This window comes from Oncorhynchus tshawytscha, linkage group LG03 (genome assembly GCF_018296145.1).
Source record: "Oncorhynchus tshawytscha isolate Ot180627B linkage group LG03, Otsh_v2.0, whole genome shotgun sequence".
Taxonomy (NCBI): domain Eukaryota; kingdom Metazoa; phylum Chordata; class Actinopteri; order Salmoniformes; family Salmonidae; genus Oncorhynchus; species Oncorhynchus tshawytscha.
The window spans coordinates 76158079-76230167 of NC_056431.1; the positions used below are offsets into that span (position 1 = coordinate 76158079).

Here is a 72089-nt window from a genome sequence, read left to right on the forward strand (position 1 = left end):
GGTTTCAGCAGTCGTGCAGGGATAACTAGCCATGCCAAACATGAAATTATTTTAGCTAGCAGGTTTCAGCAGTCGTGCAGGGATAACTAGCTATGCCAAACATGAAATTATTTTAGCTAGCAGGTTTCAGCAGTCGTGCAAGGATAACTAGCTATGCCAAACATGAAATTATTTTAGCTAGCAGGTTTCAGCAGTCGTGCAGGGATAACTAGCTATGCCAAACATGAAATTATTTTAGCTAGCTATCATGCAATGAAAATACAACAAGATGTTTTGCGTCTGTAAAATGTTATTAGTAACCTGACGGTGAATCGTTTATTTTCTTTCACATGAATTTAGATTTCACCTGGAAAATCTTTCAACTAGTTTGATAATTACCGTAATGTTTGAAACGTGCTTGTATTAGCTCTCATATCTGGTCCCCTCGACATAAACCAAATAAAAAATGAACAGCATATAGCCGTAATTACGGTATATTCTTAATTGCTGATTGTCCGTCTATCAATGGTTTCACAAGGCTACAGCACCCCCATGTGGCCCAGTGATGACAACGCATACAATAACTGACCTTGGGCAAAATTTACACAGACTCCCCATGTCAATAGACCCCCCCCCAAAAAAAAATCTGACAGAAAAAGTGATGGATCATTTGACACCTATATAATTCTACTAATATCTTGAATCTTTACGACAATCTTTCATATGAATCCATCTCAACGAGCGTATTTGAAAATAGAGATAAACAGAAATAGAAACCAGTCAAATTAGTTTTGTTGGGTGTTTATTATCGAACAACACCATAGAACATTAATCAGAAAGATTCTACGCCCTCGATAACTTTCCATGCCAACCTTTTGGGACGGGACCATAACAAAATGATACCGGCTCATAGGGGGAAAACTGCAGCACAATAAGAGGGACAATAGACAATGGTAATGTGTGTTGGAGGTAAGAGAGAGTTGTTGTTGTTGCTGCTGCTGCTACTGCTGTTGTTGTTGTTGTTGTTGTTGTTGGTGTTGTGGTTGTTGTTGCTGCTGCTTCTGCTGCTACTGTTTTTGTTGTTGTTGTTTTGTACATAACTTGATTCTCTCTACTTTCTCAGCCTCTAGTGGTCACAGCCAAACAGCTCCAGGGCTGTCTTGTGCTCCTCGGGAATAGCCTTGGCCATCAGCATGACCTTGACGCTCTGAAAGTGGAAGTAGTGGTTTCCCTTAAACAATTTCACGCCCTCTGGGCCGCACATCGCAGCGTCCACCTTGTTGAAGAGTTTGAAGGAGCCTTCTTTAACTGGAACAGGTGGGGAGGCCTTCAGGTCAACATCGTAGACTGTCTGACCTGGGATGGGGGGGAGGGAGAAGCTCAATCAATGCATCCATCTCTCATTTATGCCCATCTCTGAGTGACACACGTCACGGGGAGTACCTGTCAGCGGGACTATGTCCCCATCTATTGGCCTTCATTGGTATTGCACCGTGAGTATGTCCATGTTGATTTGTTGCGTTTGAACATGGCTGAAGTGATTTGCCCATGTAGTTGATAATGTAGGTGACTATCGGTCACACGGTTACCTTTAATGACGTGAGCGATGTGGTGGTCCTGACACACGAAGGCAGCGTCGATAGGGCCCTCCACTCCCAGCACCTCCTTCAAGGCTTTGGGGTACCCGTCCAGGTGGGTGTGGGGCTCCCCAACTTTGTAAACGTACACCTTGTCATCCTGCACATAATGAGAGAAGTGTTGGTTTATAATTTGATTGATCTATTGATTTTATTTGACAGCTTAAAGGAAATGATGTATTGACCGAATTGTATTTTCTCTTGACTAGTTTTAAAATGTGTACATATATATATATTATATTATATTATATATATATATATATATTTTTAAAATGTATGGTGCAATACATTACATAGATACAGACATGAACACGGTTTTATAGTTAACCATCAAACCCACAACTAATGTACTGGGGCTTGATTGAACCGGAGTTACCTCTCATTCAGAAAATCTGTTATTTAACTGGGGCTTGATTGAACCGGAGTTACCTCTCATTCAGGAAATCTGTTATTTAACTGGGGCTTGATTGAACCGGAGTTACCTCTCATTCAGAAAATCTGTTATTTAACTGGGGCTTGATTGAACCGGAGTTACCTCTCATTCAGAAAATCTGTTATTTAACTGGGGCTTGATTGAACCGGAGTTACCTCTCATTCAGGAAATCTGTTATTTAACTGGGGCTTGATTGAACCGGAGTTACCTCTCATTCAGGAAATCTGTTATTTAACTGGGGCTTGATTGAACCGGAGTTACCTCTCATTCAGGAAATCTGTTATTTAAATGGGGCTTGATTGAACCGGAGTTACCTCTCATTCAGAAAATCTGTTATTTAACTGGGGATTGATTGAACCGGAGTTACCTCTCATTCAGGAAATCTGTTATTTAACTGGCGCTTGATTGAACCGGAGTTACCTCTCATTCAGGAAATCTGTTATATACCTGGGTCTTGATTGAACCGGAGTTACCTCTCATTCAGGAAATCTGTTATTTAACTGGGGCTTGATTGAACCGGAGTTACCTCTCATTCAGGAAATCTGTTATATACCTGGGTCTTGATTGAACCGGAGTTACCTCTCATTCAGGAAATCTGTTATTTAACTGGGTCTTGATTGAACCAGTTACCTCTCATTCATAAAACCTGGCGATGCTGAATGTCAAAATGTATGCCAATAAATCACTGGGGTTAGAGCGGGAGCTCATCCAGGGTCTTGTTACCCGTCCAGCTCCCTTCTCCTGACCTCTTTCTGACCTCTTCCTGATCTCTTCTTGATCTCTTTATGTCTGCCTTCTTCTGTCCAATGTGTGTGTGTGTGCGTGTGTGCGTGCGTGTCTGCAGCAAACGACAGTAGCTTACCTTGACCATGTAGAGGTGGTTTTCATAGGAGAAGGTGGCATCCACCTCGCTGTGCAGCTCCTTGAAGTCGCTCTCGATGGTGTCGGCTGCCCACGTGTCGTTGCCAGCATCTTGCTCCAGGAAGTGGTGGCCTAAAGGTCAAGGGTCGGGAGGAGAGGTTAGTAGGAGAGAAATAAGAGGAACATATTATTAATTAAAAAAATATTTAAAAACACAACAGCAAAACGCTCGATGTAATGAGATAATGTCAACCGGAATTAGACTTAGACAATCAATTCCTTCAGGATGTCGTATCGATCCCTTCAGGATGTCGTATCGATCCCTTCAGGATGTCGTATCGATCCCTTCAGGATGTCGCATCGATCCCTTCAGGATGCCGTATCGATCCCTTCAGGATGTCGTAGCGATCCCTTCAGGATGTCGTATCGATCCCTTCAGGATGTCTTATCGATCCCTTCAGGATGTCGTATCGATCCCTTCAGGATGTCGTAGCGATCCCTTCAGGATGTCGTATCGATCCCTTCAGGATGTCGCATCGATCCCTTCAGGATGCCGTTTCGATCCCTTCAGGATGTCGTATCGATCCCTTCAGGATGTCGTATCGATCCCTTCAGGATGTCGTAGCGATCCCTTCAGGATGTCGTAGCGATCCCTTCAGGATGTCGTATCGATCCCTTCAGGATGTCGCATCGATCCCTTCAGGATGCCGTATCGATCCCTTCAGGATGTCGTATCGATCCCTTCAGGATGTCGTATCGATCCCTTCAGGATGTCGTAGCGATCCCTTCAGGATGTCGTAGCGATCCCTTCAGGATGCCGTATCGATCCCTTCAGGATGTCGTATCGATCCCTTCAGGATGTCGTATCGATCCCTTCAGGATGTCATAGCGATCCCTTCAGGATGTCGTATCGATCCCTTCAGGATGTCGTATCGATCCCTTCAGGATGTCGTATCGATCCCTTCAGCATGTCGTAGCGATCCCTTCAGGATGTCGTATCGATCCCTTCAGGATGTCGTATCGATCCCTTCAGGATGTCGTATCGATCCCTTCAGGATGTCGTATCGATCCCTTCAGGATGTCGTATCGATCCCTTCAGGATGTCGTATCGATCCCTTCAGGATGTCGTAGCGATCCCTTCAGGATGTCGTATCGATCCCTTCAGGATGTCGTATCGATCCCTTCAGGATGTCGTATCGATCCCTTCAGGATGTCGTATCGATCCCTTCAGGATGTCGTAGCGATCCCTTCAGGATGTCGTATCGATCCCTTCAGGATGTCGTATCGATCCCTTCAGGATGTCGTATCGATCCCTTCAGGATGTCGTAGCGATCCCTTCAGGATGTCGTATCGATCCCTTCAGGATGACGTATCGATCCCTTCAGGATGTCGTATCGATCCCTTCAGGATGTCGTATCGATCCCTTCAGGATAACGTATCGATCCCTTCAGGATGTCGTATCGATCCCTTCAGGATGTCGTATCGATCCCTTCAGGATGTCGTAGCGATCCCTTCAGGATGTCGTATCGATCCCTTCAGGATGTCGTATCGATCCCTTCAGGATGTCGTATCGATCCCTTCAGGATGTCGTATCGATCCCTTCAGGATGTCGTAGCGATCCCTTCAGGATGTCGTATCGATCCCTTCAGGATGTCGTATCGATCCCTTCAGGATGTCGTAGCGATCCCTTCAGGATGTCGTATCGATCCCTTCAGGATGTCGTATCGATCCCTTCAGGATGTCGTATCGATCCCTTCAGGATGTCGTATCGATCCCTTCAGGATGTCGTATCGATCCTTCAGGATGTCGTAGCGATCCCTTCAGGATGTCGTATCGATCCCTTCAGGATGACGTATCGATCCCTTCAGGATGTCGTATCGATCCCTTCAGGATGTCGTATCGATCCCTTCAGGATAACGTATCGATCCCTTCAGGATGTCGTATCGATCCCTTCAGGATGTCGTATCGATCCCTTCAGGATGTCGTAGCGATCCCTTCAGGATGTCGTATCGATCCCTTCAGGATGTCGTATCGATCCCTTCAGGATGTCGTATCGATCCCTTCAGGATGTCGTATCGATCCCTTCAGGATGTCGTATCGATCCCTTCAGGATGTCGTATCGATCCCTTCAGGATGTCGTATCGATCCCTTCAGGATGTCGTATCGATCCCTTCAGGATGTCGTATCGATCCCTTCAGGATGTCGTATCGATCCCTTCAGGATGTCGTAGCGATCCCTTCAGGATGTCGTATCGATCCCTTCAGGATGTCGTAGCGATCCCTTCAGGATGTCGTATCGATCCCTTCAGGATGTCGTATCGATCCCTTCAGGATGTCGTATCGATCCCTTCAGGATGTCGTAGCGATCCTCAGGATGTCGTAGCGATCCCTTCAGGATGTCGTATCGATCCCTTCAGGATGTCGTAGCGATCCCTTCAGGATGTCGTATCGATCCCTTCAGGATGTCGTATCGATCCCTTCAGGATGTCGTATCGATCCCTTCAGGATGTCGTAGCGATCCCTTCAGGATGTCGTATCGATCCCTTCAGGATGACGTATCGATCCCTTCAGGATGTCGTTCGATCCCTTCAGGATGTCGTATCGATCCCTTCAGGATGTCGTATCGATCCCTTCAGGATGTCGTAGCGATCCCTTCAGGATGTCGTACGATCCCTTCAGGATGTCAGTCCCTTCAGGATGTCGTATCGATCCCTTCAGGATGTCGTAGTCGATCCCTTTAGGATGTCACGATCCCTTCAGGATGTCGTTGCGATCCCTTCAGGATGTCAGTATCGATCCCTTCAGGATGTCGTGTCGATCCCTTCAGGATGTCGTATCGATCCCTTCAGGATGTCGTATCGATCCCTTCAGGATGTCGTAGCGATCCCTTCAGGAAGTCGTAGCGATCCCTTCAGGATGTCGTGGTGATCCCTTCAGGATGTCGTCCCTTCAGGATGTCGTATCGATCCCTTCAGGATGTCGTCCCTTCAGGATGTCGACCCTTCAGGATGTCGTAGCGATCCCTTCAGGATGTCGTATCGATCCCTTCAGGATGTCGTAGCGATCCCTTCAGGATGTCATAGCGATCCCTTCAGGATGTCGTATCGATCCCTTCAGGATGTCGTATCGATCCCTTCAGGATGTCGTATCGATCCCTTCAGGATGTCGTAGCGATCCCTTCAGGATGTCGTATCGATCCCTTCAGGATGTCGTATCAATCCCTTAGTTGCTAGTTGCTTCAATCCCATTTTGTATAGAAATCTGTTTGATTGGACCATTTTATCAGTAAAAGTGTGATGATTGGTTTATAGTGCGGTGATGTCACTGTAATATGTTGTAATAATGCAGTAATTTGACTTTAATATGTTGTAATAATGCAGTAATTTGACTGTTTTATGTGGTAATATTGCAGTAATTTGACTGTTTTATGTGGTGAAGACATCCCGCTACAGTAAGTAACAGTGGTCTGACCTCTGAAGGCGTAGATGTTTCCGGCGTCGTCAGAGGTGATGGCGTCCAGGTGCACACGGCTGCAACGCTCTCTCTCAATGTGGTCTGTGGTGTCTCCTGCAGCAGAGACACAACACTGGAGCGTGAGCTGTTTGTGTTAGATATTATTCCCTCAGGTTTGGTGTGATGAGGAGACTACAATCTCTCTCTCTCTCTCTCGTTATCGCTCACACTCTCCCCCTCTCGCACTCGCTCTCCCCCTCTCTCTCTCTCTCTTCCCCCCTCTCTCTCCCTCTCTCTCCCTCTCTCTCTCCACCCCCCTCTCTCTCTCTCCCTCTCTCTCAACCTCTCTCTCCCGCCTCTCTCTCTCCCTCTCTCTTCCTCTCTGTCGCTCTCTCTCCCACCTTCTCTCTCTCTCGCTCTCTCTGCCCCCTCTCTTTCACCCCTTCTCTCTCTCTTAATCTCTCTCTCTCCCTCTCTCTCGCTCTCTCTCCCTCTCCACCTCTCTCTCCCTCTCTCTTCCCCCTTCTCTCTCTCCCTCTCGCCCTCTTTCTCTCTCTCTCTCGCTCCTTCCCCCTCTCTCTCTCTCTCTCTCTCTTAATCTCTCTCTCTCCCTCTCTCTCCCTCTCTCTCACTCTCTCTCCCTCTCCACCTCTCTCTCCCTCTCTCTTCCCCCTTCTCTCTCTCCCTCTCGCCCTCTTTCTCTCTCTCCCTCTCTCCCCTCTCTCTCCCCTCTCTCTCTCTCTCTCTCGCCCTTTCTCTCTCTCTCTCTCTCGTTCTTTCCCCCCTCTCTCTCTCTCTCTCTCTTAATCTCTCTCTCTCAAACACAAAATCTTGCTGTTGTCTTTTGTCTCTCACCGAACTTGGAGCACTTCATGAAGTAATCGCGGGCCTCCTTGGGGTACCTCCCGTGCACCTCCCCTGTCTTAGGGTCGAACTTGGAGAACTGGTGTCCATGGAAACAGTAGTAATGCTCCATGAAGCGGAATGCACTGGTGCAGTTGGGCATTCCCTCAAACTTTTTCTCCTCAACCTTCTTCGTCTTCACATTGTAGTGGTAGATTTCATCACCTGGGAATAAATGATATGGACAATTTTACCAAGAGCAGCTGCTGAGCCAGATAAACTGTAGCCAGTGTTACAGACTGCCGTGCGACCAACAGAGCAAGTCGAGACATCGCCAGCGCTCCAGCCTGCTTCACCTCTATCTACAGACTGCCAGCCAGACCTGCAGCCATCGTTGCCCAAGCCAGCACCTCAAACGACACTCCAGCTAGTGTCGCTCTTGGACCAGCCATCACCGGACTCAACTCCGATGCTGGTCTTGTACTTGCAGATCTGCTCAGGCGTGGACTTGACACCACCAGATTCAGTGCCAGATCCTGGATCCACAAGCCTGGACCAGATCTGGGCCTACTGGAAAAGACCAGTAGGAGACCAGTAGTGTCCAGAACACATGTTTATTGCCACACTCATGACAGGCACACGCAGCAAACAGGACGTGAACTAGGTAGAAGTGAACGTGATAGTGTATAGAGGTAGTGTATTGGAACAGAAGAAACAGATAATATACTGTATATTACCACAGAGTATCAGCAGTGTTGGCTATACACTAGTACTAGCAATGTGATATATACAAAGCAGCAATGGTATAGCAATGGGCTAGCAGGCAGTAGTGATAGATATAGTAGCATACAGTAACACATAGGGATCACCCTGTACTCTAAACCGACATCTCTATCGGCAACCACCACAGGGTGGCGATCTTTTTTCAGGGCCTTTATAATACCTTGTAATTTTCCATATTTTTTTTTTTTTAGAGTTTCACACAATATCGAGATATCGACTCACCCTTGAAGAAGATGACGGTGTCTTCCTCACAGTCGGGAGCTGGACACACCACAGCAGCGTCCAGGTGGTCAGGGATACCAGGGAACACCTCAGAGATGTCCTTGGGGAAGCCCGTCTCCAGTTGGTGTTTGTAGAAGCTGAAGACTTTGGTGTCCTGCACCAGAGCAACACAGGACAGAGGTCAGAGGTCAGCGGTCAGCCACCTCAGTTAGTGAGCTAATAAATAATAAGTGGGTTTAGGCCCTGGCTTCTTTAGTGAAAAATATGAATAATATGAAATATGTATCTAGTCAGAGCAACTCATCCTCTACTCATCCGCTACTCAAAGAAACATACCCTCTACTCAGAGCAACTCATCCTCTACTCATCCTCTACTCAGATAATCTAATCCTCTACTCAGAGCAACTCATCCTCTACTCATCTGCTACTCAGAGAAACATATCCTCTACTCAGACAAACTCATCCTCTACTCAGAGAAACTCATCCTCTACTCAGAGAAACTCATCCTCTACTCAGAACAACTCACCCTCTACTCATCCTCTACTCAGAACAACTCACCCTCTACTCATCCTCTACTCAGAGCAACTCATCCTGTACTCATCCTCTACTCATCCCTTACTCATCCTCTACTCAGAGAAACTCATCCTCTACTCAGAGAAACTCATCCTGTACTCATCCTCTACTCAGATAAACATATCCTCTACTCAGAGCAACTCATCCTCTAGCCATCCTCTACTCAGACTAACGCATCCTCTTCTCAGAGAAACATATCATCTACTCAGAGAAACTCATCCTCTACTCATCCTCTACTCAGAGAAAGTCGTCCTCTACTCAGAGCGACAATGTAACTTTTATGAGTCCTTGTTGGAGGGGAATTTGAAATGTTCATTATAACTTTCATGAACATGTATGAGTTCTTTAGAACAACATTAGAACATGTATGAGTTCTTTAGAACAACATTAGAACATGTATGTGTTCTTTAGAACAACATTAGAACATGTATGAGTTCTTTAGAACAACATTAGAACATGTATGAGTTCTTTAGAACAACATTAGAACATGTATGAGTTCTTCAGAACAACATTAGAACATGTATGAGTTCTTTAGAACAACATTAGAACATGTATGAGTTATTGTAGGAGGGATGCAGTATATATGGACTGTACCAGGTGTTGTTAAGGTATGCAGTATATATGGACTGTACCAGGTGTTGTTAAGGTATGCAGTATATATGGACTGTACCAGGTGTTGTTAAGGTATGCAGTATATATGGACTGTACCAAGTGTTGTTAAGGTATGCAGTATATATGGACTGTACCAAGTGTTGTTAAGGTATGCAGTATATATGGACTGTACCAAGTGTTGTTAAGGTATGCAGTATATATGGACTGTACCAAGTGTTGTTAAGGTATGCAGTATATATGGACTGTACCAAGTGTTTCTAAGGTATGCAGTATATATGGACTGTACCAAGTGTTTCTAAGGGATGCAGTATATATGGACTGGAACAAGTGTTTCTAAGGGATGCAGTATATATGGACTGTACCAAGTGTTTCTAAGGGATGCAGTATATATGGACTGTACCAGGTGTTTTTAAGGGATGGACTGTACCAGGTGTTGTTAAGGTATGGACTGTACCAGGTGTTGTTAAGGTATGGACTGTACCAGGTGTTGTTAAGGTATGGACTGTACCAGGTGTTGTTAAGGTATGGACTGTACCAGGTGTTGTTAAGGTATGGACTGTACCAAGTGTTTCTAAGGTATGCAGTATATATGGACTGTACCAAGTGTTTCTAAGGTATGCAGTATATATGGACTGTACCAAGTGTTTCTAAGGTATGGACTGTACCAGCATGAAGAAGATGTGGTCATGCTCAGTGGGTTTGTCTGGAAAGTGCATGAGGAAGGCAGCGTCCACGTGCCCCAGATGGTGGTGGTCATCCAGCTCAGCGAATGATTGGTTGGAGAGCTCGGCTTTACCATGGAAACCCTTGAACACATGGCCACCTGGCAGAGAACACATTTGGTCAGCCACCATGGCAACAGAGAAAAGGACATTCCACAGAGCCAACCCTAGTTTCCTCAACTTGCTTACAAAACTGATTCAGTATGCATTAATAGCTAGACAATGTGGATTGGACACCCCTTGGAGTCTGGTTCCTCTGTAGGTTTCTTCCTATGTTCCTGCCTTCTAGGGGAGTTTATCCTAGCCGCTATGATTCTGCATTACTTTCTCTCTGGGGTTTTTAGGCTGGTTATCTGTAAAGCACTTTGTGACAACTGAAAAAGGGCTTTATAAACTTCCGGCGCCGACAGAGATGGCCGCCTCGCTTCGCGTTCTTAGGAAACTATGCAGTTTTTTGTTTTTTTACGTGTTATTTCTTACATTAGTACCCCAGGTCATCTTAGGTTTCATTACATACAGTCGAGAAGAACTACTGAATATAAGATCAGCGTCAACTCACCATCAGTACGACCAAGAATATGTTTTTCGCGACGCGGATCCTGTGTTCTGCCTTACAAACAGGACAACGGAGTGGATTCCATGCAGCGACCCAAAAAAACGACTCCGAAAAAGAGAGGGAAACGAGGCGGTCTTCTGGTCAGACTCCGGAGACGGGCACACCGTGCACCACTCCCTAGCATTCTTCTTGCCAATGTCCAGTCTCTTGACAACAAGGTTGATGAAATCCGAGCAAGGGTAGCATTCCAGAGGGACATCAGAGACTGTAACGTTCTTTGCTTCACGGAAACATGGCTCACTGGAGAGACGCTATCCGATGCGGTGCAGCCAGCGGGTTTCTCCACGCATCGCGCCGACAGAAACAAACATCTTTCTGGTAAGAAGAGGGGCGGGGGCGTATGCCTTATGACTAACGTGACATGGTGTGATGAAAGAAACATACAGGAACTCAAATCCTTCTGTTCACCTGATTTAGAATTCCTCACAATCAAATGTAGACCGCATTATCTACCAAGAGAATTCTCTTCGATTATAATCACAGCCGTATATATCCCCCCAAGCAGACACATCGATGGCTCTGAAAGAACTTTATTTAACTCTCTGCAAACTGGAAACGATTTATCCGGAGGCTGCATTCATTGTAGCTGGGGATTTTAACAAGGCTAATCTGAAAACAAGACTCCCTAAATTTTATCAGCATATCGATTGCGCAACCAGGGGTGGAAAGACCTTGGATCATTGTTACTCTAACTTCCGCGACGCATATAAGGCCCTGCCCTGCCCCCTTTCGGAAAAGCTGACCACGACTCCATTTTGTTGATCCCTGCCTACAGACAGAAACTAAAACAAGAGGCTCCCACGCTGACGTCTGTCCAACGCTGGTCCGACCAAGCTGACTCCACACTCCAAGACTGCTTCCATCACGTGGACTGGGACATGTTTCGTATTGCGTCAGATAACAATATTGACGAATATGCTGATTCGGTGTGCGAGTTCATTAGAACGTGCGTTGAAGATGTCGTTCCCATAGCAACGATTAAAACATTCCCTAACCAGAAACCGTGGATTGATGGCAGCATTCGTGTGAAACTGAAAGCGCGAACCACTGCTTTTAATCAGGGCAAGGTGTCTGGTAACATGACCGAATACAAACAGTGCAGCTATTCCCTCCGCAAGGCTATCAAACAAGCTAAGCGTCAGTACAGAGACAAAGTAGAATCTCAATTCAACGGCTCAGACACAAGAGGCATGTGGCAGGGTCTACAGTCAATCACGGACTACAGGAAGAAATCCAGCCCAGTCACGGACCAGGATGTCTTGCTCCCAGGCAGACTAAATAACTTTTTGCCCGCTTTGAGGACAATACAGTGCCACTGACACGGCCTGCAATGAAAACATGCGGTCTCTCCTTCACTGCAGCCGAGGTGAGTAAGACATTTAAACGTGTTAACCCTCGCAAGGCTGCAGGCCCAGACAGCATCCCCAGCCGCGCCCTCAGAGCATGCGCAGACCAGCTGGCCGGTGTGTTTACGGACATATTCAATCAATCCCTATACCAGTCTGCTGTTCCCACATGCTTCAAGAGGGCCACCATTGTTCCTGTTCCCAAGAAAGCTAAGGTAACTGAGCTAAACGACTACCGCCCCGTAGCACTCACATCCGTCATCATGAAGTGCTTTGAGAGACTAGTCAAGGACCATATCACCTCCACCCTACCTGACACCCTAGACCCACTCCAATTTGCTTACCGCCCAAATAGGTCCACAGACGATGCAATCTCAACCACACTGCACACTGCCCTAACCCATCTGGACAAGAGGAATACCTATGTGAGAATGCTGTTCATCGACTACAGCTCGGCATTCAACACCATAGTACCCTCCAAGCTCGTCATCAAGCTCGAGACCCTGGGTCTCGACCCCGCCCTGTGCAACTGGGTACTGGACTTCCTGACGGGCCACCCCCCAGGTGGTGAGGGTAGGCAACAACATCTCCTCCCCGCTGATCCTCAACACTGGGGCCCCACAAGGGTGCGTTCTGAGCCCTCTCCTGTACTCCCTGTTCACCCACGACTGCGTGGCCACGCACGCCTCCAACTCAATCATCAAGTTTGCGGACAACACAACAGTGGTAGGCTTGATTACCAACAACGACGAGACGGCCTACAGGGAGGAGGTGAGGACCCTCGGAGTGTGGTGTCAGGAAAATAACCTCACACTCAACGTCAACAAAACTAAGGAGATGATTGTGGACTTCAGGAAACAGCAGAGGGAACACCCCCCTATCCACATCGATGGAACAGTAGTGGAGAGGGTAGCAAGTTTTAAGTTCCTCGGCATACACATCACAGACAAACTGAATTGGTCCACTCACACAGCATCGTGAAGAAGGCGCAGCAGCGCCTCTTCAACCTCAGGAGGCTGAAGAAATTCGGCTTGTCACCAAAAGCACTCATAAACTTCTACAGATGCACAATCGAGAGCATCCTGGCGGGCTGTATCACCGCCTGGTACGGCAACTGCTCCGCCCTCAACCATAAGGCTCTCCAGAGGGTAGTGAGGTCTGCACAACGCATCACCGGGAGCAAACTACCTGCCCTCCAGGACACCTACACCACCCGATGTTACAGGAAGGCCATAAAGATCATCAAGGACATCAACCACCCGAGCCACTGCCTGTTCACCCCGCTATCATCCAGAAGGCGAGGTCAGTACAGGTGCATCAAAGCTGGGACCGAGAGACTGAAAAACAGCTTCTATCTCAAGGCCATCAGACTGTTAAACAGCCACCACTAACATTGAGTGGCTGCTGCCAACACACTGACAATGACACTGACTCAACTCCAGCCACTTTAATAATGGGAATTGATGGGAAATGATGTAAATATATAAACAATGCTACCTTATATAATGTTACTTACCCTACATTATTCATCTCATATGCATACATATATACTGTACTCTATATCATCGACTGCATCCTTATGTAATACATGTATCACTAGCCACTTTAACTATGCCACTTTGTTTACATACTCATCTCATATGTATATACTGTACTCAATATCAGCTACTGTATCTTGCCTATGCTGCTCTGTGCCATCACTCATTCATATATCCTTATGTACATATTCTTTATCCCCTTACACTGTGTATAAGACAGTAGTTTTGGAATTGTTAGTTAGATTACTTGTTCGTTATTACTGCATTGTCGGAACTAGAAGCACAAGCATTTCGCTACACTCGCATTAACATCTGCTAACCATGTGTATGTGACAAATACAATTTGATTTGATTGGATTTGATAAAATAGATTTTCAGCAGAGCACCTGTCCGATGACAGAAAGCACATGACTTGTGACCTGAGTATGTGAGCAGAGTTGAGCGGTTGGAAATTCTGCTCATCAATCATGGAGAGGTTGCTTGAATCCAGGTCTCCATGTCCAACAACAACAACAACACACTGCTCCAAATTCATCCATTCATTAATAATCACTATTTAACCAACACACGTCTATTTTTGTGACTACCTGCTCTAAACCAATTTGTTTTTTTAAAGTATTGAAACAAACCATATGGATTTTAATGAAAAGTATTATGAATTAACAGGAAAAGGTGATTGTAAGAAGCCAAAATAATTTCAAATAGGTGACATGTCATATTGAACAGCATATAAACACTCTCAATAGGCCAGGAGCCAGACAGGGAGTCCAAGAAGGAATTAATTATTTTAGGCTATGTTATTTAAATTATTTCAAGGCTATAGCCTACAAAGAAATACATTGTGAAGCATTTGCGAGTGTCGACACAATAGACTGGTAGGTGTGACACAATAGACTGGTAGGTGTTCCACAATAGACTGGTAGGGACACAATAGACTGGTAGGGACACAATAGACTGGTAGGTGTGACACAATAGACTGGTAGCTGTTCCACAATAGACTGGTAGGTGTGCCACAATAGACTGGTAGGTGTTCCACAATAGACTGGTAGGGACACAATAGACTGGTAGGGACACAATAGACTGGTAGGTGTGACACAATAGACTGGTAGCTGTTCCACAATAGACTGGTAGGTGTTCCACAATAGACTGGTAGGGACACAATAGACTGGTAGGGACACAATAGACTGGTAGGGACACAATAGACTGGTAGGGACACAATAGACTGGTAGGTGTGACACAATAGACTGGTAGGTGTGACACAATAGACTGGTAGGTGTTCCACAATAGACTGGTAGGTGTGACACAATAGACTGGTAGGTGTTCCACAATAGACTGGTAGGGACACAACAGACTGGTAGGGACACAATAGACTGGTAGGGACACAATAGGCTGGTAGGGACACAATAGACTGGTAGGGACACAATAGACTGGTAGGTGTGACACAATAGACTGGTAGGTGTTCCACAATAGACTGGTAGGGACACAATAGACTGGTAGGTGTTCCACAATAGACTGGTAGGGACACAATAGACTGGTAGGTGTTCCACAATAGACTGGTAGGGACACAATAGACTGGTAGGGACACAATAGACTGGTAGGGACACAATAGACTGGTAGGGACACAATAGACTGGTAGGGACAAAAAGCTCTCAGCATTTAAACAACATTTTGTTGTATTAAATCATTATAGTCTATAAATTGTGCATATAGGCTCTGACTTACTTAGAATGAAATACAAATTAAATGAAAAATGACTTATTAGTGCCTTTTGAATTCATTTTTATAAACAGGAGTCTGGCCAGTCTGGGGTTTCAGGCTCATGTGATGTTACCTGGAGAGCAGGCGGCCAGTGGGGAATCTCCTCTCCACACTTACAGAGCCACTGGGGATGATAAACATCATGTTGGCCAGTCTTGCCAGGCTAGGCAGAGATACAAAGGTTGTTTTTTTTATGTTTCTATAGGTAGTCTTAAACGTTTTTAGCCAAAATAATCCAATCAAAACGGAAAGCTCCATGAACGTGGGAATTTTGTGTCAAAATCACGTACGGCCTTTTGTATAGATACTAGATCACAAAAGAACGAAACGATTAAAAGATCAGATTTTTTGTTTTATAAATACTTTGCTACAATGACACACTTACCTACTCACCTCATTCTTTTATTTTAGCATATGCACGTACGTATAGTATGTACATCACTATACTTTTGATATAAGTGTGATTTCAGCTTCGTCAATGATTCTTTAAGTGTGGACCTTTCATGTAGCCAGCGTGTAACAACTGTCATATCCCGCGCGTAAAACAATGACGTCAGGTCGGTAACCTAACAGTTTAGCACCGTACCAGCAGGTGGCAGTCAAACCTTACACATAACAGTTAACATCTAGATCACCACACTCCCTCGTCTTTGTAAGGCTTCGAACACACCGACCGTGTCATTGCGCAAAATAGGACGCAGCATCACCTGGATATGTGTGCAAAAAAATAGTTCAACGTTCACCTCCTGCTACCATTTCTGTCAAGCCGTCACACACATACGTTTCATAAATCCAATGTGTTTTATTTAATTTTACATTTATTTAACTAGGCAAGTCAGTTAAGAACAAGTTCTTATTTTCAATGATGTCCTAGGAACAGTAGATTAACTGCCTTGTTCAGGGACAGAATGACAGATTTGTACCTTGTCAGCTCGGGGGTTTGAACTTGCAACCTTCCGGGTTACTAGTCCAATGCTCTAACCACTAGGCTACCCTGCCGCCACGTATGCACCACACCCACCGAACACGCTGCAACTGCCTCTGCAATGCAATGCTGCAAGGTTTCATTGGAAATTAACGTAATTCTGGTGTACCAAAATGCTAAAAAATACACTGTCGGTGTGATCGAAGTGTAATTCACCTTGATTTAGCACCTGTGTGTTTGTATGAGTTTCTTTATGAAAATATTGAGAGAATTCGTATGACAGTAGCTAAAGCAAGGGAGCTATGAGCAGCATACAAGTAGACTACAGATGCATGCTGGGACGGGGATGCCCTGAGCTCCTGAAGTTAGTGGAGCGAAACCAGAGGGTCCGAGAAGGCAGAGGTTTGTGAATCTCGCTCAAAGCTCAGCTTCTCCAACTCCGCTCACATACTCTGTTGCTCAATGCTCAGCTTCTCCAGCTCCCCTCACATACTCTGTTGCTCAATGCTCAGCTTCTCCAGCTCCCCTCACATACTCTGTTGCTCAATGCTTAGCTTCTCCAGCTCCCCTCACATACTCTGTTGCTCAATGCTCAGCTTCTCCAACTCCGCTCACACACTCTGCTCGTGACCAACGGCTAAATGAGTGACAGTTGGTTCTAGCAGGACGAGGAGTCATCTCTGTCCATGACTCACCCTTGAAGAAGTAAGGGATTCCTTCCTCAGTCACAGCAACAGCATCCATCTCAATCCCCTGGCAGCGGTCGAGCAAAACACCCGTGTGATCTCCATGGTCGTGTCCCTCATGTCCCACGTCTTCTGAGAAAGCCATAGGATTAAATCAAATATTACTGTTTCATCCCACACACAGTCACCGGAGTAGATTTAGGGTGATTTTATTAAGACAAACCCAAATGGAAGTTTTTTCCAATAAGTAAATTAGCTAGGAAAAATACAATTTTGTTTGAGGTATGTGCTAGTTCTCAAAGTGCCTTTGGCAATTAATCTGCCTGGTCACTAGGCAGGGGGGAACAGGGGGGCGATGGAGGGTGAGGGGAGGGGCACTTGGCAAACACCCTTTGAGTAGACCGAAACGGTGAAACATTTGTTCCCTTTTTGCATCCCTTCCTCTACAATCTCTGCTGTTACTAAATGTAGTTACTAAAGTTCAATCAGAAAGGCTGGTCTGAATGGATTGTCATTTCATTCGTCTAGTAACTCTTTAAATCACATCACTTCCGGTCTCACTCATTGAGCATAGCAGGTGTTTATATGGTCGTGTTTATAACGATATCTCGTCACAATAACAGGTGTTTATATAGTAGTGTTTATAATGATACCGCATCAGCATAGTTAGCAAACCAGGCCAAAGGCCCCACAGAGAAACCAATACTCCCTAAGAATGGAATGGTCTACCGTGTCAAAAGCTTTGGACAAGTCAATAAATATATGAACACAACATAGCTTAGAAGGTGACATAATTTAGGGCCTTTAATTAAGGTTGCAGTGACACGTCCATAACCTGACGGGAAACCAGATTACATACCAGACAGAAGACTGGTAGCGTCAAGAAAGCCAGTCAGTTGATTATTGACAAGTTTTTCCAACACTTTTGATAAACAGGGCAAAATAGAAATAGGCCTATAACAGTTAGGATCAGCTTGATCTCCCCCTTTAAATACAAGGAGGAACCGTGGCTGCCTTCCAAGCAATGGGAACCTCCCCAGAGAGGAGAAACAGATAGGCAATGGCGATGATAGGGGCAGCAATCTTAAAGAAGAAAGGGTCTAAACCATCTGACCCAGATGTTGTTGTTTTTTTTTTTTCATCAACAGTAGTACAATCAAGGCACGGCCTAGGATAGAGAGAGCTCTGCCAGGTGCTAAGTTATGACATCTGAACGTGCATCAGATGGCAACAACATCATATTGTTCAGCAATTTCATCATGAGTAGTGTCAAACTAAAAGTCAACTGGTTTAAGTTGTCTTCTGGGGACTATGGGCACTGGTTAGGTACCTGTCTAAGGACACTTAGTAATCTAAGGACACTGGTTAGATCTCTGTCCAAGGACACTTAGTAATCTAAGGACACTGGTTAGATCTCTGTCTAAGGACACTTAGTAATCTAAGGACACTGGTTAGATCTCTGTCTAAGGACACTTAGTAATCTAAGGACACTGGTTAGGTCTCTGTCTAAGGACACTTAGTAATCTAAGGACACTGGTTAGATCTCTGTCTAAGGACACTTAGTAATCTAAGGACACTGGTTAGATCTCTGTCTAAGGACACTTAGTAATCTAAGGACACTGGTTAGATCTCTGTCTAAGGACACTTAGTAATCTAAGGACACTGGTTAGATCTCTGTCTAAGGACACTTAGTAATCTAAGGACACTGGTTAGATCTCTGTCTAAGGACACTTAGTAATCTAAGGACACTGGTTAGGTCTCTGTCTAAGGACACTTAGTAATCTAAGGACACTGGTTAGGTCTCTGTCTAAGGACACTTAGTAATCTAAGGACACTGGTTAGGTCTCTGTCTAAGGACACTTAGTAATCTAAGGACACTGGTTAGATCTCTGTCTAAGGACACTTAGTAATCTAAGGACACTGGTTAGATCTCTGTCTAAGGACACTTAGTAATCTAAGGACACTGGTTAGGTCTCTGTCTAAGGACACTTAGTAATCTAAGGACACTGGTTAGATCTCTGTCCAAGGACACTTAGTAATCTAAGGACACTGGTTAGATCTCTGTCTAAGGACACTTAGTAATCTAAGAACACTGGTTAGGTCTCTGTCTAAGGACACTTAGTAATCTAAGGACACTGGTTAGGTCCCTGTCTAAGGACACTTAGTAATCTAAGGACACTGGTTTTACAACATCATGTGACATGCCTGGTACTTTCTTTAAAGCTTTTTTTTCAGTTTTCTTTTCATGTCACATGGTCCAGCACCATCCTCAGACAATCACTTTCATTTTTGGTGTAATTCTAATTTCTGGATAAGGTTTAAAATACAGAATGAAATCTTATGTCACATGATAGTGAAAAACACAGGGCCCTTCATACCCTCTCCTGACACTCACCTCCCCCTTGATGTCCAGCATGGTGGTGGGCATGGCTGAGAGCCAGCACCAGGCACAGACACAGTGTCTGGGAGAGCAGATTCATGGTGTCCTTCAGGTCCAAGAGTAAGTTCTGGGTAAAGGTGCCTGGTCTGCGGCTGGACGGGTCTTTTATCTCTGAGCCAGGGCTGTGGGCTGTCTGTCTGTCTGTCACCTTGGACACAAAAACTGGATGAGTCAGGTGGGTAGTGCAAAGGAGGTGGGGTGTGTGTGTGGTGTGTGTGTGTGTGTGTGTGTGTGTGTGTGTGTGTGTGTGTGTGTGTGTGTGTGTGTGTGTGTGTGTGTGTGTGTGTGAGTGTGTGTACGTGTGTGTGCGTATACGTGTGTGTGTGTGTGTACGTGTGTGTGTGTGTGTGTGTGTGTGTGTGTGTGTGTGTGTGTGTGTGTGTGTGTGTGTGTGTGTGTGTGTGTGTGTGTGTGTGTGTGTGTGTGTGTGTGTGTGTGTGTGTGTGTGTGTGTGTGTGTACGTGTGTTTGTGTGTGTGTGTGCGTGTGTGTGTGTACGTGCAGTCCAGAGCACAGCCGGGGACAGACCTGGCGTCACATGCCGTCCCACAAAGACGCCCACACGTTCGCAAACAGAGAGAGATTCTGTGTGTGTGTGTGTCTGCCATTGGTCAAGGTGAATCCATACCTTCAATCAGATACTAGAATCAATAGAGGTAGATGTCCAGCCTTATGTCCAGTGTTATGTAAGTCATTGTAAGTCAGATGCTGTATCCCATATACAAACATTGTGTTTTTGATCAGGGATGACTCCAGAGCATGCTTGGGGTCAGGATTACAATCAGGACTTTTCTACCGTCCGCAAGGTAAATATGTAGAGACTAAAATAAATACAATCGCTGACCATTGTACCTCAGAACCCTTTATATAAATGTTATTGATAGGGTTAATGTTCTACAGGCCTACTGGGATAACGTGTATTTGAGGCTTGTATTTGTCAAGGGAGATCATTTCTTTTCTGTCCGTAGACATTTTAAACATTATGAACTAGAATTAGCATTAAAGACATATGGTTTTGTAGTTAATTTACAGTTGTAGTTAATTTAATTTACAGTTGCTTACCACATCTAATCAAATTATGTAGATATGTATAAATAACCAAAGAAAATAGCCAGATAGGATCAAACATGTGTGATTGGGGAAAAACATCAATATCAATGACTCACAAGACAAAATGAATAAACTCTAAAGACAGAAGTTTTATGTTGCCGTTTTGGATCTGGTATCTATGTTTGCAGCACTCCTACACATTGTCAAATAGAATACCCGGGTTCTGGATAGAGTCACTGGGTTCTGGACAGAGTCACCGGGTTCTGGACAGAGTCACTGGGTTCTGGATAGAGTACCTGAGTTCTGGACAGAGTCACTGAGCTCTGGATAGAGTACCTGAGTTCTGGACAGAGTCATTGAGTTCTGGACAGAAAAACTGGGTTCTGGACAGAGTCACCAGGTTCTGGACAGAGTCACTGAGTTCTGGACAGAAACACTGGGTTCTGGACAGAGTCACTGAGTTCCAGACAGGGTCACTGGGTTCTGGACAGAGTCACTGGGTTCTGGACAGAGTCACAGGGTTCTGGACAGAGTCACTGGGTTCTGGATAGAGTCACCTGAGTTCTGGACAGAGTCACTGAGCTCTGGACAGAGTCACTGGGTTCTGGACAGAGTCCTGAGTTCTGGACAGAGTCGCTGAGCTCTGGATAGAGTACTGAGTTCTGGACAGAGTCACTGAGCTCTGGACAGAGTACCTGAGTTCTGGACAGAGTCACTGGTTCTGGCCAGAGTCACTGGGTTCTGGATAGAGTCACTGGGTTCTGGATAGAGTCACCGGGTTCTGGACAGAGTCACTGGGTTCTGGACAGAGTCACTGGGTTCTGGATAGAGTCACTGGGTTCTGGACAGAGTCACTGGGTTCTGGACAGAGTCACTGAGTTCTGGACAGAGTCACTGGGTTCTGGACAGAGTCACTGGGTTCTGGACAGAAACACTGGGTTCTGGATAGAGTCACTGGGTTCTGGACAGAGTCAGTGGGTTCTGGACAGAGTCACTGGGTTCTGGATAGAGTCACTGGGTTCTGGACAGAGTCACTGGGTTCTGGACAGAGTCACTGGGTTCTGGACAGAGTCACTGGTTTCTGGACAGAGTCACTGGGTTCTGGACAGAGTCACTGGGTTCTGGACAGAGTCACTGGGTTCTGGACAGAGTCACTGAGTTCTGGACAGAGTCACTGGGTTCTGGACAGAGTCACTGGGTTCTGGACAGAGTCACTGGGTTCTGGACAGAGTCACTGGGTCCTGGACAGAGTCACTGGGTTCTGGATAGAGTCACCGGGTTCTGGACAGAATCACTGGGTTCTGGATAGAGTCACTGTGTTCTGGACAGAGTCACTGGGTTCTGGACAGTGTCACTGGGTTCTGGACAGATTCACTGGGTTCTGGATAGAGTCACTGGGTTCTGGACAGAGTCACTGGGTTCTGGACAGAGTCACTGGGTTCTGGACAGAGTCACCGGGTTCTGGACAGAGTCACTGGGTTCTGGATAGAGTACCTGAGTTCTGGACAGAGTCACTGAGCTCTGGATAGAGTACCTGAGTTCTGGACAGAGTCATTGAGTTCTGGACAGAAAAACTGGGTTCTGGACAGAGTCACCAGGTTCTGGATAGAGTCACTGAGTTCTGGACAGAAACACTGGGTTCTGGACAGAGTCACCTTCTGGACAGAGTCACCGGGTTCTGGACAGAGTCACTGGGTTCTGGACAGAGTCACTGGGTTCTGGATAGAGTCACTGGGTTCTGGACAGAGTCACTGGGTTCTGGACAGAGTCACCGAGTTCTGGACAGAGTCACTGGGTTCTGGACAGAGTCACTGGGTTCTGGACAGAGTCACTGGGTTCTGGATAGAGTCACTGGGTTCTGGACAGAGTCACTGGGTTCTGGACAGAGTCACTGGGTTCTGGATAGAGTCACCCTGGACAGAGTCACTGGGTTCTGGCTAGAGTCACTGGGTTCTGGACAGAGTCACTGGGTTCTGTACAAAGTCACTGGGTTCTGGACAGAGTCACCGGGTTCTGGATAGAGTCACTGGGTTCTGGACAGAGTCACTGGGTTCTGGACAGAGTCACTGGGTTCTGGATAGAGTACCTGAGTTCTGGACAGAGTCACTGAGCTCTGGATAGAGTACCTGAGTTCTGGACAGAGTCATTGAGTTCTGGACAGAAAAACTGGGTTCTGGACAGAGTCACCAGGTTCTGGACAGAGTCACTGAGTTCTGGACAGAAACACTGGGTTCTGGACAGAGTCACTGAGTTCCAGACAGGGCTACTGGGTTCTGGACAGAGTCACTGAGTTCTGGACAGAGTCACAGATTTCTAGACAGAGTCACTGGGTTCTGGACAGAGTCACCGAGTTCTGGACAGAGTCACTGGGTTCTGGACAGAGTCACTGAGTTCCGGACAGGGCTACTGGGTTCTGGACAGAGTCACTGAGTTCTGGACAGAGTCACTAAGTTCTGGACAGAGTCACTGGGTTCTGGACAGAGTCACTGAGTTCTGGACAGAGTCACCTTCTGGACAGAGTCACTGAGTTCTGGACAGAAACACTGGGTTCTGGACAGAGTCACTGAGTTCCAGACAGGGCTACTGGGTTCTGGACAGAGTCACTGAGTTCTGGACAGAGTCACAGAGTTCTGGACAGAGTCACTGGGTTCTGGACAGAGTCACTGAGTTCTGGACAGAGTCACTGGGTTCTGGACAGAGTCACTGAGTTCTGGACAGAGTCACTGAGTTCTGGACAGAAACACTGGGTTCTGGACAGAGTCACTGAGTTCCGGACAGGGCTACTGGGTTCTGGACAGAGTCACTGAGTTCTGGACAGAGTCACCGAGTTCTGGACAGAGTCACTGGGTTCTGGACAGAGTCACCGAGTTCTGGACAGAGTCACTGGGTTCTGGACAGAGTCACTGAGTTCTGGACAGAGTCACTGAGTTCTGGACAGAGTCACTGGGTTCTGGACAGAGTCACTGAGTTCTGGACAGAGTCACTGAGTTCTGGATAGAGTACCTGAGTTCTGGACAGAGTCACTGGGTTCTGGACAGAGTCACTGAGTTCCGGACAGAGTCATTGAGTTCTGGACAGAGTCACTGGGTTCTGGACAGAGTCACTGAGTTCTGGACAGAGTCACTGAGTTCTGGATAGAGTACCTGAGTTCTGGACAGAGTCACTGGGTTCTGGACAGAGTCACTGAGTTCCGGACAGGGCTACTGGGTTCTGGACAGACGTTGCACACTACACCACTATGATATGTAATCCCTCCACTACACTACTATGATACGTATCCCTCCACAACACTACTACACCACTATGATACGTATCCCTCCACTACACTAAGATGATACGCATCCCTCCACTACACCACTATGATACGTATCCCTCCACTACACTACTACACCACTATGATACGTATCCCTACACTACACTACTATGATACGTATCCCTCCACTACACTACTATGATACGTATCCCTCCACTACACTACTACACTACTGATACGTATCCCTCCACTACACTACTATGATACGTATCCCTCCACTACACTACTATGATACGTATCCCTCCACTACACTACTACACTACTATGATACGTATCCCTCCACTACACTACTACACTACTATGATACGTATCCCTCCACTACACTACTACACTACTATGATACGTATCCCTCCACTACACTACTATGATACGTATCCCTCCACTACATTACTATGATACGTATCCCTCCACTACACTACTATGATACGTATCCCTCCACTACACCACTATGATACGTATCCCTCCACTACACTACTATGATACGTATCCCTCCACTACACTACTATGATACGTATCCCTCCACTACACTACTATGATACGTATCCCTCCACTACACCACTATGATACGTATCCCTCCACTACACTACTATGATACGTATCCCTCCACTACACTACTACACCACTATGATACGTATCCCTCCACTACACTACTATGATATGTATCCCTCCACTCCACTACTATGATACGTATCCCTCCACTACACTACTATGATACGTATCCCTCCACTACACTACTACACCACTATGATACGTATCCCTCCACTACACTACTATGATACGTATCCCTCCACTACACTACTATGATACGTATCCCTCCACTACACTACTATGATACGTATCCCTCCACTACACTACTATGATACGTATCCCTCCACTACACTACTATGATACGTATCCCTCCACTACACTACTATGATACGTATCCCTCCACTACACTACTATGATATGTATCCCTCCACTACACTACTATGATACGTATCCCTCCACTACACTACTATGATACGTATCCCTCCACTACACTACTACACCACTATGATACGTATCCCTACACTACACTAGTATGATACGTATCCCTCCACTACACTACTATGATATGTATCCCTCCACTACATTACTATGATACGTATCCCTCCACTACACCACTTTGATACGTATCCCTCCACTACACTACTATGATACGTATCCCTCCACTACACTACTACACCACTATGATACGTATCCCTCCACTACACTACTATGATACGTATCCCTCCACTACACTACTATGATACGTATCCCTCCACTACACTAATATGATACGTATCCCTACACTACACTACTATGATACGTATCCCTCCACTACACTACTATGATACGTATCCCTCCACTACACTACTATGATACGTATCCCTCCACTACACTACTATGATACGTATCCCTACTTTTTTCTGAATTTCCACTTGACTGACGTGCCCAAAGTAAACTGCCTGTTACTCAGGCCCAGAAACCAGGATATGCATATAATTGGTACCATTGGATAGAAAACACATTGATGTTTGTTGAAATGTTAAAATAATGTATGCAACTCTAACACAATTTATCTGGTAGGAGAAAATCCAAAGAAAAACCAACCAGAATTATTTTTTTGAGATCCCATGCTCTTACAATAAAAAGCTATGGGTCATATGCAATTCCAGCTGCCAGATTGCAATTCCTACGGCTTCCACTAGATGTCACTGGTCTTTTTTCAAGGTTTCAGGCTCGTTTCTTTCCAAATGAGGAACAATTTTGTGTTTTAGTACTGGGAGTCATAGTTGGTAACCAGTCTGTGCGTGCCTGATGAAGTGGACGCACAACTGCTAATGTTGCTTTCCTATTGAACATACTTTTTCCCATATGAAATATTATAGTTTAATTACATTTTAGGGTACCTGTGGATTAAATAGAAACATAGTTTGACATAGTTTGACTCGTTTTAACAAAGTTTAGTGGTAGATTTTTTTGGATTCCTTTCTATCACGTTGAACGAGTCGATTGCTCAAATCGATGGCGCCAACTAAACTGACTTTTTGGGATTCAAAGAAGGATTTTATCTCACAAAACGGCCATGCATGTTGTAGCTGCGACCCTTTGGATTGCAAATCAGAGGATGATTTTCAAAAAGTAATTTAATATTTAATCGCTATTTGTGATTTTACGAAGCCTGTGCCGGTTGAAAAATATTTTGATGTGGGGCGCCATCCTCAAAAAATAGCATGGCATACTTTTGCTATACAGCCTATTGTAAATCGGAAAATGCAGTTAGATTAACAAGAATTTAAGCTTTTAACCAATATAATATACTAGATGTTTTATATGCATTATTTTAATGATTATTTATTGAATTGTGCGCCCTGCTGGCGAGAGAGAGTAGGACAGGCAGGACACCTAGCCCTAAGAAGTTTTAAGAAGAGAGTATACCAATGCCCAATTTAAAAAAGAGAGAGCAAGAAATAGAGAGAAACAGAGAGTGAGAAAGAAAGAGAGAGTGAAAGGGAGAGAGAGAGGGGGATGAGAGAGAGAGTGAAAGGGAGAGAAAGAGAGAGAGAAAGTGAGAGAGTGAAAGAGAGAGAGAGTGTGAGGGCAAGAGAGAGAGAGTGAAAGAGAGAGAGAGAGGGGGGGATGAGAGAGAGAGTGAAAGGGAGAGAAAGAGAGAGAGAAAGAGAGAGAGTGAAAGAGAGAGAGAGTGTGAGGGGGAAGAGAGAGAGCAGTAGCGGACAAGTGCAGTGATAAAATGGGAAGAATTCTACTGTCACCAAATATGGATAATGGATGTGTTCAGTGTTCAGTCTGACAGTCCAAAGTCATGACATAATCAACATATCAAAGGAGGGAATTACAGTACAGACACAATAAGATGGCTGGCATCTCATCTCGAGCTCATACATGACATTGCCTGTTTCTACTGTTTCTACTGTTTTTTTCTATTGTTTTTCCCAAATGTTCTTCTTCGGTTTGTTTCGTGAAAGACTTCATACACCCGGACAGAACTATTGGAATACGAATTGCTGGCTACTCACAGTCCACCCGACCTTCCAGAATTCCCGGAGACAGCGGGAACAATGGACCTCTTCAGTGAGACCTCCGTTTGCCTGGGAGTCGTACCGGAGAGAAGGAAGCAGAGACGCAGACATAGAGGCAGACATAGCAGGGTCTTAGTAAGATTAAGACACCAGTCCAAGCATCCTCCATGACCGAGCATACTACTCGACAATGTTCAATCATTAATGAATACACCTGACAAAGTGAGAGTGAAGATTTCCTTACAGATTCTTAAATATTCCGTTTTTTTGTAGACTTGGCTCTCCTCCGATATCCAAATGAGCTGATAGGAACAGGGATCTCTCTGGCAAGGACAATGATGGTGGGCTTTACTTTATGACCAACAACATATGGTTCGATGGGGGAAACGTACAGGAAATTACAAACATCTGCTGTCCAAACTGCTGTCCAAACTGTACAGCATTGGTCCAACCAATCAGAACCCATGCTTCAAGACTGTTTTGATCACGTAGACTGGAATATGTACATCAATGAATATTTTGACTCAGACACGGTATTCATAAACAAATACATAGATGACGTGATACCGATAAGTGTCGAAACCAACCCGTGGATTGATGGCAGTATTGTAGGGAAACTAAAAGAGAGAGATGCTGCTTATAAACAGGGCCAAGTGGACTGGGAACAACAGTTAAACTAAGAGAGATGCTGCTTATAAACAGGGCCTTACATACGTCCTTACTGGAGACCTCAGGATGTCAAAGAAATTTGTCTCACTGTCAGGCTGCATCACAGCCTGGAACGGCATGTCCACCTCCGCCAGACCGTAAGGCGCTACAGAGGGTTGTACGCCCAGCCGAACGCACCGTTGGGTACACACTCCCTGCCCTCCAGGACACCTACAACACCAGGTGCCTCATGAAGGCCAAGATGATACCTGCTCCTCCCCCTATGGACACCCCCCCCAACGGACATCTTACGCTGCCCCCACCCCAATCGACACATGATCATGCTGAATAGCCACCACTAATTAGCTACCGTTGTTACAGTGTATTAATATGTATATATTTACCATTGTTACAGTGTTAATATGTATATATTTACCATTACTACAGTATTAATTAATATGTATATATTTAACATTGCTACAGTGTTAATATGTATATATTTACCATTGCTACAGTGTTAATATGTGTATATTTACCATTGTTGCAGTGTAAGTATATGGTAAATATATAGATATTAACACTGTAACAATATGTATATATTTACCATTACTACAGTGTTAATATGTATATATTTACCATTACTACAGTGTTAATATGTATATATTTACCATTGTTACAGTGTTAATATGTATATATTTACCATTGTTACAGTGTTAATATGTATATATTTACCATTACTACAGTATTAATTAATATGTATATATTTACCATTACTACAGTGTTAATATGTATATATTTACCATTACTACAGTGTTAATATGTATATATTTACCATTGTTACAGTGTTAATATGTATATATTTACCATTGTTACAGTGTTAATATGTATATATTTACCATTACTACAGTATTAATTCATATGTATATATTTACCATTACTACAGTGTTAATATGTATATATTTACCATTACTACAGTGTTAATATGTATATATTTACCATTGTTACAGTGTTAATATGTATATATTTACCATTACTACAGTGTTAATATGTATATATTTACCATTACTACAGTGTTAATATGTATATATTTACCATTGCTACAGTGTTAATATGTATATATTTACCATTACTACAGTGTTAATATGTATATATTTACCATTGTTACAGTGTTAATATGTATATATTTACCATTACTACAGTGTTAATATGTATATATTTACCATTACTACAGTGTTAATATGTATATATTTACCATTGCTACAGTGTTAATATGTATATATTTACCATTGCTACAGTGTTAATATGTATATATTTACCATTACTACAGTGTTAATATGTATATATTTACCATTACTACAGTGTTAATATGTATATATTTACCATTGCTACAGTGTTAATATGTATATATTTACCATTACTACAGTGTTAATATGTGTATATTTTTATTTCTTTTTAATTACTTGTATTGTTTTTATTTCCCTCTGCATTTGTTGGAATTCGGACTTTAAGATTTTTACTGTACCCTGTAATTACATCACCAACTGTGACTGTTAAACTTGTAATCTAATCTAGACACAATAGGTGGATTCAGGACCATGGTCAGCGCATCGGCCGGACACCAGCTCAACAATGGACTGGAATATGCGCAAACAAGTATTCAGGCTTACCTTTCTTGTGTGTTTCACGTTTTACAGTACAAGGCGTACAGTACAACGCCTAGGCTTGGTGTTGAAGAACGAGACTGTTTCTTCATAGTCCAAAGAGTCACTGAGGTTCCTTTTAAAGGACAACAGGGTGAAATTGTTGAGACTGTTTCTTCATAGTCCAAAGAGTCACTGAGGTTCCTTTTAAAGGACAACAGGGTGAAATTGTTGAGACTGTTTCTTCATAGTCCAAAGAGTCACTGAGGTTCCTTTTAAAGGACAACAGGGTGAAATTGTTGAGACGGTGTAGTCAACATGCAACACCTGATGGATGTTTTTGATACGGCCTGCAGTGGAGAAGAGTCTATCAACACAACGTGAAGACATAGGAAGGGTGATGATGGCCGTTAGCAGTCTGTTGATGTTAGTAACAGTGTCAGGGCTACAGCTGTCCCAAAACTTCAATAAGGGACGGGAATTCCTGACCTCCCCCCCCTGCAAAGGTGCTTCCAATCTCTACCTCCCTCTATAACAAATTAGCCTTCCATAGTGGCCTCTGGGAAATTTGTATTTTTTTTGTTGAGAAAACACAAACAACAAATGATTCTTATCCAGAGAAACTTAAGGTTAAGTGCCTTGCTCAAGGGCACATAGGCAGATTTTCTCCCTAGTCAACTGGGGGATTCAAACCTGCAACCTTTTGATTAGGTGGGCCAGTGTTCAATCTGGCAGGGCCTCTGCCCAGTTTGACCCTGCCAACACCTCATTACACACAATCTACACTCAATCTCTCTCTGGTGTGAAAATGTATTGGTCGTGAGTTACGGGTTTTATGGGCTACTTCTAAAGTGCATCGTGTCCTTCATGGTGTTTAAAAAAAAAACAGATTCATTATTTCACTGTGACCTGCTGCTGCTGACTATCAGGCAGTGAGGCCAGCGATAGGCTGTTGCTGTGTGACTGAGTGAGTGAGGAGGGAGCAGGAGGGCTGGAGGGGTATGTGTGTGTTGAGAGAGCTGCAGGAGGGCTGGAGGGGTATGTGTGTGTTGAGAGAGCTGCAGGAGGGCCGGAGGGGTGTGTGTGTATTGAGAGAGAGCTGCAGGAGGGCCGGAGGGGTGTGTGTGTGTTGAGAGAGAGCTGCAGGAGGGCCGGAGGGGTGTGTGTGTGTTGAGAGAGAGCTGCAGGAGGGCCGGAGGGGTGTGTGTGTGTTGAGAGAGAGCTGCAGGAGGGCCGGAGGGGTGTGTGTGTGTTGAGAGAGAGCTGCAGGAGGGCCGGAGGGGTGTGTGTGTGTTGAGAGAGAGCTGCAGGAGGGCCGGAGGGGTGTGTGTGTGTTGAGAGAGAGCTGCAGGAGGGCCGGAGGGGTGTGTGTGTGTTGAGAGAGAGCTGCAGGAGGGCTGGAGGGGTGTGTGTGTGTACAGAGAGAGCTGCAGAATGCAGCTAGCAGCTGAGTTTATTACAGCCAACACAGGAAGGGAGAGAAATTCATTCAACAGTTTCAGAGAGAGAGATAGAGGATCCAACAATATGCTTTCTTTCTGGGTATACTATACAGCCAGGGCGTCCTGTAGTCCCAGTGATATGTCTGGGACCGTTGAAACAGACTCTGACACAGTTATGGGATGTCATAACACTCTGGGACAGTTCTGGGATGACATAACACTCTGGGACAGTTCTGGGATGACATATCAGACTCTGGGACAGTTCTGGGATGACATATCACTCTGGGACAGTTCTGGGATGACATATCAGAATCTGGGACAGTTATGGGATGACATAACACTCTGGGACAGTTCTGGGATGACATAACACTCGGGGACAGTTCTGGGATGACATAACACTCTGGGACAGTTCTAGGATGACATATCAGACTCTGGGACAGTTCTGGGATGACATATCAGACTCTGGGACAGTTCTGGGATGACATATCAGACTCTGGGACAGTTCTGGGATGACATATCAGACTCTGGGACAGTTATGGGATGACATAACACTCTGGGACAGTTCTGGGATGGCATATCAGACTCTGGGAAGGTTCTGGGATGACATATCAGACTGGGACAGTTCTGGGATGACATATCACTCTGGGACAGTTATGGGATGACATAACACTCTGGGACAGTTCTGGGATGACATATCACTCTGGGACAGTTCTGGGATGACATATCAGAATCTGGGACAGTTCTGGGATGACATATCACTCTGGGACAGTTCTGGGATGACATAACAGACTCTGAGACAGTTATGGGATGACATAACACTCTGGGACAGTTCTGGGATGGCATATCAGACTCTGGGAAGGTTCTGGGATGACATATCAGACTGGGACAGTTCTGGGATGACATATTTCTCTGGGACAGTTATGGGATGACATAACACTCTGGGACAGTTTTAGGATGACATATCAGACTCTGGGACAGGTCTGGGATGACATATCAGACTCTGGGACAGTTCTGGGATGACACAACACTCTGGGACAGTTCTGGGATGACATAACAGACTCTGGGACGGTTCTGGGATGACATATCAGACTGGGACAGTTCTGGGATGACATATCACTCTGGGACAGTTATGGGATGACATAACACTCTGGGACAGTTCTGGGATGACATATCACTCTGGGACAGTTCTGGGATGACATATCAGAATCTGGGACAGTTCTGGGATGACATATCACTCTGGGACAGTTCAGGGATGACATAACAGACTCTGAGACAGTTATGGGATGACATAACACTCTGGGACAGTTCTGGGATGATACAACACTCTGGGACAGTTCTGGGATGACATAACAGACTCTGAGACAGTTATGGGATGACATATCAGACTCTGGGACAGTTCTGGGATGACATAACACTCTGGGACAGTTATAGGATGACATATGAGACTCTGAGACAGTTCTGGGATGACATATCAGACTCTGGGACAGTTTTGGGATGACATATCAGACTCTGGGACAGTTATGGGATGACATAACACTCGGGGACAGTTCTGGGATGACATAACACTCTGGGACAGTTCTAGGATGACATATCAGACTCTGGGACAGTTCTGGGATGACATATCAGACTCTGGGACAGTTCTGAGATGACATATCAGATACTGGGACAGTTCTAGGATGACCGATCAGACTCTGGGACAGTTCTGGGATGACATATCAGACTCTGGGACAGTTCTGGGATGACATAACACTCTGGGACAGTTCTGGGATGACATATCAGACTGAGACAGTTCTGGGATAACATAACAGTCTGGGACAGTTCTGGGATGACATAACAGTCTGGGACAGTTCTGGGATGACATATCAGACTTTGGGACAGTTATGGGATGACATAACACTCTGGGACAGTTCTGGGATGACATAACACTCGGGGACAGTTCTGGGATGACATAACACTCTGGGACAGTTCTAGGATGACATATCAGACTCTGGGACAGTTCTGGGATGACATATCAGACTCTGGGACAGTTCTGGGATGACATATCAGACTCTGGGACAGTTCTGGGATGACATATCAGACTCTGGGACAGTTCTGGGATGACATAACACTCTGGGACAGTTCTGGGATGACATATCAGACTCTGGGACAGTTATGGGATGACATAACACTCTGGGACAGTTCTGGGATGGCATATCAGACTCTGGGAAGGTTCTGGGATGACATATCAGACTGGGACAGTTCTGGGATGACATATCACTCTGGGACAGTTATGGGATGACATAACACTCTGGGACAGTTCTGGGATGACATATCACTCTGGGACAGTTCTGGGATGACATATCAGAATCTGGGACAGTTCTGGGATGACATATCACTCTGGGACAGTTCTGGGATGACATAACAGACTCTGAGACAGTTATGGGATGACATAACACTCTGGGACAGTTCTGGGATGATACAACACTCTGGGACAGTTCTGGGATGACATAACAGACTCTGAGACAGTTATGGGATGACATGTCAGACTGTGGGACGGTTCAGGGATGACACAACACTCTGGGACAGTTCTAGGATGACATATCAGACTCTGGGACAGTTCTGGGATAACATATCAGACTATGGGACAGTTCTGGGATGACATAACACTCTGGGACAGTTCTGGGATGACATATCAGACTCTGGGACAGTTCTGGGATGACATATCAGACTCTGGGACAGTTCTGGGATGACACAACACTCTGGGACAGTTCTGGGATGACATAACACTCTGGGACAGTTCTGGGATGACATATCAGACTCTGGGACAGTTCTGGGATGACATATCAGACTCTGGGACAGTTCTGGGATGACACAACACTCTGGGACAGTTCTGGGATGACATAACAGACTCTGGGACAGTTCTGGGATGACATATCACTCTGGGACAGTTCTGGGATGACATAACACTCTGGGACAGTTCTGGGATGACATATCACTCTGGGACAGTTCTGGGATGACATAACACTCTGGGACAGTTCTGGGATGACATATCACCCTGGGACAGTTCTGGGATGACATATCACTCTGGGACAGTTCTGGGATGACATAACAGTCTGGGACAGTTCTGGGATGACATAACACTCTGGGACAGTTCTGGGATGACATATCAGACTTTGGGACAGTTCTGGGATGACATATCAGACTCTGGGACAGTTCTGGGATGACATAACACTCTGGGACAGTTCTGGGATGACATATCAGACTCTGAGACAGTTTTGGGATGACATGTCAGACTCTGGGACGGTTCTGGGATGACATATCAGACTGGGACAGTTCTGGGATGACATATCACTCTGGGACAGTTATGGGATGACATAACACTCTGGGACAGTTCTGGGATGACATATCACTCTGGGACAGTTCTGGGATGACATATCAGAATCTGGGACAGTTATGGGATGACATAACACTCTGGGACAGTTCTGGGATGACATAACACTCGGGGACAGTTCTGGGATGACATAACACTCTGGGACAGTTCTAGGATGACATATCAGACTCTGGGACAGTTCTGGGATGACATATCAGACTCTGGGACAGTTCTGGGATGACATATCAGACTCTGGGACAGTTCTAGGATGACATATCAGACTCTGGGACAGTTCTGGGATGACATAACACTCTGGGACAGTTCTGGGATGACATATCAGACTCTGGGACAGTTATGGGATGACATATCAGACTCTGGGACAGTTATGGGATGACATAACACTCTGGGACAGTTCTGGAATGGCATATCAGACTCTGGGACAGTTCTGGGATGACACAACACTCTGGGACAGTTCTGGGATGACACTCTGGGACAGTTATAGGATGACATATCAGACTCTGGGACAGTTCTGGGATGACACTCTGGGACAGTTCTGGGATGACACAACACTCTGGGACAGTTCTGGGATGACACTCTGGGACAGTTCTGGGATCACATGTCAGACTCTGGGACGGTTCTGGGATGACACAACACTCTGGGACAGTTATGGGATGACATAACACTCTGGGACAGTCCTAGGATGACATATCAGACTCTGGGACAGTTCTGGGATGACATATCACTCTGGGACAGTTATGGGATGACATAACACTCTGGGACAGTTATGGGATGACATATCAGACTCTGGGACGGTTCTGGGATGACATATCAGACTGGGACAGTTCTGGGATGACATATCACTCTGGGACAGTTATGGGATGACATAACAGTCTGGGACAGTTCTGGGATGACATATCACTCTGGGACAGTTCTGGGATGACATATCAGAATCTGGGACAGTTCTGGGATGACATATCACTCTGGGACAGTTCTGGGATGACATAACAGACTCTGAGACAGTTATGGGATGACATAACACTCTGGGACAGTTCTGGGATGATACAACACTCTGGGACAGTTCTGGGATGACATAACAGACTCTGAGACAGTTATGGGATGACATATCAGACTCTGGGACAGTTATGGGATGACATAACACTCTGGGACAGTTCTAGGATGACATATGAGACTCTGAGACAGTTCTGGGATGACATATCAGACTCTGGGACAGTTTTGGGATGACATATCAAACTCTGGGACAGTTATGGGATGACATAACACTCGGGGACAGTTCTGGGATGACATAACACTCTGGGACAGTTCTAGGATGACATATCAGACTCTGGGACAGTTCTGGGATGACATATCAGACTCTGGGACAGTTCTGGGATGACATATCAGATACTGGGACAGTTCTAGGATGACCGATCAGACTCTGGGACAGTTCTGGGATGACATATCAGACTCTGGGACAGTTCTGGGATGACATAACACTCTGGGACAGTTCTGGGATGACATATCAGACTGAGACAGTTCTGGGATAACATAACAGTCTGGGACAGTTCTGGGATGACATAACAGTCTGGGACAGTTCTGGGATGACATATCAGACTTTGGGACAGTTCTGGGATGACATAACACTCTGGGACAGTTCTGGGATGACATATCACTCTGGGACAGTTCTGGGATGACATATCAGTCTGGGACAGTTCTGGGATGACATAATACTCTGGGACAGTTCTGGGATGACATATCAGACTCTGGGACAGTTCTGGGATGACATATCAGACTCTGGGACAGTTCTGGGATGACATATCAGATACTGGGACAGTTATAGGATGACCGATCAGACTCTGGGACAGTTCTGGGATTACATATCAGACTCTGGGACAGTTCTGGGATGACATATCAGACTCTGGGACAGTTCTGGGATGACATATCAGATACTGGGACAGTTCTAGGATGACCGATCAGACTCTGGGACAGTTCTGGGATGACATATCAGCCTCTTGGACAGTTCTGGGATGACAGAACACTCTGGGACAGTTCTGGGATGACATATCAGACTGGGACAGTTCTGGGATGACATAAGAGTCTGGGACAGTTCTGGGATGACATAACACTCTGGGACAGTTCTGGGATGACATAACACTCTGGGACAGTTCTGGGATGACATATCACTCTGGGACAGTTCTGGGATGACATATCAGACTCTTGGACAGTTCTGGGATGACATAACACTCTGGGACAGTTCTGGGATGACATATCAGACTGGGACAGTTCTGGGATGACATAACATTCCGGGACAGTTCTGGGATGACATAACAGTCTGGGACAGTTCCGGGATGACATATCAGACTGAGACAGTTCTGGGAAGACATAACAGTCTGGGACAGTTCTGGGATGACATATCAGACTCTGGGACAGTTCTGGGATGACATAACACTCTGGGACAGTTCTAGAATGACCGATCAGACTCTGGGACAGTTCTGGGATGACATATCAGCCTCTTGGACAGTTCTGGGATGACATAACACTCTGGGACAGTTCTGGGATGACATATCAGACTGGGACAGTTCTGGGATGACATAACAGTCTGGGACAGTTCTGGGATGACATAACACTCTGGGACAGTTCTGGGATGACATAACACTCTGGGACAGTTCTGGGATGACATATCACTCTGGGACAGTTCTGGGATGACATATCAGACTCTTGGACAGTTCTGGGATGACATAACACTCTGGGACAGTTGTGGGATGACATATCAGACTGGGACAGTTCTGGGATGACATAACATTCTGGGACAGTTCTGGGATGACATAACAGTCTGGGACAGTTCTGTGATGACATATCACTCTGGGACAGTTCTGGGATGACATAACACTCTGGGACAGTTCTGGGATGACATATTCAAAATGAATACAACTAGGCCTACTGGAACAGATCATAACATTTAGCTTAAAATGTTGACAAACTATTATTTCCTCACATTATAAACTCAGCAATGTGCACATGGTAGGATGGTAGGAAAGCCAATGTGCACATGGTAGGATGGAAGGAAAGCCAATGTGCACATGGTAGGATGGTAGGAAAGCCAATGTGCACATGGTAGGATGGTAGGAAAGCCAATGTGCACATGGTAGGATGGTAGGAAAGCCAATGTGCACATGGTAGGATGGTAGGAAAGCCAATGTGCACATGGTAGGATGGTAGGAAAGCCAATGTGCATATGGTAGGATGGTAGGAAAGCCAATGTGCACATGGTAGGATGGTAGGAAAGCCAATGTGCACATGGTAGGATGGTAGGAAAGCCAATGTGCAAATGTTCCCAAATGAAATTAGCAGGAAAACACTTTTAAAAAGCGCAAGTCACATGAAAGAGGTTTCATGTGATGAACCAGAGGAGGATATAGAGATGCAATCAGCAACACTTCTGGGTGGCAGCGTAGCCTAGTGGTTAGAGTGTAGAGGTGGCAGCGTAGCCTAGTGGTTAGAGTGTAGAGGTGGCAGTGTAGCCTAGTGGTTAGAGTGTTGGACTAGTAACCAGAAGGTTCCAAGTTCAAACCCCTGAGCTGACAAGGTACAAATCTGTTGTTTGGCCCCTGAACAGGCAGTTAACCCACTGTTCCTTGTCATTGAAAATAAGAATGTGTTCTTAACTGACTTGCCTAGTTAAATAAAAAACACGGGTTACTGATATGACCTGAATGTGAATTGTGATTCGCTCGGATTGTGACGGTGGGCAACAGGACCTGGCCTTGATCTGAAACAACTGTGAATATCTACAGAATCAAGACTTTAGTCTTTAGACCTTAATGTTAATTATCTTACATTATAACTGTCAAACATGACGGCCGTTTAGCTTACATTTCTGGAAAATACATAAAAAACAGTGATTAAAGTTTGGCTACATTTTCTGGTGCGTCCTTCATGTCAGCATCGGTGTGGACACGAGAGGCTGTAGCCAATAAGCATTTAACTCAGGCTACACTTTTAGACTTAGGCTAATGATGTATGTATATTTATGCAAATATATTTAAATGTTATTCCACTGTTGACCTTTTTATTTGAATGTCTGACAGCCTCATTTATCTATTTCAGGCTACTCTAATTAGCCTTTTAAATCACTGTGAAAGACCTAGAATCCGAGAGTAGACACATGTTGGCAAGTATTTTAATTTCGGGCAATATATCTTCAGTTTGGGAGGATTTAAATTGCACTTCGAGATGATTCAGGTACTTCTGGGTGATTCAGGTACTTCTGGGTGATTCAGGTACTTCTGGGTGATTCAGGTACTTCGGGGTGATTCAGGTACTTCGAGGTCATTCAGGTACTTCGGGATGATTCAGGTACTTCGAGGTGATTCAGATACTTCGGGATGATTCAGGTACTTCGGGATGATTCGGGTACTTTGGGGAGATTCGGGTACTTTGGGGTGATTCAGGTACTTCGAGGTGATTCAGGTACTTCGGGATGATTCAGGTACTTCGAGGTGATTCAGGCACTTCGGGGTGATTCAGGTACTTTGGGATGAATCAGGTACTTCAGGATGAATCAGGTACTTCAGGATGAATTAGGTACTTCGGGTGATTCAGGTACTTCGGGATGATTCAGGTACTTCAGGATGAATCAGGTACTTCAGGATGATTCAGGTACTTCAGGATGAATCAGGTACTTCAGGATGAATCAGGTACTTCAGGGTAATTCAGGTACAGGTGATGATTTTGTTTTGGTCTGGAGCCTTATATGTAGCAAGCTAGCATTAGCCAGAAAGTTTGAAGTCAGATCAAATCAAATCAAATTGTATTTGTCACATGCTCTGGAATGCTTAATTATAAATACTTAACCTGCATCATGGAGAGAGAGAGAGAGAGGCTCAGAGGTGAGGAACTGATTAACTCCATTACTGACTATTAAAACACTCTTGATGTACTGGACTCATGGAGGATGATTAATGCTGGACTCATGATGGACTCATGGAGGATTCATGATGGACTCATGGTGGATTCATGATGGACTCATGATGGATTCATGATGGACTCATGGTGGATTCATGATGGACTCATGATGGACTCATGATGGACTCATGGAGGATTCATGATGGACTCATGATGGACTCATGATGGATTCATGATGGACACATGAAGGACTCATTGAGGATTCATGATGGACTCATGATGGATCTCCTCTCTCTCTCTTTCCTTTCCAGCTTGCTCCAGAGGGATGGATGGCTCAGGCATCTGGCTGTCTGCAGCCACACATGAATTGACATTTTTTTATGAAATAAAAGAAGCCCAACAGCAAAATGTTGGGGCTTTTTCGATTTATATACCCCAGTTGAAAATATGATTATTTTTTACCATTCACTATCAATCACTTACATAAAACTCAGCAAAAAAAGAAACGTCCTCTAACTGTCAACTGCGTTTATTTAAGTCAAACTTAACATGTGTAAATATTTGTATGAACATAACAAGATTCAACAACTGAGACATAAACTGAACAGGTTCCACAGACATGCTGATTAACAGAAATGGAATAATGTGTCCCTGAACAAAGGAGGGGGTCAAAATCAAAAGTAACAGTCAGTATCTGGTGTGGCCACCAGCTGCATTAACCACTGCAGTGCATCTCCTCCTCATGGACTGCACCAGATTTGCCAGGTCTAAACTGTTTTTCTGATCAATTTGATGTTATTTTAATGGACAACATTGTTTAGCTTTTCTTTCAAAAACAAAAACATTTCTAAGTGACCAAAAACGTTTTAACTGTAGTGTGTATACATATACAAAAGTATGTGGACACCCCTTCAAATTGGTAGATTTGTCTACTTCAGCCACACCCGTTGCTGGCAGATGTATACATTTGAGCACACAGCCATGCAATCTCCATAGACAAACCATGGCAGTAGAATGGCCTTACTGAAGAGTTCAGTGACTTTCAACGTGCCACCTTTTCAACAGGTCAGTTTGTCAAATTTCTGTTAGAGCTGACCTGATCAAATGTAAGTGCTGTTATTGTGAAGTGGATACTTCTCGGAGCAACAACGGCTCAGCTGCTAAGTCATCTGTCATCGGTTGCAACACTCACTACTGAGTTCCAAACTGCCTCTGGAATCAACATCAGCACAATAACTGTCCGTCAGGAGATTCATGAAATGGGTTTCCATGACCGTAGCAGCCGCACACAAGCCTGAGATCACCATGCGCAGGCCTCCCGAGTGGTGCAGCGATCTAAGACACTGTTTTGCAGTGCTAGAGAAATCACTACAGACCCGGGTTTGATTTCAGGCTGTGCCGCGACCGGGAGACCCATGAGGCGGCGCGCAATTGGTCCAGCGTCGTCCGAGTTAGGAGAGGGTTTGGCCGGCCGTGATGTCCTTGTCCCATAGCGCTTAAGTCACTCCTTGTTGCGGGCCGGGCACATGCACGATGACTACGTTTGCTAGTTACGGTGTTTCCTCAAACACATTTGTGCTGCTAGCTTCTGGGTTATGCAAGCATTGTGTCAAGAAGCAGTGAGGCTTTTCAGGGTCGTGTTTTCAGAGGACGCAAGGCTCTCGACCTTTGTCTCTCCTGAGTCTGTACGAGAGTTGTTTGTCTTCCAAATGGACGATGACCCCAAGCATACTTCCAAAGTTCTGGCAAAATGGCTTGACAACAAGGTCAAAGTATTGGAGTGGCCATCACAAAGCCCTGACCTCAATCCTATAGAAAACTTGTGGGAAGAACTGAAAAAGCATGTGCGAGCAAGGAGGCCTACAAACCTGATTCAGTTACACCAGCTCTGTCAGGAGGAATGGGCCAAAATTCACCCAACTTATTGTGGGAAGCTTGTGGAAGGCTACCTGAAACGTTTGACCGAAGTTAAACAATTTAAAGGCAATGCTACAAATACCAATTGAGTGTATGTAAACTTCTGACCCACTGGGAATGTGATGAAAGAAATAAAAGCTGAAATAAATCATTCTCTCTACTATTATGCTGACATTTCACACTCTTAAAATAAAGTGGTGATCCTAACTGACCTAAAACAGGGAATTTTACTTGGATGAAATGTCAGGAATTGTGAAAAACTGAGTTTAAATGTATTTGGCTAAGGTGTATGTAAACTTCCGACTTCAACTGTATATACAGGGGGTACCGGTACCGAGTCAGTGTGATGGGGTACAGGTTAGAGGTAATTTGTATATGAAGGTAGGGGTGAAGTGACTGTGCACAGATAATAAACAGCGAGTAGCAGCAGCGTACAGAACAAATGGGGAGGTGGTTAATGTAATAGTCATTTGATTGGTCATTTGATTAATCTCTTGTCTTTTTGGGGGGTATTTCCTTAAAACTGCAATGTTTGGTTTTAAGGGCTTGTATGTTGGCATTTCACTGTAAGGTCTACTACACCTGTTGTATTCAGCATTTCACTGTAAGGTCTACTACACCTGTTGTATTCAGCATTTCACTGTAAGGTTTACTACACCTGTTGTATTCAGCATTTCACTGTAAGGTCTACTACACCTGTTGTATTCAGCATTTCACTGTAAGGTCTACTACACCTGTTGTATTCAGCATTTCACTGTGAGGTCTACTACACCTGTTGTATTCAGCATTTCACTGTAAGGTCTACTACACCTGTTGTACTCAGCATTTCACTGTAAGGTCTACTACACCTGTTGTATTCAGCATTTCACTGTAAGGTCTACTACACCTGTTGTATTCAGCATTTCACTGTAAGGTCTACTACACCTGTTGTATTCAGCATTTCACTGTAAGGTCTACTACACCTGTTGTATTCAGCATTTCACTGTAAGGTCTACCACACCTGTTGTATTCAGCATTTCACTGTAAGGTCTACTACACCTGTTGTATTCAGCATTTCACCGTAAGGTCTACCACACCTGTTGTATTCAGCATTTCACTGTGAGGTCTACTACACCTGTTGTATTCAGCATTTCACTGTGAGGTCTACCACACCTGTTGTATTCAGCATTTCACTGTGAGGTCTACTACACCTGTTGTATTCAGCATTTCACTGTGAGGTCTACTACACCTGTTGTATTCGGTATTGTATTTTTTTTGTTTTATATAGTTCTTATCCCAGACCCATATAAATCTTTGGGGGTTCTCTTTTTAGTAAAGTGAGAGGGGACACATATATGTATAGTATGAAACACTAAAGGTTATTGGAACTGTATAATATTGTAAGTTTATTGGGAGAGTGACTGTAATATTCATTGGGAAGACATGGACACAATAAAACAGAAGTATTATCCGTGAAATACTATTCGTTCATGTCAGACAGACAACAGCTGGACTTAACATTAGAAGAAGAAGGGATATGAGGTAGGATCATTCTTCCTGGTTGCAAATATAAATACTGACATTACATTCTCAATGAAAACGCTGAACACACTTCGGGACATTTGATCAGAAACGGTCTCGTCAGTCCTGACTTAACCCAATCGATGCCTCATTAAATCATCAGGAGAAATCTTAACTTGAGATACACATGAATGACTCGAGTTTAAATACCAAACTCTCAGTGACCTTAAACTTTTACTGCAGTGGGTTAAATCAGGGTCACACAGAGGGATTCTGGGTAGTCTTATTAAACAAATCTACTTTGAAACAAAAGTATCCACCTCACACACATGGTTATGGGCTTAAATACATTAAAGAAGACACCTGTTCCATGTCAGATAGAGTTGAAATATATTCAACCTTGAGTTTGCATCCCAATATTACACTTTATATACACCACAGAAGACTGAATCATAGCAAAATCGTTTGACATAGAAACACCAGATTTTCCATATATTTTTTTAATTATTTTTATTATTTATATAATTATGGGAAAAAAATGAATAACATTCCACCCATGAGGCCACTAGGTAATTTGACTACTGGAAAGGGCTACTGAAGGAATAAGGCAAAAGTCAGAGTTAAGAGCATGAATCTGAAGTTAGAGGATTTGGGGCGTGCGTAGTCAGTGACTGACTAGCGTTCATCCCATGGTGTCCACAGCCAAACATCTCCAGCGATATCTTGTGTGACTGACTAACGTTCGCCCCATGGTGTCCACAGCCAAACATCTCCAGCGATAACTTGTGTGACTGACTAACGTTCGCCCCATGGTGTCCACAGCCAAACATCTCCAGCGATATCTTGTGTGACTGACTAACGTTCGCCCCATGGTGTCCACAGCCAAACATCTCCAGCGATATCTTGTGTGACTGACTAACGTTCGCCCCATGGTGTCCACAGCCAAACATCTCCAGCGATATCTTGTGTGACTGACTAACGTTCGCCCCATGGTGTCCACAGCCAAACATCTCCAGCGATATCTTGTGTGACTGACTAATGTTCGCCCCATGGTGTCCACAGCCAAACATCTCCAGCGATATCTTGTGTGACTGACTAATGTTCGCCCCATGATGTCCACAGCCAAACATCTCCAGCGATATCTTGTGTGACTGACTAACGTTCGTCCCATGGTGTCCACAGCCAAACATCTCCAGCGATATCTTGTGTGACTGACTAACGTTCGCCCCATGGTGTCCACAGCCAAACATCTCCAGCGATATCTTGTGTGACTGACTAACGTTCGTCCCATGGTGTCCACAGCCAAACATCTCCAGCGATATCTTGTGTGACTGACTAAAGTTCGTCCCATGGTGTCCACAGCCAAACATCTCCAGCGATATCTTGTGTGACTGACTAACGTTCGCCCCATGGTGTCCACAGCCAAACATCTCCAGCGATATCTTGTGTGACTGACTAACGTTCGCCCCATGGTGTCCACAGCCAAACATCTCCAGCGATATCTTGTGTGACTGACTAACGTTCGTCCCATGGTGTCCACAGCCAAACATCTCCAGCGATATCTTGTGTGACTGACTAACGTTCGCCCCATGGTGTCCACAGCCAAACATCTCCAGCGATATCTTGTGTGACTGACTAACGTTCGTCCCATGGTGTCCACAGCCAAACATCTCCAGCGATATCTTGTGTGACTGACTAATGTTCGTCCCATGGTGTCCACAGCCAAACATCTCCAGCGATATCTTGTGTGACTGACTAACGTTCGCCCCATGGTGTCCACAGCCAAACATCTCCAGCGATATCTTGTGTGACTGACTAACGTTCGCCCCATGGTGTCCACAGCCAAACATCTCCAGCGATATCTTGTGTGACTGACTAACGTTCGTCCCATGGTGTCCACAGCCAAACATCTCCAGCGATATCTTGTGTGACTGACTAATGTTCGTCCCATGGTGTCCACAGCCAAACATCTCCAGCGATATCTTGTGTGACTGACTAACGTTTGTTAGTTTAGATTCGTGCTTCAACGCTCTTAGTTGTTGAAGAGATCTACTGCTATTTATTTTCTTGCTGAGTCTTTAATATCAACCGTAACAAAATGTCTGGTCAACTTTTAAGATGTCAGCTGTGTTTGAAATCTCTGTTCAGCTGTGTGTGCCCCCCCCCCTCCCCCCCCCTCCCTGGACTCACTGAAGTTGGGGCACTTCATGAAGAAGTCTTTTGGGGTACTTCCCCGGCACACTTCCGGACCAAGGGTGGAACTTGGTGAACTGGTGTCCATGGAAACAGTAGTGGTGATCCGACCAGCGAAGGGCCGAGGTGAAGTTGGGGAGGTGGGTCCACTGGCCAGCCTTTACCTTCTTAGTGTAGGTGTCAAAGTGGAGCATGCCATGCCCTGGGGAGGAAGCAGGGTTGGAGTCAATTCAGGTATCAATAATATATAATAGCATTTTATATATACACGGTTTTATCCAAAGTCGTTTAAATCAAATCAAATCAAATGTATTTATATAGCCCTTCGTACATCAGCTGATATCTCAAAGTGCTGTACAGAAACCCAGCCTAAAACCCCAAACAGCAAGCAATGCAGGTGTAGAAGCATGGTGGCTAGGAAAAACTCCCTAGAAAGGCCCAAACCTTGGAAGAAACCTAGAGAGGAAGCAGGCTATGAGTGGTGGCCAGTCCTCTTCTGGCTGTGCCGGGTGGAGATTAGAAACCTAGAGAGGAACCAGACTATGAGGAGTGGAGATTAGAAACCTAGAGAGGAACCAGGCTATGAGGGGTGGGCCAGTCCTCTTCTGGCTGTGCCAGGTGGAGATTAGAAACCTAGAGAGGAAGCAGGCTATGTGGGGTGGCCAGTCCTCTTCTGGCTGTGCCGGGTGGAGATTAGAAACCTAGAGAAGAAGCAGGCTATGTGGGGTGGCCAGTCCTCTTCTGGCTGTGCCGGGTGGAGATTATAACAGAACATGGCCAAGATGTTCAAATGTTCATAAATGACCAGCATGGTCCAATAATAATACAGTCATGTGTGCATAAATGTTTTACTTATGAGTGGACCCAGAAATCAAAATTCCCTATGCTGACATTACAAGTGCCTTACCTACTGAGCTACAGAGGACAGGTATTTAAATGTTTTTAATTGAAAATGCTACATTTGCGCATTGTTGATTTATAAGAGATTGATGGCTGATTTGACAGAGATATGGGACATTTATTAGCTTACCCTTGAAGAATATGACAGAGTCTCAGCGACAATCTCCCTTGGGACACACCACAGCAGCATCCAGGTGGTCAGGGAAACCAGGGAACACCTCAGAGATGTCCTTGGGGAAGCCCTCCACCAGGACATGGCTACACTCGTGGTAGCTGAACACCTTGTTGTCCTAGAGAGGAGAGGAATCTTTATGACCTATCAGAGGGCAAGGTTGCGCTACTACCATTTTGTTTAGTACCTTGTTGTCCTAGAGTGGAGAGAGGAGGAGATGCAGGAGAGGAGGGTGGAGCTACTACTATTTTGTTTAGTACCTTGTTGTCCTAGAGTGGAGAGAGGAGGAGATGCAGGAGAGGAGGGTGGAGCTACTACCATTTTGTTTAGTACCTTGTTGTCCTAGAGTGGAGAGAGGAGGAGATGCAGGAAAGGAGGGTGGAGCTACTACCATTTTGTTTAGTACCTTGTTGTCCTAGAGTGGAGAGAGGAGGAGATGCAGGAGAGGAGGGTGGAGCTACTACCATTTTGTTTTGTACCTTGTTGTCCTAGAGTGGAGAGAGGAGGAGATGCAGGAGAGGAGGGTGGAACTACTACTATTTTGTTTAGTACCTTGTTGTCCTAGAGTGGAGAGAGGAGGAGATGCAGGAGAGGAGGGTGGAGCTACTACCATTTTGTTTAGTACCTTGTTGTCCTAGAGTGGAGAGAGGAGGAGATGCAGGAGAGGAGGGTGGAGCTACTACCATTTTGTTTAGTACCTTGTTGTCCTAGAGTGGAGAGAGGAGGAGATGCAGAAGAGGAGGGTGGAGCTACTACCATTTTGTTTAGTACCTTGTTGTCCTAGAGTGGAGAGAGGAGGAGATGCAGGAGAGGAGGGTGGAGCTACTACTATTTTGTTTTGTACCTTGTTGTCCTAGAGTGGAGAGAGGAGGAGATGCAGGAGAGGAGGGTGGAGCTACTACCATTTTGTTTAGTACCTTGTTGTCCTAGAGTGGAGAGAGGAGGAGATGCAGGAGAGGAGGGTGGAGCTTCTACTATTTTGTTTAGTACCTTGTTGTCCTAGAGTGGAGAGAGGAGGAGATGCAGGAGAGGAGGGTGGAGCTACTACTATTTTGTTTAGACCAATCCAGTCTTTTTAATATCTGGGTATAGAGGGTGTTTCTGGACAGGACCAATGTCCAGGTTTGGGGAGGAACTGATGTAATCCGTTACATGTCAAATCAAATCAAATTGTATTTGTCACATACACGTGTTCAGCAGATGTTATAGCGGATGTAGCAAAATGTTTGTGAATGTATTTTAGGTTGGGTGAACAAAAGGACTTGAATTCCTGTATGTTATCACAATCACACCATGAGTTGTTAATTATGACACATACACCCCATGTCACGGTCGTGTGTAGAGACAGACCAAGGCGCAGCATGATTGGAGTTCTTTATTTTTAGTGAAACTTTAAACAAACCAAGAAAAAACTACGACCGTGCAGTACTGAGGTGCTACATGCACTCACTCAAAACAGTATCCCACAAAGCAGGTGAGAACAGGGAACCCTTAAGTATGATCCCCAATGAGAGACAACGATAATCAGCTGCCTCCAATTGGGAACCATACTCAATCCCAAAACATAGAAACAAAATGACTAGAACACCCCCCTAGTCACGCTCTGACCTAAACATCATGGAGACCCAAAGGCTCTCCATGGTCAGGGCGTGACAACCCCACCCTTCTTCTTCTTTCCGGAGAGATGTTATCTGATTACAAACAAAAAATAAACTGTAAATGTAATCAGTTACGTTACCAGCAAATATTACAGATACTTTTGAAAAAACTACGTGATTACTTCTTGGATTACTTTTAAATTCAGAAAGGATGTTTGACAAAACAAATTACATTATTACATCTTTCTGTGTTTAATTCAGGTGCAAAAGTTGCAATCTGACCACCAATCAGAGACCACAACGATGACACACCAAATGACGACACACCAATCAGAGACCACTACGATGACACACCAAACGATGACCACCAATCAGAGACCACTACGATGACACACCAAACGATAACCACCAATCAGAGACCACTACGACGACACACTAAATGACGACCACCAATCAGAGACCACTACGATGACACATCGAATGCGTTTGATGTATCGTTTTTGTCTCCTTCTAAATGCCTATTACTGAAAGTAATCCAAAAGTAACTGAAAGTAATCAGATTATGTTACTGAGTTTGGATGATCCAAATGTTACGTTACTGATTACAATGTTGTATAGGTAACTAGTAACTGTAATGGATTACATTTAGAAAGGAACCTACACAACCCTGCCAATGTTTCAGTAGATATCAGGAGTTGAAAATCAATTTGGGGATTGAAAAGACGTCGTTCGACACATTTTGCTCACTGGTAAAAACAGGAAGTGAAATGTTAATACCAGGAAGAAGTAGGTATGCAGATGGTCTTCACCGTTAGGCTGGTGGAGACAAAAAAGCGGCGTCGATGTGACCCAGGTGAGGATGCTCGTCCAGCTCCTTGTAGGAACCGTTAATCAGCTCAGAGGGACCGTGGAAGCCGGCCCACATGCGGCAGAACCATATCCACACAGTTGGTCAACTCAGATTAATAAAGATGGTCCACTAGGCAACAACTTTCTATCACTGTTTTCTAGAGAGGCCTCTGATGCATCTAAACATACTGATCAATAACAGTTGTCACGTTGGCACAAATGATTCGGGAGACAGATGCAGGAAGGCGTAAAAAGTGTCTTTAATTAAGTCCAAATTACGGGGACAAAGACCAAACAAACACGCAACAAAACACAGGGTAGAAACCCAAAACGAAAGAGCAACGAGTACCTCAGATAAATAACACACGGGCACGATGATTAACTCACGGGACGAGACCCGTAATCATCTGTGCAATCCACAAGGGCACGAAAGTCCAAAACAACATAGCACAGGTACTCACATGCACCAACGGACATTGGAACAATAATGGAACAGCCCAATGGAAACCAAAGGACATACTTATACAAGTCCTAATCAGTGGAAAATAGGCGACAAGTGAGCGTAATGAAAGTTTGTGAGGGATCCGTGACAATAGTAGCAAAAATACTGATCAATAATAATACTGATCAATAATAATACTGATCAATAATAATAATACTGATCAATAATAATAATACTGATCAATAATAATACTGATCAATAATAATACTGATCAATAATAATAATACTGATCAATAATAATAATAATAATACTGATCAATAATAATAATACTGATCAATAATAATACTGATCAATAATAATACTGATCAATAATAGACAATAGTCGAATTGTGACGAATCAATACTGTGGGACAGATGGGGGTTCATGGCTGATGATTGTTTGATTTTTATTTGAAAGCTTTTAAAAATGCAGTACATAGACACACAATACATACATGTTAGGGATATTACAATAAAGTCACATGTTGTGTTGCTACCATGTTGTCCTGTTGCCATGTTGTGTTGCTACCATGTTGTTCTGTTGTCATGTTGTGTTGCTACCATGTAGTTCTGTTGTCTGTTTGTGTTGCTACCATGTTGTTGTCATGTTGTGTTGCTACCATGTTGTTGTCATGTTGTGGTGCTACCATGTTGTCCTGTTGCCATGTTGTGTTGCTACCATGTTGTTCTGTTGTCATGTTGTGTTGCTACCATGTAGTTCTGTTGTCTTGTTGTGTTGCTACCATGTTGTTGTCATGTTGTGTTGCTACCATGTTGTTGTCATGTTGTGTTGCTACCATGTTGTTGTCATGTTGTGTTGCTACCATGTTGTTCTGTTGCCATGTTGTGTTGCTACCATGTTGTCCTGTTGCCATGTTGTGTTGCTACCATGTTGTTCTGTTATCATGTTGTGTTGCTACCATGTAGTTCTGTTGTCTTGTTGTGTTGCTACCATGTTGTTGTCATCTTGTGTTGCTACCATGTTGTTGTCATGTTGTGTTGCTACCATGTTGTTCTGTTGCCATGTTGTGTTGCTACCATGTTGTCCTGTTGCCATGTTGTGTTGCTACCATGTTGTTCTGTTATCATGTTGTGTTGCTACCATGTAGTTCTGTTGTCTTGTTGTGTTGCTACCATGTTGTTGTCATGTTGTGTTGCTACCATGTTGTTGTCATCTTGTGTTGCTACCATGTTGTTGTCATCTTGTGTTGCTACCATGTTGTTCTGTTGCCATGTTGTGTTGCTACCATGTTGTCCTGTTGCCATGTTGTGTTGCTACCATGTTGTTCTGTTGTCATGTTGTGATGCAACCATGTTGTTGTCATGTTGTGTTGCTACCATGTTGTTGTCATGTTGTGTTGCTACCATGTTGTCCTGTTGCCATGTTGTGTTGCTACCATGTTGTTCTGTTGTCATGTTGTGTTGCTACCATGTAGTTCTGTTGTCTTGTTGTGTTGCTACCATGTTGTTGTCATGTTGTGTTGCTACCATATTGTTCTGTTGTCATGTTGTGTTGCTACCATGTTGTTCTGTTGTCATGTTGTGCTGCTACCATGTAGTTCTGTTGTCTTGTTGTGTTGCTACCATGTTGTTGTCATGTTGTGCTGCTACCATGTGGTTCTGTTGTCATGTTGTGTTGCTACCATGTTGTTCTGTTGTCATGTTGTGTTGCTACCATGTTGTTCTGTTGTCATGTTGTGCTGCTACCATGTTGTTGTCATGTTGTGTTGCTACCATGTTGTTCTGTTGTCATGTTGTGCTGCTACCATGTTGTTGTCATGTGTTGTTGTTTTGCTATGTTGTTGTTTTAGGTCTCTCTTTATGTAGTGTTGAGTTGTCTGTCTTGTCGTGATGTGTGTTTTGTCCTATATTTGTAATCGCAGCCCCCGTCCCAACAGGAGGCCTTTTTTCCGTTTGGTCGAGAGTCATTGTAAATGAGAATTTGTCCTTAACTGACTTGCCTTAGTTAAATAAAGTGATGACACGCGTCGTGTAGTCCTCAAACTACGACTCGGTTGAAACCACACAGTTAATAATTAGGCTACTGACAAAATCAATTAAGATATGACTTCACAGGGTTGTGAAAGTGCACGGCAATCTTTCTGCTCTTTTCCAATCAACATAAAAGGGTCTCGTTATCCATAATAATCTCACCATGTAGACGGGCGTAACCGCTCTGTATGTGCCAACTGTTGGCTAGAGCACAGATGCCAAGACCAGGAGCATTTGCTATTTCACTTAAGAGTTTTTGTGACAAATCTAAATCGTTAAAAGTGTTGAAAATGAGATGGAATAACATTGAAGGATTTTTGTTCGGTACATAAAAACACAAGTGAAAAAGTATATTTTGTGTGCACTACATCATCACGCACTGATTTTAAATCTGCTACAAATCCGTTTGGTGGAAAAGCTGGTGAGAAAATACTTATATTTTCTTTTTGCGGACATTTGAATATTCACATGAAAATCTGTCCCCAACTGGATGGAAACTGCCGTGGAAATTTCCTGTATTTACCAAATCATGAGAGCAAACCACACACAAGTCAGAGTTATCACAAAGTCCATCTTTAATTATATGAGCTCTATTACAACCCTGTGACTCTCAGATCAATGCAGTGTCTATAAATGAATTCTCTGAGAGTCCTTACACATCGCAACTGAAATCCTTTATAGCAAAGACACACATAGCCAGACAGCATTGGCCATAATTTATCGTTCAGCTTTGTCTCCTAAACCATGTTCTTTTCTCAAACTCAGAACCTAAACAAATCCTCACATCAACAGGCATATATCAAATCCATCCTATCTTGACAAGATCACAGAGACACATTGACTGGCACACAGACATTGTGGAGCCAAGAGATACACGCTTGACCTCTCCCCTCTCTCCGGCCCAAGTAACTTAGTCTTGACATAGAACAGATAACTGCAACCCCGCAGGTGTGTCAGTTAGTTACCCTTGAAGAAGTAGGTGTGTCAGTTAGTTACCCTTGAAGAAGTAGGTGTGTCAGTTAGTTACCCTTGAAGAAGTAGGTGTGTCAGTTAGTTACCCTTGAAGAAGTAGGTGTGTCAGTTAGTTACCCTTGAAGAAGTAGGTGTGTCAGTTAGTTGCCCTTGAAGAAGTAGGTGTGTCAGTTAGTTACCCTTGAAGAAGTAGGTGTGTCAGTTAGTTGCCCTTGAAGAAGTAGGTGTGTCAGTTAGTTACCCTTGAAGAAGTAGGTGTGTCAGTTAGTTACCCTTGAAGAAGTAGGTGTGTCAGTTAGTTACCCTTGAAGAAGTAGGTGTGTCAGTTAGTTACCCTTGAAGAAGTAGGTGTGTCAGTTTGTTACCCTTGAAGAAGTAGGTGTGTCAGTTAGTTACCCTTGAAGAAGTAGGTGTGTCAGTTAGTTACCCTTGAAGAAGTAGGTGTGTCAGTTAGTTGCCCTTGAAGAAGTAGGTGTGTCAGTTAGTTACCCTTGAAGAAGTAGGTGTGTCAGTTAGTTACCCTTGAAGAAGTAGGTGTGTCAGTTAGTTACCCTTGAAGAAGTAGGTGTGTCAGTTAGTTACCCTTGAAGAAGTAGGTGTGTCAGTTAGTTACCCTTGAAGAAGTAGGTGTGTCAAGTTAGTTACCCTTGAAGAAGTAGGTGTGTCAGTTAGTTACCCTTGAAGAAGTAGGTGTGTCAGTTAGTTACCCTTGAAGAAGTAGGTGTGTCAGTTTGTTACCCTTGAAGAAGTAGGTGTGTCAGTTAGTTACCCTTGAAGAAGTAGGTGTGTCAGTTAGTTACCCTTGAAGAAGTAGGTGGGTCAGTTAGTTACCCTTGAAGAAGTAGGTGTGTCAGTTAGTTACCCTTGAAGAAGTAGGTGTGTCAGTTAGTTACCCTTGAAGAAGTAGGTGTGTCAGTTAGTTACCCTTGAAGAAGTAGGTGTGTCAGTTAGTTACCCTTGAAGAAGTAGGTGTGTCAGTTAGTTACCCTTGAAGAAGTAGGTGTGTCAGTTAGTTACCCTTGAAGAAGTAGGTGTGTCAGTTAGTTACCCTTGAAGAAGTAGGTGTGTCAGTTAGTTACCCTTGAAGAAGTAGGTGTGTCAGTTAGTTACCCTTGAAGAAGTAGGTGTGTCAGTTAGTTACCCTTGAAGAAGTAGGTGTGTCAGTTAGTTACCCTTGAAGAAGTAGGTGTGTCAGTTAGTTACCCTTGAAGAAGTAGGTGTGTCAGTTAGTTACCCTTGAAGAAGTAGGTGATTCTCTTGGTGTTCGGGGTGATCGCATCAAACTCAATCTTTTCACAACGGTCCATCTGGGTACCATGGTGATCTGGTCCAGCTAAGGGGTTGCAAAGGGAGGGTGCTTTACTGGACCTTTCAAAGTGTCACACCCTGATCTGTTTCATCTGTCTTTGTGATTGTCTCCAGCCCCCCTCCAGGTGTCGCCCATCTTCCCCATGCGTCTGCTGTGGAAGGTGTCCTGAGCTACAGCGATGTTTGTCCAAAAAAAAATGTTCTTCTCACAAAAACGTCTGTAGCGTCCGGAAGTGTTTGGCCTAGAAATGATTCTGACCACTCTATGGAAAGGAGACTCTCATGCACAAGACTCTCTACAAGACTCTCTACAACCCCCACAAGTGTGACGGGACTGGTCTGGAAGTATGGAGGTCGTTTTGTGCCAACAAAAATAAGGGGTTTAATATGTGTTCAAAAAAAACGACAATATTTCCTGATCTTTCTTACATCTCCTAGACATAGGACAGACACTTCAAAACCTTATTACTTCTGATTTATTTTTTGACTGTCTTTTTCTTTTGCCATTGATGAATGTGTTAATCAATGCGTTTCTATGGGCTATAAGTAGTAAAGACCAAATTCAATGTTTTATCAAATAACAGTTCATTTAAATGTTTCTGTAATTCACCTCTGTCCCTAAGGAGTTTATTTAACCAGGTCGGCTAGTTGAGAACACCTTTATTTAACCAGGTCGGCTAGTTGAGAACACCTTTATTTAACCAGGTAGGCTAGTAGAGAACACCTTTATTTAACCAGGTAGGCTAGTTGAGAACACCTTTATTTAACCAGGTCGGCTAGTTGAGAACACCTTTATATAACCAGGTAGGCTAGTAGAGAACACCTTTATTTAACCAGGTAGGCTAGTAGAGAACACCTTTATTTAACCAGGTAGGCTAGTAGAGAACACCTTTATTTAACCAGGTCGGCTAGTTGAGAACACCTTTATTTAACCAGGTCGGCTAGTTGAGAACACCTTTATTTAACCAGGTCGGCTAGTTGAGAACACCTTTATTTAACCAGGTAGGCTAGTAGAGAACACCTTTATTTAACCAGGTCGGCTAGTTGAGAACACCTTTATTTAACCAGGTAGGCTAGTAGAGAACACCTTTATTTAACCAGGTAGGCTAGTTGAGAACACCTTTATTTAACCAGGTCGGCTAGTTGAGAACACCTTTATATAACCAGGTAGGCTAGTAGAGAACACCTTTATTTAACCAGGTAGGCTAGTAGAGAACACCTTTATTTAACCAGGTAGGCTAGTAGAGAACACCTTTATTTAACCAGGTCGGCTAGTTGAGAACACCTTTATTTAACCAGGTCGGCTAGTTGAGAACACCTTTATTTAACCAGGTCGGCTAGTTGAGAACACCTTTATTTAACCAGGTAGGCTAGTAGAGAACACCTTTATTTAACCAGGTAGGCTAGTAAAGAACACCTTTATTTAACCAGGTCGGCTAGTTGAGAACACCTTTATTTAACCAGGTAGGCTAGTTGAGAACACCTTTATTTAACCAGGTAGGCTAGTTGAGAACACCTTTATTTAACCAGGTAGGCTAGTTGAGAACAAGTTCTCATTTACAACTGTGACCTGGCCAAGATAAAGCAAAGCAGTGTGAACAGACAACAACACAGAGTTACACATGGAGTAAACAATAAACAATAAACAAGTCAATAACACAGTAGAAAAAAAACAGGTCGGCTAGTTGAGAACACCTTTATTTAACCAGGTAGGCTAGTTGAGAACACCTTTATTTAACCAGGTAGGCTAGTTGAGAACACCTTTATTTAACCAGGTAGGCTAGTTGAGAACACCTTTATTTAACCAGGTAGGCTAGTTGAGAACACCTTTATTTAACCAGGTAGGCTAGTTGAGAACACCTTTATTTAACCAGGTAGGCTAGTTGAGAACACCTTTATTTAACCAGGTAGGCTAGTTGAGAACACCTTTATTTAACCAGGTAGGCCAGTTGAGAACACCTTTGTTTAACCAGGTAGGCTAGTTGAGAACACCTTTATTTAACCAGGTAGGCTAGTTGAGAACACCTTTATTTAACCAGGTAGGCTAGTTGAGAACACCTTTATTTATCCAGGTAGGCTAGTTGAGAACACCTTTATTTAACCAGGTAGGCTAGTTGAGAACACCTTTATTTAACCAGGTAGGCTAGTTGAGAACACCTTTATTTAACCAGGTAGGCTAGTAGAGAACACCTTTATTTAACCAGGTAGGCTAGTTGAGAACACCTTTATTTAACCAGGTAGGCTAGTTGAGAACACCTTTATTTAACCAGGTAGGCTAGTTGAGAACAAGTTCTCATTTACAACTGCGACCTGGCCAAGATAAAGCATAGCAGTGTGAACAGACAACAACACAGAGTTACACATGGAGTAAACAATAAACAATAAACAAGTCAATAACATTGTAGAAAAAAAGAGTCTTTCTACATTGTGTGCAAAAGTCATGAGGAGGTAGGCGAATAATTACAATTTAGCAGATTAACACTGGAGTGATAAATTATCAGATGGTCATGTGCAGGTAGAGATACTGGTGTGCAAAAGAGCAGAAAAGTAAATAAATAAAAACAGTATGGGGATGAGGTAGGTAGATTGGGTGGGCTATTTACCGATAGACTATGAACAGCTGCAGAGATCGGTTAGCTGCTCAGATAGCAGATGTTTAAAGTTGGTGAGGGAGATAAAAGTCTCCAACTTCAAAATTTTTTGCAATTCGTTCCAGTCACAGGAAGCAGAGAAATGGAAGGAAAGGCGGCCAAATGAGGTGTTTGCCTTAAGGGATGATCAGTGAGATACACCTGCTGGAGCGCGTACTACGGGTGGGTGTTGAACTGAGATAAGGCGGAGCTTTATCTAGCATGGACTTGTAGATGACCTGGAGCCAGTTTGAAAATCTATGTTGGCTTTGGTATTAATATCCAGCTAACGTTAGTGGGAATTTAAATCGCCCTGCTCCCTTGACTTTCCCCCATGTTCTCCTGACAAACTGTTTGACTTGTTATCTAAGAATGATAACTTTGAACTATTAATAATGGACGAACTTAGTCTGAATTGTATTGAAAGATATTTTGTGCTGAGCTAAATTTCACCCAGCTGATTACCAAGCCTACACGGCCAAATCCACAAGACCCAGTGAAATCTATCCCGATTGATCTTACTCTGACAAAATACACCAGCGAAATATGCTGCCAGTGGTGTTTCTCTCTGGATATTAATGATCATTGCTCAGTTGTCTGTGTTGATTGTTCTTTCACTGCATTGTTCCTACATTGCACTTGATGCGGCATAGCCTTTGAACCAGGTCATAACATAGATAGAGACTAATTGAAAATGACAGGTAGTGGCAGGGTTGCCTTCAAAATTAAATCAATCTGCCATTCTGCACTCTCTCCTCTGTGTTATTGACATCCCACTGCAGTGTGACCAGCCTAATGTCCTCTGTGTTATTGACATCCCACTGCAGTGTGACCAGCCTAATGTCCTCTGTGTTATTGACATCCCACTGCAGTGTGACCAGCCCACTGTCCTCTGTGTTATTAGCATCCCACTGCAGTGTGACCAGCCCACTGTCCTCTGTGTTATTGACATCCCACACTGCAGTGGGACCAGCCCACTGTCCTCTGTGTTATTGACATCCCACTGCAGTGTGACCAGCCCTCTGTCCTCTGTGTTATTGACATCCCACTGCAGTGTGACCAGCCCACTGTCCTCTGTGTTATTGACATCCCACTGCAGTGTGATCAGCCCACTGTCCTCTGTGTTATTAGCATCCCACTGCAGTGTGACCAGCCCACTGTCCTCTGTGTTATTGACATCCCACTGCAGTGTGACCAGCCCACTGTCCTCTGTGTTATTGACATCCCACTGCAGTGTGACCAGCCCACTGTCCTCTGTGTTATTGACATCCCACTGCAGTGTGACCAGCCAAATATCCTCTGTGTTATTAGCATACCACTGCAGTGTGACCAGCCCACTGTCCTCTGTGTTATTGACATCCCACTGCAGTGTGACCAGCCCACTGTCCTCTGTGTTATTAGCATCCCACTGCAGTGTGACCAGCCCTCTGTCCTCTGTGTTATTGACATCCCACTGCAGTGTGACCAGCCCACTGTCCTCTGTGTTATTGACATCCCACTGCAGTGTGACCAGACCACTGTCCTCTGTGTTATTGACATCCCACTGCAGTGGGACCAGCCCACTGTCCTCTGTGTTATTGACATCCCACTGCAGTGTGACCAGACCACTGTCCTCTGTGTTATTGACATCCCACACTGCAGTGGGACCAGCCCACTGTCCTCTGTGTTATTGACATCCCACACTGCAGTGGGACCAGCCCACTGTCCTCTGTGTTATTGACATCCCACTGCAGTGGGACCAGCCCAGTGTCCTCTGTGTTATTGACATCCCACACTGCAGTGGGACCAGCCCACTGTCCTCTGTGTTATTGACATCCCACTGCAGTGGGACCAGCCCACTGTCCTCTGTGTTATTGACATGACCAGACCAGACAAACACATCTGAAACCATGTTTTCAACTATTTGTATCCGAAGTCACCTAGACATTATGGTTGGCACTAACAACATCTCTGTAATGCATAAATAATATCCACACTGAATATGACGGTGAGAGCAGAATGCTCAGCATGGCTACTTACTGTGGGGCGACGTGGCAGAAAGCCAGGGCCAGGCACAGTCACAGGAGAGGGAGAGACAGAGAGAGAGAGAGACAGAGAGAGCGAGAGAGAGAGAGACAGAGAGAGTTTATGAGAGTGCTAGAGAGTGTGTGAGAGAGCTAGAGAGAGTGTGTGAGAGAGCTAGAGAGAGAGCTAGAGAGAGTGTGAGAGTGTGAGAGAGCTAGAGAGAGAGTGTGAGAGAGAGAGTGTGAGAGAGAGAGAGAGAGAGAGAGAGAGAGAGATAGTGTGTGTGTGTGAGAGAGAGAGAGGCAGCTAGATAGAGAGAGAGCGCTAGAGAGAGGGAGCTAGAGAGAGAGAGCTAGAGAGAGCTAGAGAGAGAGAGAGTGTGTGAGAGAGAGAGAGAGAGAGGCAGCTAGAGAGAGAGAGGCAGCGAGAGAGAGAGAGATAGAGAGAGAGCACTAGAGAGGGAGCTAGAGAGAGAGAGAGCTAGAGAGAGCTAGAGAGAGCGTGAGAGAGAGAGAGAGAGCTAGAGAGCTAGAGAGAGAGAGAGAGAGAGAGAGAGCTAGAGAGCTAGAGCTAGAGAGAGAGAGAGTGTGTGAGAGAGAGAGAGGCAGCTAGAGAGAGAGAGAGAGAGAGGCAGCGAGAGAGAGAGCACTAGAGAGAGGGAGGTAGAGAGAGAGAGAGCTAGAGAGAGAGAGAGAGAGAGAGAGAGCTAGAGAGAGAGAGCAGTCGTCTGGGTCCAGGAGAAAGTTCTGGAGATAGCACAGTGTAAAGTTGCCTGGGCTGCAGCTGGACCTTTATACCGGTGATGGGGTTGGGGGGGTATTGTGGTGGGCGGTTGTCGGCAGTCGTTGAGCTGAGGGGTGGGTGTAATGGTTAATGATTGACATGAGGGTGAAGGGGGTCAGGGATCATATAACATTTTTAGGATGAGAGAGAGAGAGAGAGCTGAGCTGCACTTCCTAACCTCCTGTCCAACGTATGACCATATTAGAGATACATATTTCCCTCAGATTACACAGATTCACAAAGAATTCGAAAACAAATCCAATTTTGAAAAACTCCCATATCTACTGGGTGAAATTCCACAGTGTGCCATCACAGCAGCAAGATTTGTGACCTGTTGCCACGAGAAAAGGGCAACCAGTGAAGAACACACACACCATTGTAAATACAACCCATATTTATGCTTATTTATTTTCCCTTGTGTTCTTTAACCATTTGTACATTGTTACAACACTGTATATATTTATATAATATGACATTTGTAATGTCTTTACTGTTTTGAAACTTCTGTATGTGTAATGTTTACTGTTAATTTTTGTTGTTTTTCACTTTATATATTCACTTTATATATTATCTACCTCACTTGCTTTGGCAATGTTAACACATGTTTCCCATGCCAATAAATCCCCTTGAATTTAATTGAATTGAGAGATCTGTTTTCTGAGCAATTGAGAAATGCAGTGTTAAGTGATAAAGTCATATCATCATTAAAAAGGAAACAAGTGCAGCATAAACCCACAGCTAAAATCTTGCATAATTTTGTCAGAAGTTCAATATTTACGAAGTCTGTCCTCGAGACATTGTGAAAGGGCTAACCCTTACCCTTACCCTAACCCCTAACCCTTACCCTAACCCTAACCCTTACCCTTACCCTAACCCTAACCCTAACCCTAACCCTAACCCTAACCCTTTTATAATTTTTTTGAAGTGCTTGATCGTTCCAGTCTGGCTGATACCAAACTCAAAGTCCTCCTGACTTCAGAGTCTGGAAAGGCTGTTCTGATGTTGTCGGCACGATGCGTTGATGAAGAACCCGTCAACAGCAAAACAGTTCCTCCGCCGAGAAGACGAGAGAATTATCAATCATCAAATTTGAGGTAAATTCCTTAAATCAGATTAAGAGCAGAATTTCAAATTCAGAAGAGTCTGGACACGCTGATTACTGATTACGGTATTATATACACTCCCGGTCAAACATTTTACAACACCTTCTCATTCTATGGTTTTTCTTTATTTTTACAATTTTCTACATTGTAGAATAATAGTGAAGACATCAAAAACGACAAAGTAACACATATGGAATCATGTAGTAACCAAAAAAAAGTGTTAAACAATTCAAAATATATTTTAGATTTGAGATTCTTCAAATAGCAAATAGTTACCCTTTTTTCCACCTCTAAGTTCATGCCTCTTGCATGGGCCCAACTGTACAGTGTGGCGATGACCATTCAAAACTTGAATAATTAATGACATGCAGTACATGGTCCTTATCGCCTTCATATTTACATGACCTGGAGCTTAGGTTCAAACCAGAGCAACTTCCATAATGTCAGTCGTGGTCTTTTCAGAACCTCTGTTACACTCGCATTCTCAATCGCCAGAATTATTTTATTTCACAGAATCTTTTCACGTGTTCGTTTTCAAAAGGGGAAAAAAAAGCGAACAAAATCAACAACTTCATAGTTTAGAACAAAAATGGAAGAAAAATGAAATGTTTTCTACAATAACCAATATCACTCCCTAAAAACACAACCCTATCTAACTATCCTTGGAAAACTAAAGGCAGATAAACCGTTAATGACGTTGTAATAGGAAATACTATTATTTCCATGACAGAATTTTAAAAATCTTTTTTTTTTTTAGACTGAAGAATGTAGATGTTTTCAAACACAGAAGGTATTCACACCCCCCTTTGATCTTTTCCACAGTGGGTTGTTGTTACAGACAGAATTTAAAATGGGTGACATTGAGATTCTGTGTCATTGGCCTATACACTATATCACATAATGTCAAAGTGGAATTATGTTTTTTCAAATTTTTCAAATTGGTAAAAAAAAAAAAAAAGATGAAAAGATGAAATGTCTCTAAGTATTCAACCCCTTTGTTATGGCAAGCCTAAATATGTTCAGGAGTCAAATGTGCTTAACATGTCCCATAATAACTTGCATGGACTCACTCTGTGTGTAATAATAGTGTTTAACATACAATTATGTGTAAAGTCCCTCAGTCGAGCAGTGTATTTATAAACACAGAGTCAACCAGAAAGATCGGGGAGGTTTTCCAATGCCTTGCAACCAAGGGCACCTATTGGTAGATGAGTAAAACATAAATAAAGCTGACACAGAATATCTCTTTAAGCATGGTGAAGTTATTAATTACACCTTGGATGTTGTATCAATACACCCAGTCACTACAAAGATACAGGCATCTTTCCTAACTCAATTTTCCGGAGAGAAAGGAAACGGCTCAGGGATTTTCACCATGAGGCCAATGGTGACTTTAAAACAGTTACAGATGGCTGTGATAGGAGAACACTGAGGATGAATCAACAACATTGTAGTTACTCCACAATACTAACCTAATTGACAGAGTGAAAAGAAGTTAAAATATTCCAAAACATGCATACTGTTGGCAACAATACACTAAAACAACTGAAAAGAAATTAACCTTGTCCTGAATACAAAGCCTTATGTTTGGGGCAAATCCAACACATCACTGAGTACCGCTCTTCATGTTTTCAAGCATGGTCGTCGCTGCATCATGTTATGGGTATGCTTGTCATCGGCAAGGACGTTTGTTTGGGGATAAAATGAAATGGAATAGAGCTAAGCGCAGACATAATCCTAGGGGAAAACCTGGTTCAGTCTGCTTTCCCACAGACACTGGGAGACAAACTCACCTTTCAGCAGAACAATAACCTAAAACACAAGGCCAAATATACACTGGAGTTGCTTTCCAAGACAACCTAGAATTTTCCTGAGTGACCTAGTTACAGTTTCGACTTCAATCTGCTTGAGCATCTATGGAAAGAGTTGAAAAAGGCTGTCTAGCAATGATGAACAACCAACGTGACAGAGCCTGAAACATTTTTGAAAAGATTAATGTGCAAATATTGTACAATCCAGGTGTGCAAAGCTCTTAAGAGACTTACCCAGAAAGCCCCACAGCTGTCAGAGCTGCTTCTACAAACTTATGTAAATTAGATAATTCTGTATTTCATTTTCAAAAACATTTTCAAACATTTCTAAAATCATGTTTACACTTTGTCACAAAAGGGTTATTATGTGTAGATGGGTGAGAAAACATATATAATCCATTTTGAAATTTAGGCTGTAACAACAAAATGTGGAATAAATCAAGGGGTATGAAAACTTTCTGCAACCTAAAAGTCATATATCACGAAAATTCAACCTGAAAGCTTTTGGACAGCAGAGAAATATTGAGGGAATCCTATCTGGGTCAGAAAAATACACTCATATATAACAGGTAAGATATAGAAAACCTATCAGAGATCCAACTGACAACCTCTAAGAAAAATATATCAACTATTGGAACCAAGATTTAAAAAATAACTGATATCGGCACAAGATGGAGGAAATGTTGGAACAACTAAATTACAGTTAACAAAAAACATACACTTTATCCAAGTATAAACTCACCGTCAACCTAGATGTATTATACAAGACACAACATTCACAAATTCTACGTCACCGTCAACCTAGATGTATTATACAAGACACAACATTCACAAATTCTACAGCACAACGGCAGAGTCATGTTGACAATGAGTTAATGATCCATGCCTTCTGAAAGTGGTATAAAGTGATATAATTTATGCCTTCTGAAATCAATATAAATAAAGCTATAGTATAAAGTATAAAGTTGTCAGAAGTTTTACAATGTAGGTTTGCTTGTAATCCGTCGATCTGCATATTTCATATTTCATATTTCATATTTCTCTGCCTGGCCGGTTCCTCTCTCTCCACTGGGATTCTCTGCCTCTGACCCTGTTACGGAGGGGGGCTGAGTCACTGGCTTACTGGTGCTCTTCCATGCTGTCCTTAGGAGGGGTGCGTCACTTGAAAGGGTTGAGTCACTGACGTGATCTTCCTGTCCGGGTTCGTGCCGTGGGGGAGATCTTCGTGGGCTATACTCGGCCTTGTCTCAGGGTAATAGGTAGGTGGTTGAAGATATCCCTCTAGTGGTGTGGGGGCTGTGCTTCGGAAAAGTGGGTGGGGTTATATCCTGCCCATGTGGACCTGTCCGGGGGGTATCATTGGACAGGGCCACAGTGTCTCCTGACTCCTCCTGTCTCAGCCTCCAGTATTTATGCTGCAATAGTTTGTGTCGGGGGGCTAGGGTCAGTGTTATATCTGGAGTATTTCTCCTGTCTTATCCGGTGTCCTGTAGGAAAAAAAAGCTCTCTCTCAAATCAAATCAAATCAAATTTTATTTGTCACATGCAGATGTTAATGCGAGTGTAGCGAAATGCTTGTGCTTCTAGTTCCGACAATGCAGTAATAACCAACAAGTAATCTAACTAACAATTCCAAAACTACTCTCTTATACACAGTGTAAGGGGATAAAGAATATGTACATAAAGATATATGAATGAGTGATGGTACAGAGCGGCATAGGCAAGATACAGTAGATGGTATTGAGTGCAGTATATACATATGAGATGAGTATGTAAACAAAGTGGCATAGCTAAAGTGGCTAGTGATACATGTATTACATAAAGATGCAGTAGATGATATAGAGTACAGTATATACGTATACATATGAGATGAATAATGTAGGGTATGTAAACATTATATTGGGTAGCATTGTTTAAAGTGGCTAGTGATATATTTTACATCATTTCCCATCAATTCCCATTATTAAAGTGGCTGGAGTTGAGTCAGTGTGTTGGCAGCAGCCACTCAATGTTAGTGGTGGCTGTTTAACAGTCTGATGGCCTTGAGATAGAAGCTGTTTTTCAGTCTCTCGGTCCCAGCTTTGATGCACCTGTACTGACCTCGCCTTCTGGATGATAGCGGGGTGAACAGGCAGTGGCTCGGGTGGTTGTTGTCCTTGATGATCTTTATGGCCTTCCTGTAACATCGGATGGTGTAGGTGTCCTGGAGGGCAGGTAGTTTGCCCCCGGTGATGCGTTGTGCAGACCTCACTACCCTCTGGAGAGCCTTACGGTTGTGGGCGGAGATGTTGCCGTACAAGGCGGTGATACAGTCCGCCAGCATGCTCTCGATTGTGCATCTGTAGAAGTTTGTGAGTGCTTTTGGTGACAAGCTGAATTTCTTCAGCCTCCTGAGGCTTCTTCACGATGCTGTCTGTGTGGATGGACCATTTCAGTTTGTCTGTGATGTGTATGCCGAGGAACTTAAAACTTGCTACCCTCTCCACTACTGTTCCATCGATGTGGATGGGGGTGTGTTCCCTCTGCTGTTTCCTGAAGTCCACAATTATCTCCTTAGTTTTGTTGACGTTGAGTGTGAGGTTATTTTCCTGACACCACACTCCGAGGGCCCTCACCTCCTCCCTGTAGGCCGTCTCGTCGTTGTTGGTAATCAAGCCTACCACTGTTGTGTCGTCCGCAAACTTGATGATTGAGTTGGAGGCGTGCGTGGCCACGCAGTCGTGGGTGAACAGGGAGTACAGGAGAGGGCTCAGAACGCACCCTTGTGGGGCCCCAGTGTTGAGGATCAGCGGGGTGGAGATGTTGTTGCCTACCCTCACCACCTGGGGGCAGCCCGTCAGGAAGTCCAGTACCCAGTTGCACAGGGCGGGGTCAAGACTCAGGGTCTCGAGCTTGATAACGAGCTTGGAGGGTACTATGGCGTTAAATGCCGAGCTGTAGTCGATGAACAGCATTCTCACATTCACAGTATTCCTCTTGTCCAGATGGGTTAGGGCAGTGTGCAGTGTGGTTGAGATTGCATCGTCTGTGGACCTATTTGGGCGGTAAGGAAATTGGAGTGGGTCTAGTGTGTCAGGTAGGGTGGAGGTGATATGGTCCTTGACTAGTCTCTCAAAGCACTTCATGATGACGGAAGTGAGTGCTACACAGTGTAAGGGGATAAAGAATAGTCGTTTAGCTCAGTTACCTTAGCTTTCTTGGGAACAGGAACAATGGTGGCCCTCTTGAAGCATGTGGGAACAGCAGACTGGGATAGGGATTGATTGAATATGTCCGTAAACACACCAGCCAGCTGGCCTGCGCATGCTCTGAGAGCGCGGCTGGGGATGCCGTCTGGGCCTGCAGCCTTGCGAGGGTTAACACGTTTAAATGTTTTACTCACCTCGGCTGCAGTGAAGGAGAGGCCGCATGTTTTGGTTGCAGGCCGTGTCAGTGGCACTGTATTGTCCTCAAAGCGGGCAAAAAAGTTATTTAGTCTGCCTGGGAGCAAGACATCCTGGTCCGTGACTGGGCTGGTTTTCTTTTTGTAATCCGTGATTGACTGTAACTCTCTCTCTAACTCTGATTGGCCATATTCTGTAATAATCTCTACCCGGCACAGCCAGAAGAGGACTGGCCACCCCTCAGAGCCTGATTCCTCTCTAGGAGTCTTCCTAGGTTCTGGCCTTTCTAGTGAGTGTTTTCTAGCCACTGTGCTTTTACATCTGCATTACTTGCTGTTTGGGGTTTTAGGCTGAGTTTCTGTACAGCACTTTGTGACATCGGCTGATGTAAAAAGAGCTTTATGAATAAATTTGATTGATTGATAGTGAGATACCGAATGGGTTGGACAATATTATTTGTCACTTAAATTGAAGAAGCTATTACTTAAATACTGGAAGTCAAATAATAGTCCAATGTTAAAAGAAATGGAAAAATCAAATGCTTGAATTTAATATTGAAAAAGAGACAGAAACAACATTACACAATCTGAAGTCATATGGGGCAGAGTCTTACAAGCATTAGAAACAACACTGGGTGTGGATACAGTGTAACTAACGTATTCCATTTAAGAATGATGGAGGCCACTGTGTTCTTGGAGACCTTCAATGCTGCAGAAATGTTTTTTTTTGGTAAGGTTCCCCAGATCGGTGCCTCGACACAATCCTGTCTCGGAGCTCTACGGACAATTCCTTGGACCTCATGGCTTGGTTTTTGCTCTGACTTGCACTGTCAACTGTGGGACCTTATATAGACAGGTGTGTCCTTTCCAAATGTTGTAACGTAACAAAATGTGAAAAGAGTAAAGGGGCCTGAATACTTTCTGAATGCACTGTAAATATGGAACTGAAATGCACTGTAAATATGGAACTGAAATGCACTGTAAATATGGAACTGAAATGCACTGTAAATATGGAACTGAAATGCACTGTAAATATGGAACTGAAATGCGCTGCAAATATGAAACAGAAATGCACTGTAAATATGAAACTGAAATGCGCTGTAAATATGGAACTGAAATGCACTGTAAATATGAAACTGAAATGCACTGTGAATATGGAACTGAAATGCACTGTAAATATGAAACTGAAATGCACTGTAAATGTGAAACTGAAATGCACTGTAAATATGAAATTCAAATGCACTGTAAATATGAAACTGAAATGCACTGTAAATATGACCCTGAAATGCACTGTAAATATGAAACTGAAATGCACTGTAAATATCGAACTGAAATGCACTGTAAATATGAAACTGAAATGCACTGTAAATATGGAACTGAAATGCACTGTAAATATGAAACTGAAATGCACTGTAAATATGGAACTGAAATGCACTGTAAATATGGAACTGAAATGCACTGTAAATATGGAACTGAAATGCGCTGTAAATATGGAACTGAAATGCGCTGTAAATATGAAACAGAAATGCACTGTAAATATGAAACTGAAATGCGCTGTAAATATGAAACTGAAATGCACTGTAAATATGAAACTGAAATGCACTGTAAATATGGAACTGAAATGCACTGTAAATATGAAACTGAAATGCACTGTAAATGTGAAACTGAAATGCACTGTAAATATGAAACTGAAATGCACTGTAAATATGGAACTCTAATGCACTGTAAATATGAAACTGAAATGCACTGTAAATATGAACCTGAAATGCACTGTAAATATGAAACTGAAATGCACTGTAAATATCGAACTGAAATGCACTGTAAATATGAAACTGAAATGCACTGTAAATATGGAACTGAAATGCACTGTGAATATGAAACTGAAATGCACTGTAAATATGGAACTGAAATGCACTGTAAATATCGAACTGAAATGCACTGTAAATATGAAACTGAAATGCACTGTAAATATGAAACTAAAATGTGCTGTAAATATCGAACTGAAATGCACTGTAAATATGAAACTGAAATGCACTGTAAATATGAAACTGAAATGCGCTGTAAATATGAAACTGAAATGCGCTGTAAATATGAAACTGAAATGCGCTGTAAATATGGAACTGAAATGCGCTGTAAATATGGAACTGAAATGCGCTGTAAATATGGAACTGAAATGCGCTGTAAATATGAAACTGAAATGCACTGTAAATATGAAACTGAAATGCATTGTAAATATGGAACTGAAATGCGCTGTAAATATCGAACTGAAATGCAGTGTAAATATGGAACTGAAATTCACTGTAAATATCGAACTGAAATGCGCTGTAAATATGAAACTGAAATGCAGTGTAAATATGGAACTGAAATTCACTGTAAATATCGAACTGAAATGCACTGTAAATATCGAACTGAAATGCACTGTAAATATGAAAATAAAATGCGTCACAATGTAACCTTTATTTAACTACGGAAAGTCAGTTAAGAACAAATTCTTCTTTACAATGATGGCCTACCCCGGGGCCAAACCGACGACGCTGGGCCAACTGTGCACCGCCCTATGGGATGCAACTCGATCAAACATGTCCTCAACACATAATTATCCTCGTGTACAGTAAATACTTGTGATACTGGCAAAAGTGGAAAAGAACAGTATATACATGTAGGATAAATGAATTACTAGATATATGGTGAAATATGAACGTGATAAAAAATATACAAGGGGAATTAAATAATGCACGTTCGTGCTGAGAGCTACCAGGGTAGCCTAGTGGTTAGAGTGTAGAGGAGGTAGGTAGCCTAGTGGTTAGAGAGTAGAGGAGGTAGGTAGCCTAGTGGTTAGAGAGTAGAGGAGGTAGGTAGACTAGTGGTTAGAGTGTTGGATTATTAACTGAAAGGTTGCAAGTTCAAATCCCTGAGCTGACAAGGTACAAATCTGTCATTCTGCCCCTGAACAGGCAGTTAACCCACTGTTCCTAGGCTGAATTTGTTCTTAACTGACTTGCCTAGTAAAATAAAAATTAAAAGGCAGCTTCTTCAGACTGATTGAGTGTGTGGACAGGTGTCTTCTATACAGGTAATGAGTTCAAACAGATACAGGTAATGAGTGGAGAACAGGAGGGATTCTTAAAGAAAAACTAACAGGTCTGTCAGAGCCAGAATTCTTACTGGTTGGTAGGTGATCAAATACTTATGTCATGCAATAAAATGCAAATGAATTACTTAAAAATCAATCAATGTGATTTTCTGGATTTTTGTTTTAGATCTCACAGTTGAAGTGTACCTATGATAAAAATTACAGGCCTCTACATGCTTTGTAAGTAGGAAAACCTGCAAAATCAGCAGTGTATCAAATACTTGTTCTCCCCACTGTACATACATACATATAATGGCATTTGGTCATATGATAATGGCATTTGGTCATATGATAATGGCATTTGGTCATATGATAATGGCATTTGGTCGAGAGAGAGAGAGAGAGAGAGAGAGAGAGAGAGAGACAGAATGAACCCATGTTGAGGTAGGGAGAGGACGAATGTCATCAAGTGAGAAATTGAGTTAAAAAGCACTATCGGTTCAACTCTTCATCTCTGCTGACTATAGCCCAAGTGCTATACCGAAACAGATACAAGCTATGGACGTTAGCACCAGCCAAATCAATCACTTCCCAAGTTTATTGTTATCCAGACACGAGCTGACTTTGTAATTTCAAGAGATGTGGTTTCAAGATTTCCCCTGGCTGCATTACAGCGGATCTTTTTATAGGGAGTTTTATGCACCAATTTGTTTCTGAAGATTTCACCCTTTGGCACAACATCAGACCCTGTATTTGTCACAAACAGGCTTTAAAAGTTGGAATAAGACTATTGAGAAGTTCTCAGCTCATGCGAAAAGTCACTCCCACTGCAACTCAGTTACAGTGGGCGCACTAAAATCAACCCATGTGGACTCACAGTTATCGACTGGATGCTACAAAAACGGACTAAGACTATGGTGGAGTGGGGTCCACGTCCCACGCCAGAGCCGCCACCGTGGACAGACGCCCACCCAGACCCTCCCCTATGGGTTTAGGTGTGCGGCCGGGAGTCTGCACCTTTGGGGGGGTACTGTCACACCCTGGCCTTAGTTACCTTTGTTTTCTTTGTTATTTTGGTTAGGTCAGGGTGTGACATGGGTATTTATGTGTTTGGTCTTGTCTAGGGTTTTTTGTAGATTTATGGGGTTGTGTTCTTTTAGGTGTCTAGGTAAGTCTATGGTTGCCTGGATTGGTTCTCAATGAGAGGCAGGTCTCTTTATTGTTGTCTCTGATTGAGAGCTATATTTAGGCAGCCATATTCTTTGGGTATTTTGTGGGTGATTGTTTCCTGTCTTTGTGTTTTCTGCACCAGTTAGGACTGTTTCGGGTTTTCACGTTTATTGTTTTGTAGTTAGTTCATGTTAAGTGTCTCTTATTAAAGAACCATGAACTATAACCACGCTGCGTTTTGGTCCGCCTCTCCTTCCCAGGAAGAAAGCTGTGACAACCGCTCAGGAAGGAGACGCATTCTGTCTCCTGGAGATGAACGTCATTTGGTGCAAAAAGTGCAAATCAATCCCAGAACAACAGCAAAGGACCTTGTGAAGATGCTGGAGAAAACATTTACAAAACTATCTATATCCACAGTAAAACAAGTCCCATATCGACACAACATAAATGGCCGCTCAGCAAAGGAAGAAGCCACTATTCCAAAACTGCCATATAAAAGCCAGACTACGGTTTGCAACTGCACATGGGGCCAAAGATCATACTTTTTGGAGAAATGTCCTCTGGTCTGATGAAATTAAAATGTAACTGTTTGGCCATAACGACCATCGTTATGTTTGGAGGAAAAAGGGGGAAGCTTGCAAGCCGAAGAACACCATCCCAACCGTGAAGCACGGGGGTGGCAGCATCAATGCACTGCATGAAATGAGTAAATCAGTACGTAAACATTATTCAAGTTACCAGTCTATGTACACAGGGCAGAAGCCTCTTACGTGCAAGGTTGAGTAACCGGGTGGTAGCCAGCTAGTGACAGTGACTAAGTTCATGGCAGGATACTGGGTGGAGGCCAGCTAGTGATGGCTATTTAACAGTCTGATGGCCTTAAGATAGAAAGTCTCTCGGTCCCAGCTTTGATGCACCTGTACTGACCTCGCCTTCTAGATGATAGCGGGGTGAACAGGCAATGGCTCGGGTGGTTTTTGTCCTTGATGATCTTTTTGGCCTTCTTGTGACATCGGGTGCTGTAGGTGTCCTGGAGGGCAGGCAGTGTGCCCCTGGTGATGCGTTGTGCAGACCGCACCACCCTCTGGAAAGCCTTGCAGTTGCGGACAGTGCAGTTAACGTGCCAGGCGATGATACAGCCTGACAGGATGCTCTCAATGGTGCATCTGTAAAAGTTTGTGAGGATTTTAGGTGACAAGCCAAATTTCTTCAGCCTCCTGGAGGTTGAAAAGGCGTTGTAACACCTTCTTCACCACAATCTCTGTGTGGGTTTCAGATTGTCAGTGACGCAAGGAAGTATGTATGAGGACGGGTGGGGACGTGGGGGGGGGTCACGGGGACGGGGACCAGACGGGGGGACAGGGACCAGACGGGGGACGGGGACCAGACGGGGGGACGGGGACCAGACGGGGGACGGGGACCAGACGGGGGACGGGGACCAGACGGGGGACGGGGACCAGACGGGGGGACGGGGACCAGACGGGGGACGGGGCAATACAAGGAAGTTGAAGCTTTTTGTCCCGATGTCTTTCTGATTTATGTATTGTTAGTTACATATCTTGAAAACTTGATTGCTGACAAGCAAAACATTATGGGACTATATCAACGATGGACTAATGAAACAAATACCAAAATATATTTGTTTTGGGGTGGACTTTTCATTTAAGTTGATGACACCTTGTCCTTTTATTTAACAAATCTAAGTGTTTGACTTGGTGGAGGGGACCAGTAACTTTATAATCAAACTTCATCAATGTAGAAGCGACAGCCATATTTTTTTTCATACTTTGGACATCCTAAATTGATCTGGTTTCCTTCAAATATCGTCAAATTTCATGAAAAACATGATTATGACTTTTAATACCCACTGTCTTGCAGTGCAACATCTTTTTAATTAAACTAGTCATTGTGTTCTAAGGCTGCACACATTCTAACAGGACTACCTGTAGAGGACTGTGTTTTTATTTCCCCATGTTGAAGCTCTGGTCAGGTTGCTCCTTGTCATACCCATCTCCTCCTGTGAACCAGAAAGGAGCTTTAGTCCCCTCAGGAGGTTGAAGACAAGGCTGCGCTCAGCAAAGACACAAAGTAGATTGAACCACGTTGCCGTCAGTCATATCCACCAGGAGAATCTGGATACCATAGATAGGAAAACAATATGCCAGAATTGCATTTCTGGCAGTGACGTAAAACAGGTATTTGGTGCATTTAAGTGAATTGAGATTGAAGAGCTGACCCCACTCTGTACCAGTATATGCCCACCTTTGTGTAACATTGCAGCCGGTTATTGAATGTGTATGTTCTTTACTTGATGGTGAATGACAATGAGCTGTTGCTCGAGCATGACGCCATTCTGATTGGTTTAATTTAAAGTCTATTGTTGAGCATGACACCCTTCTGATTGGTTTATTTTATAGTCTATTGTTGTGCATGACGCCATTCTGATTGGTTAATTTTAAAGTCTATTGTTGTGCATGACGCCATTCTGATTGGTTTACTTTCTAGTCTATTGTTGTGCATGACGCCTTTCTGATTGGTTTATTTTATAGTCTCTTGTTGTGCATGACGCCATTCTGATTGGTTTATTTTATAGTCTATTGTTGTGCATGACGCCATTCTGATTGGTTTATTTGAAAGTCTTTTGCTTCAGCATGACGCCATACTGAACAGTTATTTGGACTATCACTGTATTGTTTTATGAATTAATACTGTAATTAAATTGCGTGACCTAGTAAGAAGTTTCTGGACTTGCAAAATGAGTTATGACATTTAAATGTAGTTAAAGAAGGGGTGTGGTATTAAGAACACAGTTTAAATTAATATAGAAACGTTTTGGCATTTCAGGAGTGATTGGGGAATATTGGTGGGTATATTGAGGGGTACATTGGGGGTTACATTGGTGTATATTGGGGGGTATGTTGGGGAATACTGGTGGGTATATTGAGGGGTACATTGGGGTGTCCTTTGGTGTATATTGGGGGTATGTTGGGGAATATTGGTGGGTATATTGAGGGGTACATTGGGGGGTACATTGGGGGTATATTGGGGGTATATTGGGAGGGTATATTGAGGGTATTTGACCAAATGATCATGTCTGGATGTATCCAGGCTGCATCACATCCAGCCGTAATTGGATGTCTTATAGGGCGGCGCACAATTGGCCCAGCGTTGTCCAGGTTTGGCCGGAGTAGGCCGTAAATAAGAATTTGTTCTTAACTAACTTGTCTAGTTAAATAAAGGTTAAATGTAAAAAATAAAATAAAACATTAAAAAAAATGTATTTCCCCCTCAAAAAGCCACCAGAAACAACCATTCCACAGCTATTCATTTAAGTGTCTACGGACCCCAAAGAGGGGTGTTGACACCAGAACCTATTTACCCTATTAATTTGAACTGAAAGCGCGAACCACTGCATTTAACCAGGGCAAGGTGACCAGAAA

General features: G+C 43.8%; 1 protein-coding gene across 3 annotated transcripts; it reads right to left on the bottom strand.

Annotated features, from left to right (window-relative positions):
- Positions 1-764: 764 nt before the first annotated feature.
- Positions 765-19565, bottom strand: hpxa (hemopexin a). Of its 3 annotated transcripts, XM_042320013.1 has the most exons (10): positions 19382-19563; positions 16996-17118; positions 10061-10218; positions 8211-8364; positions 7218-7430; positions 6381-6476; positions 2912-3042; positions 1569-1716; positions 1070-1335; positions 765-1013 (listed from the first exon to the last, which is right to left on the bottom strand). In XM_042320013.1, the coding sequence occupies exons 1-9, from the start codon at positions 19464-19466 to the stop codon at positions 1106-1108; spliced, it is 1338 nt and encodes a 445-aa protein (XP_042175947.1). In that variant the 5' UTR covers positions 19467-19563; the 3' UTR covers positions 765-1013; positions 1070-1105. The 3 variants fall into 3 exon arrangements, with proteins under 3 accessions (XP_042175947.1, XP_042175948.1, XP_042175946.1); XM_042320014.1 differs by having other exon boundaries at positions 765-1335; positions 16996-17115; positions 19382-19565; XM_042320012.1 differs by having other exon boundaries at positions 765-1335.
- Positions 19566-72089: the final 52524 nt, after the last annotated feature.

Bases quoted from the DNA above. Each gene is read 5' to 3' on its own strand.
- hpxa (XM_042320013.1), bottom strand. From the start codon at position 19,466: ATGAATCTGCTCTCCCAGACACTGTGTCTGTGCCTGGTGCTGGCTCTC. The intron at 3,043-6,380 runs GTCAGACCACTG...CTTGACCTTTAG, and splicing joins AAACATCTACGCCTTCAGAG to GCCACCACTTCCTGGAGCAA. The intron at 1,717-2,911 runs GTAAGCTACTGT...CATTATGTGCAG, and splicing joins ACCACCTCTACATGGTCAAG to GATGACAAGGTGTACGTTTA.